Below are 72,089 nucleotides of genomic sequence, written 5' to 3'. Positions count from 1 at the left end.
TTATGAAAGGGAAACATCTTGGACAACAAATTTACAGTGAGGTTCCAGCACACAAATTAAGATACAATACCTTGTATCCAATAGAATTATTCCTGCTCACCATAAATCAATGGAAGATGAAACTCATGCAAAGGCCCAGCAAAGCTAAACAGAAATATACTGCTGCCTTCCTGGGGTTACAAAGGAATTCCTTAACTCAGAAACTTTCCTTTAGATTTAGAGGAAAAGGAACAGCTGAACTATTTTTCTTCTAAAGTGCCCTCAAAGAGTGAAAGAGTGGATGTGAGAGAACTGCTGGCCTCTTCCCTTTTCAAAAAGTCAGGTTAAAGAAAAGAACCACGACATAAGAAGCAAGGACACCACAAAAACCAACATACAAAATATGCTGGGAGCTGCAAAGGTTTGGGGTGGGGTTTTTTTTTAGATTTTAGAAATAGTGTTTCTTTTTCTGAAGCTTTCCCTCTAACCCTTAGGTTTTTATTCCACGAAGAGCATAATTAAGAAGTGCTGGATTTCAGAATTCCACGTGAAAATTTGGATCACATTCACATCAATGGCATTCTTAGGGACTCTAAATTATAATGATGTGCATGCTGAAGGAAAACCAAGGGTTTCTGGAAAACTTCTAAGAATGCAAAGGCCTGTTGCTGCTCCCTGTTGACTTAAGGGGAAAATTCTACTAACTTTCACTGTGTCTTTGAAATCAAACCTAAAATGAAGAATAATTTGTTCATATATTACTGACAATATCCAATCAAACACAGAAAAAAAAATAAAAAATTATGCTTTTATATTAAACCCTACCTAAGCAAAGCATTGGTGAAAAAGGGCTAACAAATCTTAGCTTAATAAAGCAGGTATTTATTAATAGGTTCTGATTTTGCAACCTCCCCTTGCACATAACCCAGCCTGAATAAAGCTTAAGTACTTCATGAAATCGGAGTGGATTTGAACATATGCTTAACTAGCATGTTGACACAGGCCTTGGGGATATCTAAACAGGATTTATTATGGAACAATACATTCATTTAGCATCTGCTGAAGGAAGATTTCTGTCTGTCGTGGAACACACCTCATTATGATACAGGAGAGGCTTTGGATGGTGTGCTGATTGCTGTCCCTCCATTCACATCCCTGCTGGATTTCCATATGATTAAGTTTTCACATTAAACTGTTCCCTAACCTGGTTTAAAGTAATGCAGTGTGAGTGGACAGCAAGCCAGTGACCTGAGATCTCAGTGAGGTGGGGCAAGGAAAGCAGAGCAGCTGTGCAGGATTTAACTGCATCACAACAGACTCATTTTTAGCTACTTTTTATGTTCTATAATTATCCCTCGCACTATCATTCTAATTACCCAGATAGATGTCCTCAGTTGACAAGCACTTATAATCATAGAGCTTAATTAAAACATAACTGAAATACCTGTGGTGATAAAAATACCTCTGGGAAAAAAAAAAGCGCCTTGAGTGTAAAGAAAGTTCACTTTACCTTTGCTGCTAGACCCTGTGTCTGCTTTTTGCACCCTCACAGCAGTTTGTCTTGGTGATTTGCAAGCTAAGCATATATTTGTACTCAGTCACCACAAGGAATTTGTAATGATACTGTTATTCTCTTCTGAGAAAACAGAACACGGTTCCAAATTTCACTCACATTTTATTTAGTCAGGTACATTTGTGCATAATCAGTCAACAACTGGGGAAACCAAGCAATTCAGTGGTGGTATTTCAGAGATGCTTTGCACATGTTGCATAATGACCATCCAGGGAAGACAACTGTGGCCAAGTTAACCTTGGGCTCTCCAAAGTGTCCAGGCTGATAGACATCTTTATACCATGGCTGGATTTTAGGTTACGTACTAAGAGCCATTAACACCTTTCAGGATAAAATAATAAAGACTGAAACTCAAAAGCAACCTTTGTATTTTCCCTAGCTAGATGTCCACATTGCTCAGCATTCATCCCTTCAGAAATATGCAGTGGTTCCTTTGAACTCTACATCGCTCCTCCTTTTCCTTGTGACTTTATTTTTCTTTTCTCTGTGTCCAGGCAGCTCTTATTCCTGACACATTCTCAGTAATGTCTCATTCTGAAAATCTGATTGGGAATTCAGATAATACAGAAGAAGGTAGCTACTGGAAGACATGATTTTCATCAGTTGATGGGGTTTTCTACAGATCCTGAGGATGTATCCTAAAGTTAGAGAATACAATGAAAACCTACTATAAATCTGAGAAAAGAGAAAGGTAGAGTTTCCAGAAATCAGTACAGTATACTTTTTATGCAATTTACCTTGTTAAATCAATTTCCAAACTGCATTTTAGCTCTTCACTTTTGTATGCATCTGTTAAACTGAGACGATCACACGTGGTGCCTTTTCTACTTATCATTCAAATTCGGGATTGACTTGGAAACCCCTTGAAAATCAAGAGTCATTTAATACACTAGCAGGTTAAATCATGAATATGTATCCTTATAATTTGTTTCATTGCACATGTAGGCATGCACAGCTTTTAAGCACTATTTTAAGACGTTAGGAATTTAAATAAAATATTAATTAGAACGAGATTACTGAATTAAGCAGCAGAGAGACCCGGACAACAGTGTGCATTAAGATTTGCTCCTAAGCCACAAGAGAAAAGGAGACTGATGGTGCCATCTGTTGGTCAACTTAAAATGGACATCATTTAGAGGTTAGTGATCTAAAGTGTTACCTCCTACACTGAAAATAACACCAGCAGGGTCAACCACATGAATGGTTGCAATAGTGACCTACACTGCCCTCAGTTCACAGCCTCAACGCCCCAACACAGAGTCTGGCATGGAAGTTCTGCTCAAACACACACAGTTGACCTTAAGAGACTCTTAACAGTGGGGTTTTTTTGATTGATACACCATGTATAGTACATACTGTATATATATATATATATACACACACATATAGGACATACTGGAAGGCAGTTTTTCAGAGTGGCTTCATTACTGCTTTTAGGTGGAGCAGAAGGGCACCCAGCCACACTCCAGTCTTCCCTGCACGTGTTCAGACAGCGGAAAGGTGCACAAGAACTAGATTGCTGCTGGCCAGGTGCTCCAGGCACAGGCTTAACACACTCCAGTGGCTAAGGGGGAAAACAATGTCTGAATTAACGAGCAACCCGTACAACCACAAAGTCCTCCAGCTTGTTCCCAGCTTGCACGGTGCAACAGACCTGTTCCCGAACTGCTGAGAGCTCATATAACATTCCAAAGTGCTTCTTGTGCTGTGCAAAAAAGTCAGAGGGCACCTGGGTCGTTACAGCTGGACTCTGACAGGCCGTGGTAGCCCACGTGGAAATGTTCATGTTTTGGCTGTTTGCTTCACATGACAGTTTCCTGCCTCACTCTTCACACATCCCATTACCTCCTGTGCCCCATCTCTATTCACTTCCACACACATTGAGGATCATATTGGCTCTTGCAGGAAATAAAGTTTTCTTTTCCTTTGAACAGTTTTGCTGACCTGTTTCTCCCCAGTCACATTTTTGGCCTTTGCTCCCTACCAAGCAGGTGTTTTCTTTGTAGTGAAGTAGTGGGGATTTGGGGCAATGGAATGGGCTGTTACAAGGCTGGCAAAGCACATTCATGTTCCAAATAAATGGTTTTGATCCTTGCATGGGAGAAAGATGTGAAGAGCTTGGCCAGGAAAGGAACACTCAAATCCAATCACCCATAGAGGCTGTTGGCACATTGTCAGAGACCTCATGTCTCACAGACAGGCAACCACAACCTGACTGCATTTCAGAATGGCACACAAGAAAGCCCATTTAACTGGCCATGAAAGCATCATGTCTATGCACAGACTCATAAACCCAGTGGCCCAGGAGGTATGTGACGTCTCCAACAACTCTCCAAGCACTGAAATGGTGCAAGTGACCCTGTCCCTGTTTTCAATAAAGATGCAGGAGGCCCTTTTCAGCCCGTGATACACCTGCCTATCACAAAGTGATGAGCTACTGACCACTGGGAATGGTGGCTCACAGCACTCCGGTCTTTTAAATACAGGAAAAGATCCATGAAATGGCATCTTATGATGCTCCAGCTCTGGTGCCAGCTCACAGGGCACAGCACTGACTGTGTTCTTTTTCCTGAAGTTCTGCACACGCTGCTGTTTTCCACATCCCCAGGACTGAGTACAGTGCATAGACCCACAGTGTCCTGCCAGCTGAGGACATCAACCCAACCTCTTAGCAAGGACTTCCAGACTGTCAGTATCCATCAGAATCACGACATCTAGGATGGAGTGGTGGGGAACCTTCCCAGATTAATTGCCAAAGCCTCAGAGGTATTTCTCCAGGCAGTACATCTGTTTGCCCGGTGACAAGACTCAGCATGAGAGGGTTGTTGAGCAGCAGGCACCACAGTGCTCTTTGTAAAGAGGCAGGGATAGAAGGACAGCAAGAACACAGGGAAGAACAGAAATAAAATTTGGGTTGCACAGGCATACAACCCATATGTACATATATATATATACAGATATATATATATATATATATATATAATTACAGGTAAATATCATTGCTCTGTGAATTCTCACATGGGATTTAAGAGATTAAATAGCTAATGAATATGCTGGCAGCAAGTAGGATTAGTAGTAGGCTTAGAGAGGATGCTGGGCAACAGCATGAGATGAGGACCAAGCGAGGGTCTTTAAAAGATTTAATGTCAAGGGCATCACTTTTGAGATGCATTGACATATTTAGATTTACCAGAGGTCTCTGCTCTCAATTTCCTTTCACAGCTAATTGGTCATGAGCTGAGGGTGGGGAGGAGGGTGGTTTTAGGGGAGTAGTTTATAGGGGAGCTAAACAGATGTTAATAGATTAATAGATTATAAATTTCATGTCCATTCACAAAAAAATCCCCCTGATTTCTCCTTAAAAGCAATAATGTTTCAGTGATTATTAGCATGCTTGTCTATAGATGTGATGAAGCCCTTGCAGGGAGAGGAGCAGGAAACCACTCTGCAAAGTTCCTCCTTGTTACACATATTTTGAGTTGAGAATTCAAAACACTGTGATACTTTAGAGTTATTTACTTCATACACTTACAATCTCTTCCACAATAAACTGTCAGTGTACTTACTCTATTGTGACAAAGTGCAGAAGAGTATAAAAGCATGTTACACTGCATAACAGTTTTTGGTAAAATCATTAAAAGATATAAATTACCATAAAAATATTTTCATAGTTTCACCAAATTCGATTTGTTCTCAATAAGAATGTGACCTTTCACATTTGCCATAGCAAATGGCACTAAATATTTTTTTCTTTTTCCAACTTATTTAAGTAAGGAGTAGCATAATTGGAGGGAAGGAAGAGAGGGAGAGGGTCAGGGAGGGGAAGGAAAGGAGCTTTAGTCAATTGACTTTTCCAAACTGTTTGCAGAGATCATTGGAAAACATATTGAAAATTCTACCAATCACCTCAATAGATACAAAAATCACAGGGGATACTCCTGTGGAACACCAGGCAAGAACTTCACTGTATTTGTTTCCATTCAAAACGAATTTCAGGCTCCACTAAAATTTCATTGCACTCCATTAAACTCCATGTCTGCTCCCAATCATTCTTCTGTATCTGTTAATTATTACAATGGATTATTTTCTTCTATTGCACAGGAAAAAATAAAAACATAACCACAAGTTGCCCTGAATGAAACCACTTGAAGGACTCTGCAGAATGAAAACTTCCCTGATGCAGACAAAAACAACCACAGCAAGAAAAAATCAGTAATAAAAGAGATGGCTGCGATATTTCACCATTTCTTTACAATTTTCCCCTCGGATCTCTGGTGTAAGACTGTTTCAAAATCTTTCTTCACTTTGTTCACTGTGTCAAGATCTTCACTTTCCCACTGTCTACAGGACACTTTCCACCAACCACAGAACCACTCTCTTTTTCTTGCATCTCTGCATATACTGGAACCAGGGATGTGAGATTCAAACCACGTTACAGATTCTGTCACAGTATTTGGAATTGATTAGAAATGATGGAAATTTTTTTCCTTTTAAGCTTCACACGTAGAAAAAAAAATTGAATTAAGAAAAACTAGTATGTTATGCACCCGCATCAAGCACTCGATCTTTTACCTGTTCACTGCTTTTGTCACAGAGTTTGCCTTCATTTGCCATTTGAAATATCTCTGGAATATCTTTGGAATATCATTTGCCATTTGCCATTTGGAATATCTCTGCAAACCAGCTGATATATTTGGATTAGTCTTCTCTGGCTAAGTACCAAAAAGAAGGAAAAGGAATCAGGAAAGGAAAAGGAATAGACCTTCCACCACTACTGACGTGTTTTCCAAAACAAATATTATAGAAAACGGGGAAGAAAATGGATGATTTGCTGGTTGCATCCAGCTCAAACAGTAGGAATCAAATCCAGCAAAGTGGCAACATAGAAATTTGCATAGAATAATTGCTAATTTTCAGAAGGGCAAGTGGCTCCCTCTGTGTGTAACAGAGTCCTGACTTAAAAGATAGTTTCCCCTAAGCCCTGCTGACAGTTAGCCCAAGCCACATTCTTCAGTAAAAGCAAACCATGGCATATCCTGCTCTTTATTCAGCTCCTGTAATCCTGGCTCAAGCCTTCGGTGCACATCAGCAAGAGGAGTGCATTGATATGCCAGACTGACACTGGCTGTGCAGGAAAACGTTGTACTGAGCTGTCACTCTTCACACACAGAAGTGAAGCACGAGATTTACCACTGCCACTCTCAGTGAACTCGTAGAGCCACCACAACGGTGGGTGGTTTGATATTTTGACTTACTCTTATCTAGGAAATTCACATTAAACCCATTTTGCATATCTAAGTCTTCATTGCAACGCTGCTGGGGAAAATCGCAGACCAAAGCAGGGCTCCAGTGTTTGACAGCTGAAAATACCTGGTTAGAGGTGTTGTCCAGGATCACAAAAGTTATCAAATATCACAAACAAAATCATGGCAAATAACAGGCTATGTGGGGGGGTTTTTTCTGACAGCAGCACACCAAAACGCTGCAGACTAACACATTTTTGAGCTCAGACAGACGCTGTTTGGCTACCAAAGAACAAAATGGCAGAAGCACACATGTGTAAGAGGAGACCCACAGAATCCAATCCTCCCCCTCCAGTGGTAGTTTGAATGCCATTGGCTCAGTTTAAATTTTAATTAGCTTTTACTCTAACAAGTACCTTAGATTGTGCTACAGCTTGCATACATGAGTGCTGCTGCCAAGACTGCTAATAAAATATTATGTCTTTTCGCAATTTAGATAATCACAAATCTGCCCTTTTCTTTCAGCCAAAAAACATTCTTGAAATTCAGAATGAAAGGTTGTTTTAAGTTGATGAAATAGTCAAGATAATTGCAGCTCATTTCTCTCAGAGGTGATAAAAAAAGATACAATGACCATCCCTCACCCACAAAATCCTATTTACTATTGCTTGGGACATTTGCACAAATTCTGGAATGCAGCTTTATGATGCTATCTTTTTACCATGCTGTTACATCCTCTTTCAAACAGTGCTTTGAAACATTTTCATGTTGGACCCTGTTGTCTTCTACATAGAATATTTATGGAAGATTTTTACTGTTAGTCATGAATTAATTAATAACGGTAAACTGTAATATCAAGAGCCGAAAAAACAGCCCTCACAAAATACTACCTTCTCAAAGAAGCTAATGACATTGCTTTGTACAAGACACCAACATATCAGAGATGATATTTCTATTCTAAAAGAGATTGCTTAGAATATCTATGGAGGTTTTTTTTATACATTCAGCTTCTTCATTGTGATGATACACTCTATAAAGGACATATAAATAAAATAAGGAATTAATTTGGGTGTGTTACCCGGTCATAAAACTGGACCTCATGCCTTTCTTTATGGTAAGGAGAAACTTTGTTTCTGCTGCATTTATCTGCATTGGGGCAGTTTTGGTTTTGCCAATTTTCTGAAGTTGCCATTCTTCAAATTCCATACGGATCCTCTATATAAGGACAACAGTTTCCAGGCACTATTGGCTACTTCTATACCTTTCCTTCAAAGTACACATTTTAGTTGCCCACTAAATGCTGACATGATATACTTTTCTTTCAGATATTTAGGACATTTACATCTAGTTGCAAACTGTCATATAACAATTGCTTAATGCAATTTATATCAATATTAGGGAAATTTTGTGTGCTAAGGAGGAGGGGGTTTTTGGAAATATAATCAGTTGCAAATGTAAGGTGACAACACTGATTATCTGGTCAAATTTAAAACTGTATATAAGTTTAAAGACCAAATTTTTTTCAAAGATTATTAAATTAATATAATAAAATAGTTTATTTGGGGTTGTTTGGTTTGGGGGTTTGGGTTTTTTTTGTTGTTTTTGCTGTTTGGTTGTTTAGTTTTAATGATTACTAAAACTTTTCTGGAGCTGAGTTAATGTCTAAGGTGGAGTAAAACTCTAAAGATGTTCTTACAGCTTCCTGACAAAAAGACAAAATCAAAGGAACCGGAAAGCTGGAGTGTTGTGACCTCCTATATGTTTTTGAGCTGGAGCCATCAGTAAAATCATCCTATGACACCTCTGAGCCATAGAAAATATGACAGTGGTACTTTAACCAAAACAGTACTGAAAGAAGTGCTCTTCCATCTCCTGAAAGATATTGAATCAAAAAAATATATATTTGTCTAAACATGGATGTTTCAATCATGAAATAGAGTTTCTAAAAGCACAAGAGATTTGGTTATTTATTTATCAGCATTTTATATTTATTTTTATGCAAATTGAAGTTCTATTAAAACCTGAAATGCTGGTACATTGTCCTGGCCCAGACCACATTGTTCAGACTATGTTCCCTGAGACAGAGATGTGAACTGATCTTAAAAGACAAAAAAGACAGTGGAATTTAGTTTGAATGCAAGTATGTTAATCCTGCCTGGTTGGTTCTTTCAGTACCAGACTCTCAGGAACTCTTTTTAAGCAAAGAAGTTCAAACACTTCTGCTAGGTTTGCACGCTGGAATTAAGATCACTACCTTTTCACACTGCTGCACTCTATTACTGATAGAAGTGTATTCACTAACATTTAAATAGAGATCTCTCTGTCAATTCATAATCTGATTTAGTTGCATTTCATATGCTCCCACAGAGTAGAGAACAGCTTGGGTTTATCTTACTTTAGTGCCAGTATTGCTTCAGATACCCAGTTTTTGTACTGATACGAACAGGAACATTTTAGCATTTGTCAGTGCTTTGCTGAGGCGATTATTAATTTTTATAAGCACACTTGGGGCTGATAGATGTCTGTCTACACAGATCTGCTTTTCTTTAGTGGGATGGAAAACACTAATTACTTGGCATTTGGCACTGCCCCACGTGGCACCCGTGTCTGTAAACTGCAGAGACATGAATTGGGCAGAGGGATTCCTGCACAGATAAGGAATTGGGGGCATGGTTGCACTCAAGAGTTGCAGCCAACAGGTTGATGGAACCCCATGAAGTTCAACAAGGCCAAATACGTGGTCCTGCATCAGGGCTGGGGCAATCCCAAGCACAGCAGAGTCTTGGTGGGGAGCAGCCCCGAGGAGGAAGGTCTGGGAGTCCTAGTTGACAAGAAGCTCAGCATGAGCCAGCACTGAGCTCATGGGCTTGCAGCCCAGAAAGCCAAGAGCACCCCGAGCTGCATCAAGAGAAGGGCCCAGCAGGTTGAGAGAGGTGATTCTCCCATTCCACTCTGTTCTCGTGAGATCCAGCTCTGGGACCTCAACCTGAGGGGGATGTGGACCTGCTGGAGTGAGTCCAGAGGAGGACCAAGAAGATGATTGGAGGGCTAAAGTATCTCTCTTATTAGGAAAGGCCAAGGGAGAGTTGGGGTTGTTCTGCTTGGAGAAGAGAAGGCTCCAGGGAGACCAACTGGAAGCCTTCCAGTACCTAAAGGGTGCCTACAAGAGAGCTGGAGAGGGACTTTTCCCAAGGGCATGTAGTTATAGGACAAGGGGGAATGGCTTTAAGCTGAAATAGGGCAGGCTTAGATCAGATATTAGAAAAGAATCCTTTACTGTGAGAGTGGTGAGACACCAGAACAGGTTGCCCAGGGAAGCTGTGGATGCTTCATGCCTCAAAATGTTCAAGGCCAGGTTGGATGGAGCTTTGAGCAACCTGTTGTAGTGGAAGATGTTCCTGTCCATGAAAGGGGGATTGGAACCAGAGGATCTTTAAGGGCACAAACCATTCTGTGATTCTAAATCCAAAAACCAAGTTCAAAAATTTGTGAGATTTACTTATTTCAAATTACCTGTAAAACTTAAATTTAGAGTGTTTTTTAAAAAATAAAATATTCACAAAACAAACCCTCACAATTTTCCAGATGTGTTCATTTATAGAGTATTCACTGAGTAACCAGAGGACAAGATTCCAGCTTCCACCAATCTAAATTAGAACAACTGCAATTAAACTGAATGACGGCATTGTAACAATGGTATAAACAACAAAAGGGAGTTAATTTTATTGCCTACAGCTTTCAGAAAACTGGAGAGATTACAAGAGAAACAGAATGTGTGAAAAGCCTTGCATTAATACTTCATCTTCCCACCAGCTCAGGGTGCAATCTCGGCAGTGCTCTGAGGAACGAGCTGTGCATCATCTATCACTCCAGCACTTCAGAAAATCCATGCACTTAAAACATGCAGTATCTCAGGTGCTCGTGAGTAAAAGAGATGACTGTTTTGTCCACATCTCTGTGGGCATTAAAACGGGCATTTGTCTCGGAAAGCTGGATTTGTCTCTAGGCAAATAACTCCAAGCTGGATGAAGGGAGCACAAGGGTTAAGGAGACGTTTACCAGCCGTGTTATATTGGAGCAATCACTGCAATGCCAGTGCTCTGGGCAATGACAATCTGTTAGGTCTTTTCTAAACCCAGCACAAGCATTTGTAATGCAAATGTTAGCACGCCGAATATATCACACCGCTCCTACACCCGTTGATACCAGGGAGGGGAAGAACCATGTGGCCCCATCTTCCCTCTGCAGCAGCTTGCTCCCTTTAGCTCTTGTTTACTTCCCCGTGTTTTCTCTAATCTAGTTTTAAATGTCGTTAAGCACAGCGATTGTTGCTCGGGACTGGTTATAGTCTTTGTTAACCCAATTTCCCCCCTTTCGTGTGATTTTTAATGCAGCTTTGTTGAGCTGCGTTCATGGCATTGTGAGTCAAACTCCGTACGAACAATGCTCCTCTTTAGAAATTGGGAACGGGAACAAGAGCCAAGTGTTGGGAGAAATTTATGGTTCTGTTTCCTTGAAATCTGTACACTTGGTAACATACCTAGAAAAACTGGGAAACAGTCTCCGACTGAGAAAGGTTCAAGGTTCAAGAAGGATAAGAAGGATGGCACAAAGGAAAATGTTTGATGTTGCCATTCAGCATAAAATATGTAGATAAATAATACACATACAGCCTTTCGTGTGCATCACTAAATTATTAGCACTGGCTCATAATCATTTTTTTTAAGGTGCCATAAGAATTTTACCATGGAAGTGTTGAATACCTGCAAGAGTGTATATTTAAGTATTTAAGCACAATGCAGAGCATGTTTTCCTGACTGACTTTTCATGGTTCTGCTAGAAACAGGCCTCAAGTTTGTTGAGGGATCTGTAGAACAAATTGGAAAGTGTTACATTTTCCTGACAAAAATCATTCCAGTGACAGCTCACAGTGCAAGTGAGCAGAACATTTTTTTCCTGTTTCCCGTTGTCCTTGATTAAAATAAACAAACAAACACGTCAGGAATCAAAGAAGGGAATCTCATTACTTAACTTGGAAGAAATCTGCAGAAAGAAATATATAGCAAAGTACATTAGCCACATTCAATATTTTAAGCAAGTGATGGCCAAAAACACAAACAGAAAACCGAATTTTCAACTCATTTTTCCTTCCCTTCGAAGGCATATTTGAAAACTAGGAACTCACCAAAGGTTCAAGGACACAGCCCTGTTCTGTCAAGGCAGACATGTCTGTGAGAGCAGCAAGTATGAGAACAAATTTCAGGGTTTTTTTTTTTTGCACAAGAGCTGAGATGGAGTTCACAGCTTCTCACTTCTGGTTCTTCAGAGACAGGAGGTAGTGATAAGCCATGGGACTTAAAAATGACGCTGGAACACCTGCCATGACACACATTGGAGCCGAACAAAACACGAGAAGAAGGTGCTAAATGGTCTGCACAGGGGGTGAAGTGCCCTATAGTGAGGATGCGACAACAGACTCACAAGAAAGGGTAGGAAATACAGTATAGACGACAAAGGTGGGGTTCTGATCTTGCCCAATCCCAATGTGCAGTAGCAGAGGAAGTTCCCATGTCAATTTGTGCATTTCTTTATTTGTAAAGCAGTAGAAACTCACAATCCCATTGAATAAGTACAGATTGATTGAATCAAGCATTGCATAAATAAAAAGGAAAACAGCAGTGAAAAGCAGAGAGTTTTACCTGACACACTAACTTCAGTTTTATTTCTATCCCTGTGTATTGACTAGTTTAATAAATCACTGCTTCTAAGGATGAAGACAGAAAGTGTGAAGACCTATGAATACATTTTCAACAGTATCTAGCACCAGAGCTATTCACAAAATCTAAAGTACTTAACAGTGAAGTCTAAAGTTAGCCTGACATAATCTTCAAATATGGATATAATTAAAGCCTGTTTTCAAAACAGGAATAAGCAACTATTTACTATTACATCATAGGGCTGAACAGCTATTTGTGCTGACACAGTTAATTAGCAACTTGAAGACACAAGTCTTATTTTGACTGAACATCACCTGTCCCTTCAATAGACTCATGCACCTAAATCAAGGTAATTATTTTCAGAATCCAACACTCCATGTAAAGAGCTCCCATGACTAAATGAAGCACTGTGTCTCAAATTCTCTTATTTACAATCAGGGACTCAAAGAAACATTCTCAGTTCTGTTCAAAGTGATCCCCAAGCGTGCAAGTATCCAAGAATCAGTGTCCTTCCCCTACCTGGTTATAAACTCTGAAAAGAAAATTAAAATAGTCAACTGCCATTTTAGAACATGTGGCAGGACATTAAACTTTGTACTCTATAAAGTAAAATACTTGAACTTGTCAAAAACTACTTAGAGGGGAAGAAATTTTAGAACTGACAGCACGTAGCAACTTTCCTTGTGGTAATTCTAAATGTATAAAACTATTCCACTTTGAATGGAAACAAACAAATTATTAATACTTTAAAACAAAAAGGTTCATATTTTTTCCCCGAAGTGTTTATGTGACATTATCATAATCTCTTAGGTAAAAAAAGAAAAATATACAATTCCATTTAGCACATCAATGAAATTAGAAGGGAAGTCCTACTGAAGGACTAACTCTCCTTAATGCCCTTATTCTCCCTTCATTATGCCATTGATGTCCCATGACAACAACATTAATTTGACATGGATGAGTTATGACCCACTGTTTCTTGCACAACCCTCAAGAAGCCTAAGGCAGGGTTTTTCTGCTTTGGGTATTGGGGCCAGAAGGACAATGCATAAAACCAGTGTAGTAGAAGGAGCAATTAAGCTACAGGTTGTTTTGCTGTAAGCAGTTAACCAGCTGTGTCCAATAAATTATTTGATTATACAACATGCTATAATTTTGACATCGGTTGTAACCATGCATAAAACTAACATTCAGTGCCTTTGTACGTTTGCTTGTGTGATTATAACATGAATTTCTCCTGGTACTTATTAATGCACCCTGGCAATCCAGCACTGTTGGGTTTTCCAGGCAAATGGTCAGCATGCTCACAGCACCTGGAAAACGTGGACTAATAAAATACTGAGAAGGAAGTGGCAAATGATTGCTTTTTCCCATTTGCTGCTGAGAAACAGAGCTGTGCAAAGCCACTCTCACACAGAGCAGAAATGAGCAAGAGAGGGAAACTGAGATGTGCATACATCACATGCGTGTGTATCTACAATGTACACCCATAGAATACAACTCAGGAGAGAAATTCTTGGACTAGAAGCTTGATTATTTTATTTTAAGAAGTAGAACACCATGTTAATGTGCACAGCCTGTTTCTGGCACTGGCCACTTCACTCAGCAGCTCTCTGTTGTCTCTATAAGCACTGAGTCATGCTTGGGGGCTGTAACTATGGACTTCACATTTCCCAGTCCCACACTGACTCTGCAGTAACCCTGCATTCTCACAACAGAAAGGGGAATTTTCTCTGGAAAGGAAGCCAGATTACAAGGTCTTGCTCGAACTTGAATTAAAAAATCGCCGTTACACAGATTTCACGACCACTGCAAGTGTGAATGGTGCCTGCCTTGGTGATGTCCATTTCCCAAAAAATGCTGGCACGTGAGTTCTCATCACACAGGAGACCCATCTCCTCCTGTGACCACAGGGAACCATGGACTGCTGTAGTTGTTCTCTAGCCTAATGTCTCAGTCCTCCAGCGAGGACTCAAAAATTGCCAGGATGACTCAGAGGTCCATCACACATCACATGTAACAAAGTAATGAATTAAGCCCATCTCAAAGAAAGCCAGACAGCAATTCATAAACTATTAAATGGAAGATTACGAATAACAAATAGACGAATTCTGCTCTCCATGGATAATACATGTACAGAAATGCTAATTTTTCAGGCTAAATTATTCACAAGGAGTGAGTCAATCAGCCCTATTCCCTCATAGACCACTATTTCCGGGAGCTATTCAGAAGTGAGACAAAATTGGTGTACTTGTATCATCTATTTCTGTACGTGAAAATCCTCTTTCTATTCCCTCTATTAAGGCTTTCCATGAACGTGAATGGCAACAGCAAACACAAGAACCATCTGTAATTGATATTGCAATGACAGCTAAACTGCAAGTCGGTGGATTTGAATGACAGTACAAATTTTATTAGTTCTGGTCAGGTGCTTAGTGACAAAATGCCTCATTTATTGAGTGATGCAGTCATCAGAACTCTGAACAGAACAGCCCACCTCAGAATTCTGTCACCATCCTATAAGATACTTGTTATACAGGAGCTGTTTCTGAAACCAAAATATCTGTAATTCCCAGGAGCAGCTGCAACTGGAAACCACTACTGCAAGAAAAGGCACATCACACAAATTGCTCTTCCCTGGCTTCCCAAATCCCTGCATGTCCCCCAGCCACAGGATCCCCTCTTGCTTGGAGGGACTCAGCTCTCTTGGCAGCAGAGAGAAAATTATGGTTGAGTTTCTTTCCTCTCTTCTCCACGGAGCAAGATTTCAGCAAATTACAATTTGCTGCATGACATACAAACCAGTGAAAACAGAGGCAGTCACCAAGACTTCCTTCTCAGGAGAACAGCTCTGTCTCTGATTCCCAAACTGGAGCAAGTTCTAATAAAAGGATTTTGCTGCTGAAAGAAGGATCAAACCCTTGCCCACAGGTTCAGAACAACTTTGGTGAACTTGGGCATCAGTGTAGGGCCAAGGTTCATGACTGTCACACACACTTTTTTGGCAATTGTAGCCATATGAGAATCACAGAGTAAGTGAATTTAGGGATACTGTTTTACAGGGAAACAGTTGCTACGTTGCTCACTTCAAAAACTTTATATAAGTCAGGAAAAAAAGAGCCACCATAGAGAGATGTATTTTCAGGTACAATTTAAAGGTTAATCCCGACAAGTCTCCTGAGTCAGGATCTAATTAGATCCAAAGGCTCAGCTCAGGACGTTGTATGAGTAAAGGAGAGGCTGCTCACATCACTCCCATCAGTGACAGCTGAATCTCCCAGAAGGCTCCAGGCACCTCCATGTGGATCCTGGCTACCTCATTTACCAAGGAAACATCCCAATTAACTTATACGGGGATTATCCATACAAATTCTTACGGAAATTAATGTGCCCAAATGTCTTTCCTGGCTTTGTAGAGTTGAATCCTCATTTACATGTGGCTGAGTGCCTTTCCCCATCCCCCTTGGAAATGACATGTTTTATCCTTGCTGGATAAAGTGACAATGGCATTAAAGGGTTAAGAAAGGGACTGTTAAGCATGATGCAAAAAAACCAGAGTTTGAGCTAATCTAAAACAAATTAAATGCCTTTTTTAACAGTGAAAAAAAAATTGGTGTAATTTTTTTTCCACTACCGATACACACAGAGACAACAAAGAGAACATAGATTCAACTAAAATCAAATGAAATTCAAAATTGCTTCCAGTGTTGGTGCTGAAAACAAAGCATGCACGAGGGTCTACTACACTGCTCTCTTGCAAGGCATAAACCAGCTCTGCAATAAACTGCTTGATGCTGCCTTGCTGGTCATAAACCTACACAACAAACCCCCCCCCCAAAAAAAAAAAAAAGAATGTTCCATTTTTTATAACACTTTAGGGTCCAATGCAATATAAAATATATCTGACTTTCTGGCAGTGTATGCCTTGGGAGCAGCTTCTAGTGACTTTGAGTTTTACATGCACTTTTGTGACAGAGGAACTGAACATATTTTCTGTTGGATTGGACCATAGGTAGCTATAGCTGTTCTCAAAGGACAGAGTAAATGACAAGCATTCTGAACCCCAGTGACAATACAAATCATTAACAAAAAGACCAAGATAAGAGATCCTTCATCTGACATTTCCAGCATTAAGAGGTAGTTTTCTATTCCCTTCATGCTTAAAAGAAACATTAACTTTCCTAAACATTTTTAAAATTACTTTGACTTCACAACTCCACTCAATAAATGTTTGCTTCTCCTCACAGCTATCAAAAGACTGGATATTAAATGTTTTAAAAGTACTGCAGAATCATTATAGCTAAAAAAAAAAAAATCTTACCTACTTAAGGGATGAAGAATAAAAAGGAAATATTAAAGTAAGTAATTCCACTTTAGCAAACTTTTTTAAAATGTCTCCACCATGTACCCCCAAAAGTAATCACAAAAATGCTAAAAAAAAAATAATTGCATACACCTTTCCATCTTCATAAGGCCCTGCCCCTGGTTTTCTTTTTCTCTATTTTGTTTCTAAGGAGTCTCAATCACTAGTGCAAAACTTTCACTGTCCCACATACTAAAATAACTTGCAGCTCTGCTTCCCTGCTCCAGACTTCTTTTTCCAAGAATCTTAATTGAAATGTCAGGCTCTTTGTCTGCCATCAGCTTGTACATGATAATACACTTCACAGGGCAGTGTTTCCAATTTTTCACTTGCTTCCAGCCCTCTCACTTCCCCAATCAATACAATCACCACCACCTTCACCTCCTCTGCTGAGGGTGGTCAGCTGAGTGTCAGCTCCAGAGCCACATCATTTTTAGCTGCATAAAAACCTTACCACTATAAAAACCTGACCACTCCCTCCTGCAGAGCAGCTTTGCTAGGCCAGCCTTTCCTAAGGAGGCACAAAGCTGAACCTTCAGCCCAGTTACTCACTGCGGTGGTGCAAGATGAGTTCAACACCTTTTTTCATGCCCCTGATGAATTCAACCCCAAAAGACCATCCTTTTAGATCATTTATTTGAACACATTGCCATTTTCTTTGCCTCCTCTGGTTATTCACCACAAACAGTGCCAGTGTATTCAAGGCTTTCCTTGGCCTATCCCAGTCTCCATGGATCACACTGACTCCTTCCTTCGCTCCTTGTTAACTCTGGATTTCCCCAAACTGTTATTAATTTTGCTTCTGACAAGCAGCTTTTGTCTCCTTACTTACTTACTGCTTTTTTTTTTTTTAAATGCTTAGCAGCTTTTTACCTGGACACTTAAGTGCAGACAGTGTGTGAGGCTACATAAGGAAACTTCTGGTTTCTTTGCACTGTCCAGTTTGTTGACATCCACAAACTGTTTCTTCCTATATTGGGACAATATATTCTCTGGGGGGTGGACTGCTATTTTTGTGCCCCACATCTACAGCATTTCTAACTCAAAGCAGCCATGTTCCTAGATAACAATGTAAAGCAAATAATGAAGAGCAACAACCTTAAACTGATTTTCCCAGGTTTGCAATGCATTATTTTAGAACAACTAATTGTAGTGTCTTTTAGCTGGAAGAAAAATGCACACACATTCTTAAATATGAACCTAACACAGGTCTTGATGTGTTAAATCTTGATGTTCAGTGAACTCCAGCTACATCACATATAGCAACTTCACCAGTAATGCAGCATTTTTTCTGGGCAACCTACACTATATTTTATCCAAGAGACACATAGGGAGTACAGACAAGAATAGCATTACAAGAAAAGGTCTCCTCTTCAGGATCAACAGATTTGGGTTAAAGGCAAATTATTTGAAAACAAGTTGCTGAGGCAATATTCAATCAAAATGACTACTATCAGCCATAAACATATGGGACCTCTAACTACCCAGGGTAATAAGTCTTGTATATTATTGCTGGGAATTCCTTCAAAGCCCAAATCATTTTTAGTTTGTAAAGCTCTCTAATTTATTTTCCATGGTTGGGAGGAATCTGCTGCTAAACTAAAAATACAGTTTTACCCCCCATTATCTCTGCACATAAAGAGTCACAGAGCTTTGGGCTAGAATTAACATGAGATAGGCTATTATGACTGTAAGAACATTTAGCAGTCCCTGTTGACTTTGTGGTTTGTAATAATAAATATCCTCCCCATAATATCTTGCTCTATTTTTTTCTAAACTTGATGCCTTGAGGAGGTCTCGAAGCTTGTGATGAAATGCTATCAGCATTTACCTATTTTGTCACCAGCCTGAATTTCCTTTTCTCCCTGGGCAAAGTCATTTAAAGATATGATATTTGCAAGCAAAAGCTCTTAAAAGTATAACCCTTGATTTCATGAATGCCTCACGGATATAGGATGTCCTACTGTACTTGGTCACTGAAGCAAAACTAAATCTGCTCGTATAAACTAGTGGCACTATTTTATATTGAACTGTTTGCTCTTTCACCGAGGAAAAACCTTGTAATCAGATGTGAAGGTTATAAAAGATGCAGTCTGCAACTCAAAGGTGTCTTATTAGCACCAATCAGGGTAATAATTAAAGCCAGATTCCTGTAAGAAGAGGGTATGCATTTAGAGGGCTTCACAAAGTGCTGAACTTCATGCACATAATAAACAGTGCAAAACACTTTTACTTTATTAAGAAGATGCTGAATGTGATGAAACTAAGGTGTAATCTTGCATATGAAAGTATCTTACTTTGTCATGCTGTTTCCATGCAACAGAAACAACTTACCTGTCTACTCTCATATATACTAAGGGGGGAGGTGTTTGTTTATCTGTTTTTATTTTTTTCCCACGCAGAATTGTTCACAAATGTTCATTTAGGAGCAAAAAAATGAGATGAAGGCAACATCCTTTATACGTTCAAGGTTCCAGTTCACTAAAATCTCTTCAGCAAACTTCAGTAACATTTCACATTCAAGAAATGTGAAATTTAAGACACTACAGTTTTCCTTTAACTCATTCTTGCTGGTTTTTATTTATTCATAAGTGAATTCAGTAGATTGTCAAGTAAAACATGCACGTCACAAATATCCTTTCACATAAAAAGACAATATCAATCTTCACAGATACCACCAAGTACTCACAAGAACAAATTAAATCAAACCATGCCTCCACACCTAAATATGTCTTTCCCTCTACTCTGTGCACCCTGTGTGCTGTAAGGCATAGATGGCTAGTGGTCTGTCGACAACTGATCCTTTTTAGACAGAGAAAGCAAAAAACAATTTATTCATAAGACCAACAGTACACTCCCTGCTTCACATACATACCCAGTTCAACTTAAATTGTGAACAGATGGGAAGCAAGACATTCCCTCGTATTTCAGATTCACCACATTCTTCAGTATTTTTTTAAATTAATAAAAATATACTTTTTATAAATTTAATTTTTTATAATTATGAACTATTTCCAGATGGATAATCCAATGATTGTTCTTCAGTTTACTGACTTGATTCCCTTTGCCACCTCACTTATTGTGGCATTATTCTTACTTGACAGCAATTCACTACTGCCATCCTTTGTAGGCGGTTAGTTTTGTCTTCTGAAATCTGTTCCATTAATTTTACTTCCAGTGTTTATAAAGGTTATTTCATACCTGTGTATTTGCTAGACACGACTCCCCCTTTCCTCCTCCAAATGTGGTATTTTTTATTTTCTCATGAGCTTTGCAGATGTTGCTGGAAAGTTGTCTAATCTGCAAGGTTAATACGAGATATGCTGTATGAAACAGATTCTTTCTCTTGTACACATAAATAATTTATTTTAAACAAAACAATTAAATTATTAATTATTAAATTATTAATTATTAAATTATTTTAAACAAAACATGAAAATGAATTTCAGGATCACAGTGTTGGAGGGAACCTCCAGCATCTTACAGCCACAGCACTTCCACTGCTCCTCTTCATCTTCCTTATCCTCTTCTCTAGGGCCATCTTCATTTATCCCTATCGTTTCTAACTCCTTATTCTTCTTCACAAATTTACTCTTGTGCCTTTTTTGGTGGCCACCGACCCTCCCCTGCCCCTTTCTGCTTCACCTTCTTCCCAGCATCTCTTATTTGGTGCCTCTGGCGTGCGTTGCCATCGCACCCCTACCCTAGAGAGTGCACTCCAATTTCCAAGTGCCACAACTAATGAATGCAATTAGAAATAACACGATGACACACACGCAGACTTCAGCAGAGCCATACATTTAAAACAGCCATAACACTGCCAATTCAGGTGTTGAGCTGAACTGCAGCCTGAGCTCCTCTAGGGTCTGCTGTTTTCTCCTTGCTTTTTCCTTTCTGTCCCCCTCCTAGCTCAGCCTCTCTTCGTATGACAAGGAACAAAGTCCTGCAGTCTTTGGAGCACAACCTCACAAACTCTTATGTGAGCAAAAGGCTTGATTTTGGTAAAGCTCCTCCAGGATAAAGCAAAGCTTTGCAGAACTTGGAAGGTGGCCAGTTGCTGAGGCCCCAAAGACACTTCTCATCACCTTATTTTACATGTAAAGTGCTGTGCATTTCACGTAGCAATGCGTTTATACAGTCTTTGATCATTTAGCTTTCTCAGGCCTCTGTAATGTTCAACTTAACAGCTTCATTCTTTACTGCACGTGGCCTCATTTGATTCCCTTATATCTGCAGAGGAGAAATTAGACAGGCCCAGAGTAGATCAAACAGTACTGAATTTGGGTCATTATCCACAAAGCATCCCAAGACAGTCTGCCAGTTTGTTAGGGTCTCTTCAGAGCAGCCATTTCATCTGAACACCCAAACATGTTTGGATTTAAGCAGACCGAACCTACTCGACTGGTTTAAACTAACTACATGCTCAAATACTGCAGTGAACCAATGCTAGAGTTCCTTATCTACATCTTTAAAAACAAACACTCCCTCCCTTCCTCCTTCCTTTTTTCTAAGTACAGCTCTGGAACACTGAACACCAGCCTTGCTGCTGTTAACCTGCTTTTGTTATCATTAATTCTTTATACCTTTTTTTTTTTTGAAGGTGCTCAATTTCAAATTGATACAGGATATTGTGTCATCCTTCCAAACCAGTTTTTGTGTCCCCCTTTTTCTCAATATCCAACAAACAGAAAACACACAGTCCCTGCTTTTGTGACTATATCTGCATGTAGTCACTAAGAAAGGTTATTTTTTTTCTGTCTGATTGATTTTTAAAGTTTGTCTATAGCGTAAAGTACTAAGATATTCTTTTTACGTTTTGATTTGTGAATAGATCCTGAAACTGGACAGAAACAAACACTTTAAACATTACTCATTCAAAAGATGAATTCGAGGACTTCTCTTATCCTGTCACTATTACCAAAGTATATAATAACATCACAGCATTGAGGTTTGGAGCACAAAAAAAGTCTTGGCAAGCAATAGCTCAGACATACTTTATTTATTGCAACCATGAAGCTTATTACAGACATCTTTGTTTACCTCATCACAATTAAACATTCATCAGGAAATATTGTGGAAAAACGCATTTCTGGTCTCATAGCTAATTAGCACAATTTAAGATACCCCATGGTTAAGCTGCCCAACCACTCTCTCAAGGAAAGTGGGGAACTGAATCTAAATTACAAGTGCTCTCCTCCCCTTCATCTGTGCATTTTCAAACCCAGGATTTCAGTTTTGCTTACCAACCCATGTCTGACTGATCTGACCTAACAAAGAGTACAGACATACAGGAATAAACTTGTAAAGTGTATTTTGCTTAGCTTGCCTCATAGTGAATCATTGAAGTTCTGTGGTGTCTGTGTCATCACACGTGATCTGGATTTCAGTCTAGAACAATCACTGAAAAATAACTAAAGGGACACATGAAAAATAATGAAAGCTTGCTATTTAGAACAAAATCAGTATTTTCAGGAAATCAAGGAATACTGACACCAAATACAAAATGTGTACCTTCCTATGTCCACATACATCTTTCCACTGCTATTATAATATTCTAATAGATTGGTTTTCCATGCAAGGTTATAAAAGTGTGGTTTATTAGGCTACTGCTACCATAAACTTAAAATTGTTCCTTGGGTTGAATTTATATCTAGCTATCAAAATGCATTACTATGTTCCAGTCACTCCTTTTTTTCCTTGCAAATTTACATACCCCCCCTCCAGCATTTTAAAATAATCAAAGGTATATCTAGCCAGTACTCAAACCAATAGTTCTCTATTTTCTACTGCAGCTCCTTTTTAAAAATTATTTTCTAAGGCCATGATGCGTATGGAGGCAGTTGCCCATGATGAAACCTCAGCTACCTTATAAACTACCTTATTAAAAATTAATTGTAATTAGACATCGAAACCCAAGAAAATTATTAATCCTTCTTCCACGCTCTTACATCCTGCGAAGCACGGTGGCGGTGACCCTCAGGACAAAGGCTTATCTTAGAAAACTAACGTGTAATCAGTCCCCCAGACGCGGCAACAGCTCGGGGTGAGGGCCCAGGGTTGGGGTGGTCCTTAATAAAAAACTCCTGAGCCCCAGGGTGCGGGTCACAGGCAGGCACCGACCCCGGGCGTGTCCGACCGCGGCCAGCGCCCAAACCCCTGCGGCTGCATCGCTGCATTTCCATGGGATCGGCACACGGGCTGGACTCCAGCCTAGAACGAGCCGCGAGAAGGAACTAAAGGGACCCAGGAAAAAACAAACAAACAAACAAACAAAAACAAAACAGCGAAAACTTGTTACTCGCAACGAAACCGGCGCTTTCTTTTAGAAAAACCAGGCGGCGAACTCGGAAGAGCGCCACACCGCTGAACTGAATTAAATGTTTATTTATTTATTTATTTTTAAATAATTACACGCGAATAAACACCCCCCCCCAAAAAAAAAAACAAACAAAAAACCACACAACAAAAACCAACCAAATAAACCCCACGAAACCATTTTAGCGGTGCAGGGAGCGGGGATGCCGGGACACCGCCACCCCCGGGGTGGGGTTGGGGGCTGGTGGTTCCTCTCCCGCGGCTCGGGGGTGGCGGGGAGGAAGAGAAGCCGCTGCCCCATCCCTGCCGGGCGGAGAAGCGAAGGCATCCCCGGCTGGGAACGTGTCCCCATCCCCGGCTGGGAGCGTGTCCCCGTCCCCGCAGAGCTCCAGGGGAGGCGGAGGCAGCGCCGAGCCCCGGCCCGGCCCCATCCCGCCCCTCAGCGCCGCGGAGGCGGAGCCGGGCGGGCGTTCGTGGCCCGGCCGCTTCCTGGTCACCGCAGGAGGAGGAGGAGGAGGAGGCGGCAGCAGGAGCCGGCGGAGGCGGCTGCGGGGGTCCGGCTGCCGCCATGGCCTCGCTCTTCAAGAAGAAGACCGTGGACGGTGAGTGGGTGCCCCGGGGGAGGCCCCGCGGCCGCCCCTCAGCCCCGTCCCCATCCCCGGTCCCCATCCCTCGCACGGCCCCGGGCGCGGGGCTGGTCCCGGCCGGGGCTCGGGGGGGAGCTGCGGGAGCCCCGCGGGGGTCGCGGCTTCGGGCCCCGCGTCCCGAGAAACTCGCAGGGAGAGGAGGAGGGAAGAGGAAGGCGAACCAGGAGCAGGAGGCCACGGCCCGCCCGCCGTGACTCACCGGCGGCGCTCGGGGAGAGTCCCCGGGCCGGGCCGGCCCTGGCACGGCGGGGAGTTCCTGAGGCGTCGGGAGGGGAGGGAGCCCGGCGATCCCGGCGGTCCCGGGCTGTGGGTGAGGGAGGAGGAGCGAGGGAGCAGAGCAGGCCCGCCGGGAGCTGCCGGGGCCCAGGAGGGAGCGGGTGTGGGATCCAGGCTCAGGCGCCGGGAGCCGCCACCGCTCGGCCCTTGGGGGCTGGAAACAAGTTGGCGTTGATGTCTTCGTGGCCAGGCTGCCACCGGAACGCTAAAAACTCGAGCAGAAATGACGATCTCCCAGTGTAACGCCGGAAAAGGGCACTCACCCGCCAGCAAGTCCTGCTGGCGACCCCTCAGCGCCCCAGGTCGCTGTGCCCCAGGCGTGGCCTGGGTTGGGGAGCCCCAGGTCCGGCTGTTCTGGCGTGTTGGGTGTCCTGTGTCACGTCGGGAGGGATCGGCCTTTGAAAAGGGGCTCGCCAAAAATGACGCTGCGCATCCACCAGTCGTTCGTCACCGGGGGGAGAACACGTAGGGTTCCCACTTGTCTCTTCCCATCTTTGGTGCGACACATGAGGAGGGAGGGAGGGAGGGAGGGAAGGGGGTGTTGGCTCTAAGCTTCCGTGACCAAGGCAGATCGTAGGAGAGTGAGACAGCACCAAGCTGCTGTGACCAAGGCCGATTGTAGGATCCAGGTCAAGCCCTTCCTGGGTGTCTCTTGTCCGACCTGTTTTAAGGAATGGCGGTGCTGCCTCCTTCCCCTGGTGTGCGGGACGGCGGCGTGACACACAGGAATGGCTGTTGGCAGAAGACTGTCTTGGGAACACCCCATCACCTTCTGTCTGCTCAAGCAAAGCTGGGAATTTGCTTCAGTTTTCAGAGAGAAACAACAGCCAGGTTCCCATCTTGGCCTTCACTTCTATAAGCAAATGAAAAAAGCCCTGTAGCTGCAGACAGTGGTTGCTTTCAGTTTATTGCTATCCATGGTTTGAGCCATTCTGTGAGACCAGAAACCATGGACATAAGCATCATGCTCGCCCTCATTGTGTCCTGACTTAAGTACAGCTCTTGTTTCTTACCACTGTGAAGTTCCTGTCTCTCAAGCTTTCTACACTAAGGGATTTTTATTTTTTTAATAGTTAACATAGTTAGAAAAGCCAGTCTGGTATGTAGCTATTAAGCCTTTTCTTTAATTTTTGCAAGTGCAGCTATGTTAGCAATATACATTTATCTACCTTCAAAATTACTTGCCTGTAGCGTTGTTCTCAGAATGATTTCCACTGCTGCTTTGTCAGTGTGAAGAACAGTGTTATATTCCATGTCCTCTTCCAGTTCTTCTTTATTGTCTGTTGAAAAGTCTGCATCTCCTAAAGATGCTTTTTGTGTAGTACTCAGAGTAGCAGTAGCACTGTAAAAATAGGTGTCTTTTTCAGAGCATTTCTGTGGTTTTCTTTTTTTTTGATTCAAACCTGTTACCGTTGAAATAATTTCAGCAGTGGATGTTTTACAGTATTTCTGGATGTGGGAATGAAGAATGTGAACACTTCTTTCTGTTCATAGAAAAATTGCCCCAAGCCTTAAAAAAATCAAAAGGGTGGCCTGTGGTTCTAGAATTTATCCTTCATGCCTTCATCTCTGTTATTAACTCTGCCTGTATGTATTTGCTTTTCATGTGCTTCAGGACTTTGCCCTACCGTGATGTTACTTCTGTGGGTTAGAAGAAGGAGCTCTAAACAAAGTTTATGTGAAGTCTGTTCCTTTCAGACTCTCACCCAAAGTTATCTAGTGTTGTGCAGACACATACATTAAGAGGAGAGGAATCTCTCTTAAATCCACCAGCTCCTTTCCTCTATAAAGGTCAGAGGATGCTGAGTCAGATGCAGACCTACCTCTCTGCCTTTGCCCGGGTGAATCACACCTAAGCAGACGTTGTAAATTCTAACAGAAGTTAATTGCAACTAGCATGATTGATACCTGGATTGTCGAAAATACTTGCTTTAATAAGAGGATGTTATCACTAATAATTTTTTTAATAGTACAGTGGACAAAACCCCTATGAAAGATGATAGGTTTCATCTGACAGACAGTGTTCAAGCTTCTGCTGGCTGCATCAGTTGTCAGGAGACTTAAATTTGTTATGAAGGCCTCCACTTTCCTATCTTGATGTTGTTAAGCATCTTTTAATTGAAAATGCTCAAACACTGTGGCTTTATAGTCTGACTTGAAGTTGGGCTGTGCAGTGTGGTACATTTGTGGAGGAGAGTAAGCTCTGTCAGATCAGGATAAGGACAGAGAAGAGCGGGATCCAGGACTTGCATCTTGGAGTATCTTCACTCTTTTAGTGGACCTGGGAATTCCTCAGCTGCTCAGGGATCTCATACATCAGATTTCTTCAGCTGCTCTACCTGTTGCAGTTAGGCCTGAGTGGTTGAAAAGCAGTGGGATGACACTGGATGTACTGTGGCTGAGTTGATGTTGAACTCACAGAAAAGGATCTGTACTGAACTCTTCCTGTGGGGTTAAGATTCTTGTTGTGGTTATGGTGCAAAGAAACATCCCAAGTAAAATAACTTTATTTATTTATTTATTTATCGCACAGGGTATGGCCTATGCTGCTGAAACACAATCGTGGTATCCATGAAATTGTACTGTGGCAATATTTCATGTATCTGAAATGCTGACAGTTCACTCTGAACAAAGAGAGGCTGTCAAACACGCTGCTGGGTGTCTGCAGGGTGCTTAGCAGGTGTTTATGTGGTATTGAAAACTTTTCCCTGTCAATATTTTCTTTCCAGATATAATAAAGGAGCAAAATCGAGAGTTAAGAGGTACACAGAGGGCTATAACCAGGGACAGAGCAGCACTTGAAAAGCAGGAAAAACAACTGGTAAGTAGAGCAGGGAACTTCGTTTTGCTCTTTAAAACAAGCACAAACACACACAAGGTGTAATGGAAAACTTGCAAGGTGTTAAAGATACAACTCAGTGTATCTTTGCAATACCGGAATACTAAAAAAACTTGTCTTCCCCTTTTCATTTTTTAGTTAGTAATTTTTTTTTTTTCCAACGTGATTTTAATATTCAGAAGTGATTCTCGGTCCTTGACACAGGAAAATCCTGAAACAATGTGTTCAGATAAAATAACCCCATCGGTTTTCCCTGCAGTTCTTGACATTTTCTATCCTTCAGAAGGCTTCTCCTAAAAGGCTTGTAAACTGGTGGTCTTGTGGTGGAAAGTGGCAGTGCCATCACGTGTTCCCATGACTTACCAGTGGGAGAGAGCGCTTGAAAACCCATAGGATATTGGGAATACCCCATATAGGGTGGTTATTTTCATTCACGAAGAACTTCCCTAAAATTAGCTGATAACGGTAAGACTATTTGCCTAAATTAAGATCTGTTTAAAACTGCCTGTGTGTGAGCTTTCAAGTGAATGAAAGCTGCACCTGTGTGGCAGTATAGCTGGATAAATGGATGTGACAGATGGTGTGGGGTTTGATGCACGGAGACACGCTCGGAGTGTGGGAAAAGCTGCGCGAATCCGGCCGGTTTCGGGAGCTACTGAGGTGATGTTTCATGGCAGCAGGTCGTGTGAATACCCAGAGGTGGGAACAAGAAACTAAAAGAGAGAGGAGAAATTGTTTCTGGAAGCCTTTGACCACGTGAGATGTAACAGGTTGGTCATTGCTAAGGCATTTTTCAGCGTGAAATATTCCGACTCTGGAAATCGCCTAAATGTTCGTGAGTACTCAGGATGAAGGTTTGGTTAGTGCAGTAAATTGATTCAGGAATGGTGGATTTCTCGGGAGGAGAAGAAGAAAGGAGCAGTAAAATATGTCTTTGAAAAAAGTTAAAATCTGCTGTTAGAATGAGAGGATCAATGTACAGTAAATATTAATTTTCAGTGTCAGATCAGGTGAAGGACCCAGGGCTTGACAGTCAATCTTAGGACATTTCATTTTGGGCTTCCTTCACAAAGACTTTTTTTCCCTTATCTTTGAGATGCTACTCTGAGAAAACCCAATTAATTCTAAGTATAAAAATACCTCAAAGTATGCAGACAGTTCTGTTTCAGTTCAGTGACCTGATACGACTATATGAATTTTTATTATAGTTTTATTCCACAAGAACGTAACTGACTTCAATAAACCTGCCCCAAACCTCTGAAAACCAAATAATGGATCCAAAATTTACCCAAATACTTTTTAATTAAGAATAAAAATCATCCATGTATGATTTCTGCAGCTGGATTATCTGCAGTGACTTAGCAACGGTTGGTGTAGGTTTGTATTTCACCTTGAAAAAGCAAGTTATAGATGCTATGTAGGTCTTCAGTTTGGTGAGAAAATCCCTGTTTTCAAATCTTTGCTGTTAAAATTAGGGGCTCAGTTTACACTCACCTTTAAATGTTTTGCATGTCCCGGTGACTAGTACTTATCTTTTTATTTCCATATCTTTTTATAAGTTCACTTTTCTGGATTACCAGTGCACATAAAGTGAAGCAACTGCATTCCAGTAGTGGGCATATTCTCCTGAAGGATCACAAGAGAAAGCTGGTCTTTTAGAGGCTGCTTGTGCTTAATGGTAAAAATCAAAATGCTCGAATGGCTGTATACAAAAAACCTGAGCTAATTTGGCAAGACCTCCTTAAAAAGGCTGTAAAGGAAGAAGTGGTTGCAAAGTTTACATTATCAAGTCACAAATCAGAAGGCATACTTTGAAGAATCCCAGCTGACATTTGTGCCAGACTTTTTCCTGGTACCTCTGGGCTAAATAGCTTATTATTTCTCTTTGAACTGACATATTGGGGTTTGGGGTTTTTTTCTCTTGTAAGCCAGAAGTGTCTTTCTTATGGCATAAGCACATGTTGTTGTATACAAATTATACCATTTTTATTATGTTTTAATTTAAGTCCATCTAAATGATGAGGGTAGACAGCCTCTAATTATTGTTCATCCAGCTTTATCTACGTCTTCCCCAAAAAGGTTTTGAGGTTGTCTCAAGGCTGAAAAAGTGTTTCTTACATGAGCAATGTGGTTTGATTGCCTGTGAATGCAAGAAATCAAGGATGATTAGAGTCATGGCACTGGTAGTTGACTGGCCATGAGAATTTCTTCACTTTTTGGGACTTTTTTTGAAGATTTAGAAGCGTTGCTCTCTATCCAGATGTGGAATTGGATGTGCACGTAGAAGTGGAGGTCTTTGGGGGAACTGTGGGCTGCCACACTATAGTTCAGTTCTGTTGTGTTTTCTTTTCTTGTGGTCAAATCATACCAGCATTACATTCATTCTGATAAACAGCCTTGATAGAAAAGCAAGGAACTATCTGTATGACTTTAAATGTCATAAAAAAAATTCAGGAGACAGCTCACTTTCGGAATTTCATTGTCGGCGTTAAGGCTTAATTATAGCCTTTTAATGAAAATTCTGTGGAAGTAACCTTACCCCTTTTTTAAACAGGAACTGGAAATAAAGAAAATGGCTAAGACTGGTAACAAAGAAGCCTGTAAAGTGCTGGCAAAACAGCTGGTGCAGCTGAGGAAGCAGAAGAATCGGACGTACGCCGTCAGCTCTAAAGTCACTTCTATGTCGACCCAAACGAAGGTCATGAACTCTCAGATGAAGATGGCAGGAGCTATGTCAACCACAGCCAAAGTAAGGCACTGCAGGACATTCTTTCACGTTAAAATGCAGCACAGGGTTGCAAAAGTTAAGTTGTGTAGCTTTGTATAAGACAGTCGAAAGGGTAGAAGTTACTGCCTGCTGCCCCAAATGGTCTTGAGGATAGAGGAGAGAAATGTAATTTTATTTATAGTATCGAATTTCTGTTTAGTCAGTCCAGCCACTTACCACCTATCTAAGCGTATTTTCTTAGGTTAGACGTCTGTCAAATGTTTACAGGGTAAAAATAAACTAATGCCAGTGAAAAAACTCTTTTAGTACATAAAAAAAACCCCTCCAAACCATGCTTCTACAGCCTCTTGCCTGTATATATTGTCACTAGCAGTTTTTATTGAGGAAAAAGTAGGGCATGCTTCATCTAGAAATCAAGGCAGTGTGTCACAGCAGCTTTATGGCTTGGGCAAGAAGTAGGTTATTGCTTTGAATCTTAAGTTCCTGAAGAAATCTAATCTGGAGTTCTGTTATTCTCTCTGTGCCCTCTAAGGGAACAGTATTGCATTAAGTTTTCTCACAAATCTCATCTCATAGAAGAGCGTGAAAAATCTCAGTTATCTGAGTTAGTTTTTGAACTTTTCCCTATTTCCCTGAATTGGTCAAGAGGGATTTTGCTTTTGGCAAGGAGGATTGTTCAGCCTGAGGTGTGGGAAACAGAATTAGCTCACAGCACTGTAGAACCAAGGTGTGCTTTTATCCCAGTCCGAGCTAAATCCGGTGAGGTGCCAGTTAAACACAGCAGTGCCAATCCCAGCCCTTCAGTGGTACAAAGTCGTAGCAAAAACTTACACAGGGGACTTGTCTAACTGATCAGGATCAACAGTATTCCTGCAACAGTGTTCATGTGAACAAGTTGGTCTTGCTTTTTAATTATTACGTGAATTAAGTTTCTCCAAACCTAAGTGTCGCTGGATTAGTTATCAAGATTAAGTCAGAAAAAAAAAAAAACCACCAAAAAACCCACAAAAATATTAAATAAATTACCCATCACCCAGAAAAATTATGTTTTTTGATACACAACAGGTACTTTTACGGACTAGTTTGTGTAATGGTATTGGAGAGGAAGGCCTTAAGTTCTTTTGGTCACTTTTAAAGTCAGTATTTTGCCTTATCAACTGGGAAGCTTAAAGAATTGTTTATCTCATAAAACCATCAGTGAAAAAAAAAAATGAGATCAATTGTCTCGACGAGCAAGGCAAATATATGAATGCAAAGATTTCAAAGTATTCTCAGTATTCTTTTTAGCATGGATGGCACTAACTTTGGACATGGTACTAAGTTCATTTTAGTTGCCTGTTTCTTTTAATCATGCATCTGACCCTTATTTTCTGAAGTTACATAAACTCTGTATCAGTGCAGCTATTTTTGATGTCCTCTGGTGGTGGGTCAAAGAAATGTTCCTTTCTGAATTAGAACCTGCAGTTACTTCTTTAAAGTGTGTAGCCTTCAGGTTAGTAAATATTCTCCCATTCTTTTCATTCAGAACAGCTGATTTTTCCAGGAGAGGGTCATGGTGCAAGAAAGATGCAGGCATTTAAAAGTATATCTATTAGGGTGGTAGATGGCAATATTTCTTACTAGGTGCACACTGCACTGTTGATCTACCATTTATCTGTAGTTCTCATGGGATGTCAAGAGACAAGGAAGGAGAAATTAGGACTGAAGTGTTTTTGTTAGAAAACCCTTATTCCTTCTAAATGAATATATTGGTATTTCATTGTATGATGAAGAGTTTTTTCCATACTAATAGACAATGCAAGCAGTTAATAAGAAAATGGATCCACAAAAGACACTACAAACTATGCAGAATTTCCAGAAGGAGAACATGAAGATGGAAATGACTGAAGAAATGAGTAAGTTCTGCACTGTGGGGAGCAGGTAGCTGCTCTTGGAAGGGTGTAACCAGTCTGGAAATATTGATGATGGAAGTTTTATTTCTGCAGTTAGGGAGACTGACAGCAAAAGCGAGGAGCAAACAAAATAATGGATTTCTGAGCAGTGAGACTGAGCCTTAGCATTTTTAAAACCTCTAGGTATTAAATGTAGGACCCATTCCTTCCCATCTTCCTGCAAAACATTCATCATACTTTTAGAAAGAATATACTGGAAGGGAAGAGGGTTTGAAACCAGGTCAAAACATTTTTTGAATAACTGGTGAGGGGGGGACTTGTAAAACTGTCTTTTCTGATAGTTCTGCACATGCTTCTTCTTCTGTGACTGGACACTTCATTTAGATATTATTGATAATCTCAGCCTCACCTACATGGTGGTATGGTTTGGTTTTGTCTCCTTTTTTTTTTTTTATTTTAAGCCACAAGGCGACTTCTTGGGGAGGCATCAAGTTTCTTGTTCCTGAGTGCACGTGTCCACTGTCAGCTAAATAATGCCAAACTTCCTGGTGTTGCTGGCACAGTCTCCTCCCTGTCCTAATCCCTGCCACTGTGTTGGTCATAATAAATGGTGTGGACTCAAACCAGTAGAAAACCTTTGCAGTTTGGAGGAAGAAGAGGAAAAGGATTTTCATGAAACTATAGGAGACGTTTTTCAGAAATGTTAAAATCCAGTGTGGTGGGGGGGATATACAGGTGCCAAACTATTTTAGTGAAATCAAGAGTTTTTATAAATGCCTTAACCTGTTGTTTCCCTGGCTGTGCTCACAGGCTTTGCAAGGCAGAGGTGAGGGAGCCTCTCCAACGTCCAGGTGCTTCTTGTTGGTACCTTACACAGTTCTATTACTGCTGGGAATGGTGCTACCAGTGGTATTACTACTCTGCAGTGGTAGTACTGTGTTCTGGGAGGGTAGAAAGATGGTACTAGGTTATATTAGTTATGTTCTTGCTTAATGTGGACATTTTTTTTTTCTTTCTCCTAAGTCAATGATACTCTGGATGATATTTTTGACGCTTCTGATGAAGAGGAAGAAAGCCAAGATATTGTTAATCAAGTGCTTGATGAGATTGGAATTGAAATCTCTGGCAAGGTATGGCTATTTTTACTCAGGTCATGTGGTTTTTAAATAGTTTATCCTAGCTGCCTTTTGTTTTACAGTTTTATTCTAAAAGTCAGCTTGTCATAACACGTGTTGTTCTTCTGGCTAAAGAAAACTTCTGTCTTCTTCTAGATGGCCAAAGCTCCCTCAGCTGCCAGAGGTTTGCCATCTGCATCAACATCAAAAGCTGCCACCATATCAGATGAAGAGATTGAACGACAGCTCAAAGCTCTGGGAGTGGATTAGCTTGGTGGCAGTTTGGAGTCTGCCTTCTAATTATTCAGCTGTAGACAGATTGTACAAAGTGCAAATACTCTCCCAGTGCAACTGATTTCTAGGAGAACTCTGAAGCTTCAGAAGTGACAACTTGGTACTGGAGGAAGGAGAAGGGAAGAATGTATTAAATCAATTTACAGAGAGAAGTACCTTTGGTATGTTCATTGCATGGACCGTCTTTGACTCTGGGCCAACCAGGGGTGTAGTTCTAATGATAAGTTCATTTACACCTGATCCAAATCTGTCCTCTGAATTCAAAGTTTTCTTCTATCTCAGTTCCTGATATCTCTCTAGAACTGGCTATTCTGTGGCTAGTGATGCCACCTCCTAGGACAGCACCTATGTAAGATTTATCATTTTTATAAAACTATCACTATAGAAACATTCTTAGTCTGTCATTTTAACACTTCACCTTTGCTCTTCGTTGGAAACTATTTTTTCCTTAAGAAATAGCCTTGAAAGCCTAGCAAATTTAAACAGAAGGAAAAAGCATTTTCTATAATGCTTTCAAATTCCTGTAGCAACTTTTGAGTTGATTAAATAATAGCTGGTTATTCTTCTTACTGGAAGGGAAGGATACACTCCTTGTGCAGTTAATTTTTCTGGAAGAGGATTTACATTTGTTAGTGAACTTTGTTGCATGAAAGGCACTGATTGAACTCCACTGTACTGTAACATAGCTGGTTTCAACAGAATTGCTGTGCCTTTATGTATATAAATCTTGTACCTTTGTGATTTTCTTTCAGAATGAGTTTTTGAGAGGTGAGTAAGCTTGTAATTAGGATGGTTTCACAAAATACTGTGGTGGGACCTCTCTGTGCACCTGATGGGACTCAGTGCTGAAGCTGAGAAATGCACTTGTTCAAAAATGCAACTTGTGCACTTGCAAAAAGGACATTTACCTGAAGCAACATTTGTATATATTTTACAGTATTTCTTAATGGAAGATAACTGTGCATAACTGTATTGTTTGCTAAGAAGCAATTGATCACATTGATAAGCTAAATTAAATTTTAGTTTTGAGAACACTTTTGGATCATAAATGATAATTACTTGTCTAAAACACTATAATAAAAGTGTTCTGGTTCTTGTGAAGGTTTTTCTATGGTCTCTGAACTGCATCAACATGATTCTAGCTTTAAGTGGAATATGCACTGGGCTAATGAAATAAGAACTGTTGATACTTGAAACAGGTGACAAAGCCTGAAAATGCAGTTCCCAGTTATGACTTCCCAGATATTCCTCAGCCCTGACTCTGCTGGAGGTTATTTACCCCTCAGCTGTGCTGATTTAGAGGGGCTGTTCATGGAACAGAAGCAACAATCATCTTGGCTGTAAAAAGAGAAAAGCAAAACACCTCCTGATAGCAAAACCAGGATAATTGTGGGGGGACAAACTTCATATAGAGACTTTGCTGCTAGAGAAACTGTAGGAGGAAACCTCAATGAACCTACTATTGTCACACCATCTGCTGTTTAGGATTGAAGTCAGCAGAGACAGAAAATTCATAGGAGAGCCTTCCTTGGGTTTTGGGCATGGAAAATGCAGGTGTTCTTTCAAGGAAATAATGGACAAACTATGAATTTGTCAGGTAGTGGGTAGGAATGTGTAAGTTAATATATTTCATACATTCAATACAAGGTGAATTTTTTTTACAAGTTATTTTGTAAAAATCTAATAAAAGGCTTTTTATTCCACAATGACTTTGTCCTCTGTAGGGTTAGTCTTACACATCTGTCCCTTAGCAGGCTTTCTGTGTACTCCTGTGAGCTCTGATAAATACTCCTTTGACTTGAGCCATAAAGCACCACAAAATTTATAATAGTTCCTTTTGGACCTTTGTCTTAAAGTCAACATTAAGTAAAGACTTTTTCAAGTTCGCATTCCCTTGTCTGTAACTGGGTGCCCAAGTCGTGCTCTTCAGCACAGGAGGAAAAATCATAATGTGAACATAGCATAAAATGTTACTGACTGATTGTAGCTCAGTTGAACACCAAGGCTTATGTCCTTTCTGAGTGAGGTGTGCACTTTATCCTTTTAATAACTGTCAAAATTGGGCATAATTCTATTATGAGTTCTTTCTTTACAGGTCTTTGATGAACAGGAATAAAGGCATTGCTGTTTTGAGTGAATAGGGCTGCTGATCTAGGGCTACTATCAATATCAGTCTGGTGTTTTGTTAAAAGTTACATTTGAAATCCTTCAGCTTTAATCTCTATAAAAATCTTTCAGTGAGAGACTGAGAAGTGTGGTAGGTTTGCAGGCTTGCCTGCTTTTTATTCAGTTGTAGTTAGTATGTTGTATCTGCTCGAACAAAATTACATCCCCTCCTTAGAAACAAGTTCTGTTGGAATCACCCTTAGCAGACAAAAAAACCCAACCCACCACTCAATCCTTAAACTCCTTTATCCTTGCTAACACCTCAATAGGAGCTGAAAGTCCTCCATCCAAGAACAGCGACACGGTTGTGCACACACACCTAAGAACGGCTCCAGGGGGGCAGACCAAGGTCCCTCTCACCTGGAATCCCACTCCACAAGTGCCCAGGAGCCGTGCCCAGGAAAACAGCAAGAACATGATGAGCATAAATGACACTTCCTCCCCAAATACTAGAATCATAGAATCATAGAATCAACTGGGTTGGAAGGGACCTCTGAGATCATCGAGTCCAACCCTTGATCCAATACCACTGTGGTTCCCAGCCCATGGCACTGATGCCACATCCAGTCTCACCTTAAAAACCTCCAGGGATGGAGAATCCACCACTTCCCTGGGCAGCCCATTCCAATGGCTGATCACCCTCTCTGGAAAGAAATTCTTCCTAATGTCCAATCTAAACCTCCCCTGGCACAGCTTCAGACCGAACCCTCTTGTCTTGCTGAGAGTTGCTTGGGAAAAGAGACCAACATCCCCCCGGCTCCCCCCTCCTGTCAGGGAGTTGCAGAGAGTGAGGAGGTCTCCCCTGAGCCTCCTCCTCTCCAGGCTGAACAGCCCCAGCTCCCTCAGCCTCTCCTCACAGCACTTGTGCTCCAGTCCCTTCCCCAGCCTCGTTGCTCTCCTCTGGACCTGCTCCAGCACCTCAATGTCCTTCCTGAGCTGAGGGTCCAGAGCTGGACACAGCACTCCAGGGGTGGCCTCACCAGTGCTGAGTACAGGGCAAGAATCACTTCCCTGGACCTGTTGGCCACACTGTTCCTGAGCCAGGCCAGGATCCATTGGCCTTCTTGGCCACCTGGGCACACTCTGGCTCCTGTTCAGCTTCCTGTCCATCCACACTCCCAGCTCCCTTCCTGCCTGGCTGCTCTCCAGCCCCTCTGTCCCCAGCCTGGAGCTGCTGGGGGTTGTTGTGGCCAAAGTGCAGGACCCAACACTTGGCCTGGTTGAACCTCATCCCGTTGGAATCAGCCCAACTCTCCAACCTGTCCAGGTCCCTCTGCAGAGCCCTCCTGCCTTCCAGTCTCCTACCTATTTTCAGCATAGAGCACTTCCAGAGCCTTACAAAAGTTCTACACACAACAGCTTTGAGTGTCTTTCCACCCGAGGACTTATCCATGTCAATCAACTTCTGGCACCCACATGTTTTAGTGGAGAAGTTCCACAGTGGGTTTTTTTTGACCCAACCACGTTAAGAACCACCACTTTTTTTTCTTTTCTTAAGCTTCTTTCCAGCTTCATGTATTTACTCCTAGTCCTTACATTAGGCAAGGTGGTGAACAGCCTGCCTCCATCCAGCCTTTCAGTACTGCTCATAATGCAGGAGACATCTGTAACATCCAGTGCACACATTAAATCCAGCAGAGAGTCAGCAGCTTCAACTCATCTTACCTTTGATCAGCATCTTGGCCTGTATAGGGACCTTTGCTATGTCTGTTGTGTCCTTCCAATGAGGGGACATGGCAACAGGTGAACACAGATTTATACGCTGTGGTAACACCTTTTCCTGCCCTCTGTCGTGGTTCTCACACCCTGCCTGAAGTTGCCATGGGAAGAGCAATAAAAAAACCAACCAACCAAACAACCCCACACAAATATCTCAAAGAAAAATAGTACAGCCCATCTTAGATGAATGGCCAACTAAACTCTTGCAGGTTTGTAAAGCTACCTCTCAGGAATCTCATCTAGGGTGGGTTTTTTCACCCAATCAAGAGTGATTGATGGCAATTAAGTTGTTCCTACATAAAAAAAAAAAAAAAAATACATTGCCACTTTCTGTAAGTAATGGCTGCAGCTGCAGCCATTGAAATTTATTTCATCCAGCCTTTCTTCTTTAGACAATTCTGCTCTAACTTCTTTGTATTTCCCTGGCAACAGCTAGATGTGTTTAACTGGTGGCTGCTTCCCCCACTTGGCCTTTTGTCATTCTTTTGCAAGAAAATGGCCTTATGTGTCACCTTTCATTTTCTTTTTCTCTGTTTCTGCAGTCAGCCTTCACTTGTGAGACTTTCTGTAGGACAAGAGACCACTGTGCTGTGGTAAGGCTGCTTTTGAGCTGACTGTTACAGCAGGCTAAAATGCATAAGCACCTCAGCACAATACACAGCTAAAAAGGGTAAAGTGTCACCAAAACAGAACTACAAACCATTACCTAGAGTGCCAGCTGTGTAAGAATATTTTATTGGATGGGGGAGCTTGGGAAATACAGGCTTATAGCATTTCTAAGGAGCCTTTTATAGTTAAGAAAATAACTTAGAACATAAATAAAGTTTAGATACATCAGGTAGGGTTTTCAACACACATAACATTAGATCATATGACACGAAAGGTACACGAATTCATGCCACCACCTTTGCTGAGGGCTAATCTTCTCAACTGTATTCACCCTTCAGCCTCTTGGGAAGTCCATGTTCTCTTGACACATGTGGTGGATCAAGTCTCCAGCTTGGCCTTTGTCTGCTGTAGTGGGTGAGCTATGCCAGAGCAGCCTGAAAACAGTACACAGTGCAATTTCTCCCCTCTGAGTTATTCAGTTGAAGTTCTCTTCTAAATTAAGTGGTGCATTCATCCATAAAAAGATATTTTTTTTAAAAAAATCCAGGAGCCTGATTTCCATAGCTGAATATGCCTGTGGTCACTGTAATAAGTATCAGAGGTAATTTAATGTACACTAGAGAGGGAGCACTTGACTTGTACACGGCTGCTTCTAAGAGGTCTCGAACATTAAACTCCTTTTGCTTTCTGTGGGCCTATTATCTAGACATTTTCTAAATCATCAGGTCTGTTTTATGGAAAAATAAAATGTATGTGGCCAGTTCCACTTGCATGTGCTCACTTAATTTCAGTCCTGGGAAAACAGTCGAAAGTACATATATGGTAACAGGCTAATTCCAATAACAATGAGCAGGGCTGATGAGATGGCTGGATAATCTATCCCTGGTGAGTACTAGAGTCATTAATTGAGTTTTTTCAGTGCCTGTCTGATAGGTGGAGCTCTGGCACTGGTATTTTTTCCCCTAGATTATCTCTGTAGGCTGGAGGATGACAAATACAGGATTATTTTCAATTAGTGGGCTTTTCCCAATTAGTGGGAATGTGCAGTGCAATAAATGCTTTGTTTGGATACTTATTTCAGTGTTCTTTTTAGCTTAAAACACTATCTCTGGTGTAAGTATGTCCACACATGGTTTTAATCAGAAAAAAAAAATACAATGCAGAGAAAGCCCAAAGTAATAAGCCCCTTGATAATTATTTTTTTCCCCTCGGGTCACAAAGTCTTAAGGTAAAAGGTAAACTGTATTCCCATTTTTATAGCTAAGCTTATCCAAACCAAACTTCAAGGCACATAACAAATTAGCAAGAATTAACTTGGTTAACAAATATTAAAAAAAGACACTTCTGCTTGCTACCCTTTTAAGGCAGTCAAATGTTATGCTGAGACAGAGCACACAGCAGGAACAGTGTTGACACCTCTGCACTAGTAAACTTGCCCTACCATAAGTAATGACAGCAATTATGGCTTTAAATATACATTGTAGGATTTAAAATTAGGCCCTCCACAGCACACGACAGCTGAAGCTGCCTAGCTTGTGAGAGAAACAAGCAGTTTACCGATTTTTCTCTTTTTTTCTTTTTTTTTTTTTTTTTTAAACAAGATAGCATTTACAATATTTACAAAAAGCAAAACAGAAATCCACATCTGTACACGGAAAAGCTTCACCGGCACTCGTGGTGCTCCTTGATGATAGAACTGAAGGTGTTCTGGTGTAAACTCGTCTTCACTCTTTTTTCCCTTTGTCTCCTGTTGCAAAACCAAACTCTTACGACTTCTTTCTCGAGGTTGAGCCCCTCGGCCATCCTCATAATTTCTTGAGAAGAAGGTTTGCTTTGTTCTCCAAAGTGCCTCTCTAGGGCTTCTTTGGCAGCGATACTGGAGAGAGGGAGAAAATTTCACCTTTAGAAACTTTTCTGTGCTTTCAGGTTTCACTGCTGGTTCAAGGGACAGCACTGAAGGCAGGGACTTGGTTTGTTTCCTCTTTTTTACATAAAGGAAACCCACAGTTTCTGTAGTTCTTTGCTGACCTGAACAGCGTGACATCACGCAGAATTTCAGCACACAGTAATTAAAAGGTAAAACTAGCATGAAGATCAGTGCAATTTCAGTGTTAACTATGAATTATTTGTGCTTCTTGATACTGTTTAGGAGATACAACTATTAACTAGCCATAAACGGGGGCACAGGAATTGGAACAGTCTGCTCCAGTCACAGCAGGGCCGTAGGGGTTCAGCAAATGCTCATCAGTGGCATTACCTCTTTGCATCAAATCATTTGGATTTATAAATGGGATGATTTAAGTTGTGTGCTATATTAAATTCTCATCGTGTTACAGAGAGAGCACTAGAGTGTTTCTAGAAATCACAGAGGTTATGGCAAGCTGTTTTAGCAATCACCACATCTTTCCAAAACTCTGCCTTAACCTCAGAGTCAGCAGCCACGAAAGTTGAGTGGTTCACTAAACAAAATAATTTAATACTGTTATTTTTTTCTTATTTTCAGGTAGAACTTGCTTCCAATTTTTGTTACGTATTCTCAGAAAACACGGAGCATCTGTGACACGCTTTCGTGCCACCGGGACTCGTCCAGAACAGCTTCAGCAGCAGCTGTAATTTCTTTGGACACAAGAGGGCACTTCGTGCATTGTTCTGAAAGCGAGGTGAAGGTATTTCTGCTACAAAAATACACGCGGTGTCTGCTGGAGGTCTACTTATTTCATTGCTTCATCTCTGTTATGCTGTTGGTCTCTCATTTACACGTCAATTTTGCAATATTTACCTAATTAATAGCATGGTCTTCTGCACACACAGAATTATAGAAATATCATTATTTTTTACTAACAGCTTCTAAGGCTTTGGGCAAAGTGTATAATAAAATAATTTCCACAAATTCAAATTAAGTAGTTTTTGCTCTGGGTATGACTATTCTAATTTAGTTATTGGGGCTTTTGTTTTAGCATTAGTTAGCCTTCAAACATCCACTAAGAATGGCTAAGAGCAAGGCTCCAGCATTTGTATAAAGCCCATCTCCCTGATTACTTTCATGTCCTTAAACTGAGGTCTTATATGCCTTTAAAGGAGTAATTAATATTTTCTTACTATATGGGATTCAGTCCTGAACTTCTCAGTTATCTCTGTCCTTGACAACCTGCCATATTTGATACTCTCACTGCAGCAAGCTTACATGTAAAAGCAGGAATAATTTAAAAACAATTTAAAAATTAACAATTTTATAATTTTAAAATAATTTTAAAAATTCTCAGTATGAGGACTGATTTTATCAATAGCTTTTGAAAAACACCAGACCTCAAGTTTCTGGCAAATTTAAATGTGGTTTTTTGATTGTTTCAAAATTTATATGTTTATTTATACCAAAATAATGCAATTTATTTTTAATTATTTATAATTCTTTAATAATAATAATTTATAATTATAATAAATATTTATTATATAATGTGACACATATAATATATAACATATAATTATATATTATATAATATTATATATTGTATATTGTTATGTATTATATAATATATAAGATATATATTATGTCATATATAAGATATAGTATATATAATTATAATAAAGATAATTTATAATTATTTAATAATATTTATTTTATAATTATTTAATAATGCAATTATAGATATAATGAGATTTTGACAGATCTGGAATAAAATATCTCTTCCTACTTAAGTGTGTTGTTAGAAAAAAAAACACACTTGATTGGGAAAAATAATATCTTTGGAATAACTTGTGGTTTGGAGGGTTATGCTGTTATTTTCCATGGTCATGTTTCCAAATACTGAAACTTTTAGAAGCACTAGATGCAGATATTCATTAATGGAAAATAGCACTTCAATTTTGAACAGAAGAAAAAGCATCTTAGCCAAAGTGGTTTCTAACCTGTAAAGCCCTAAATATTTATTACCTTATGGTGGTTCTGCGCTTCCTCTTCCTCTCATTCACTCCAACTTTTTCATTATACAAAGCTGTATTAAAAAAAAAAAAAAGAAAAAGAAAAAAAGAAAACAAAACCTGTTTGTTTTTCTGTTCTACAGGGAATGGAAAACAAGCAGAATCATCTCCTGAAAAATAGTCAATCTTTGAAGAGAGAAGAAAGCATAACAGAGAGGAGCATCACACATAGGATCTTTTCGTTGTGTGGGATGGTCAGTCATGGTTTTACCTCCTGCTATAAATGGTTGTAAGCAAAAGTGGTGTGGCAGCAGTAAAGATGCAGAGGAGCTGTGCTTCTGTCCCTTCCCCTGACATACCTTGCTCCTCCTGCCCTTCAAGGAAGAGGAGAGATGGAGTCCGTTTCCTTACTGTCTCATCCTCCTTCTTCAGAAACACAGCTTTGGCCCCCAACCCCATTTATTCATCTGCCTTGTCCACCCCACCTTCTGATGGACAAGTCTCTGCTTTCTTCTCAGAGGCCACTGTCTGCAAACATGATCTGCCACCGTCTGCAAACATGATCTGCCACCCCCCACAGCCCCTCACAAGCCATTCTTGCCATGTGGCGGCCACAATAGTGGAGCCTTTTATTTCCAGCACAGTTACAGGGGAAGGAAGCTTTCTACGCTTGGCTCAAAGGAAACTGAAGTGTGTGGCAGAATAACAACGTTTCCTACTGTTGAATCCAATGCCAGATCCAGAAAGCAGCATTAAGATCATCTTCCCTTTGTTCCTGTGCCCAGTGAGTGCTGCCCGGTGGTCGTGTTTTCGCTGCCACCTCCAGGCTTGCTGCTTCCCAGCATTGCAATTCATCCAGCTCAAAAGGCTGTTCTCAAAGGCAACCACTTCCTTTAAGTCAGCCAGCCTGTCCTAAAGTACTCTTTGCCCAAAGAGCCCTATGGCTCTTCCTGCAACTGGAAATTAACTGGGAAAAAGGAAGAGCATTTTAGGTTACGACAAAAAACTCTAGGCCATGCTATTCTTCTTCAGGGTTTAAAGCTCACTGCCACAGCTGAACTCAAATCTTTTCCCCCATGGCCATGTCTCATATGCCAGAGATTGGAAGGAAGACTCCTTTGCTAGTGAAAAATCCCTGCTGCTAAAGGGGCTGTCCTGCAGGTCCTAATAATATGCTACAGGACTGGAGCTGGCTTGCTGGGATGGGACTGAAAGAGGTTTCTCCCAGCAGTCCAAGTGATGTTTCTGCTATTCTGTACCCTCCACACATTTCAGTTTGCCCCTCCTTGCTCACCCCAAAAAAGATAACTAAAATTTAACACAAGCACACCTTAGCATCTAAATCTGATTAAAAAAGAAGCTTTAGTCTATGGACTACACATAGTAGTCCTTGGGCATATAGATGGCATTCTGGTTCAAATGCAAATCAATATTTAGATGATTTCAGTTCTCTACCTCCTACTTGTTCTGCTTCCTCCAGCCACTTGGACAGTATGGATTTCAGTTTGCAGGCGTTCTTGAAACTCAGCTGCAAGTTTTCGAAGCGGCAGATGGTGGTTTGGCTGAACTCAGAGCCGTGCACAGCAGCCAGCGCTTCTCCAACGTTGGTTTGTGTGTAACCTGTCAAAAAAACAAAGAGGAAAAAAAGTAACTTTGAGGCTTTCTTGAGTGCTTAGACCTTCACTTCTGACTTCTGTGGACAGTGTGTGCCTGCAGTGCCTTCAGGATGAGCTCTCTGCAGAGGTCTCTGTGGCTGACTGAGCTCTCCTCAGAAACTTGTTCAGTCTCCTGTTGGTTTCAGTGGAGCTTTACACTCCAAGATTAGGCATTTGAGAAGGATCCTGACATCCATTTTTATTACAGATGATGCAATGGTAATAAACTAATCCCTAGTGGCTCTCCTGTTATTTGTTGCAACAACTAAGTCAAAGTGGTCAGAGAAATGCTGCAGTTTCCATGCAGACACTGACTTTGTCTCAGCAGCAAACCTGTTCAGTGCTCTGAGCATATATCTGCCATATCTGCCATATATGCCATGTATCTGCCATATATCTGCCATGTTCAGGAGGCTGGATCATTATCTTCCTTTTCTGCCTCTGCACCAGAAGAGGAAGGATCTCTTTGGACACTGAATGTCTCACGGGGCAACTTTTTACCTCTGTTTTGGTTGCACTAACTCCAACTCTCTCAGTCTCAGGCACACAACCCACATTAACTTTGTCTTCCCTCGTAAAGCTCAACCTCAGATTAGTTTTCCTGTGCACATTGCATTTCTCCCATCAGAGCACTAAGCCCAGGCTCCGTGTCATTTGCTTGCAATAAAGGAAGTTTTGTTCCCTCAAAAATTCAGGATGAAGATGCAGTGACTAACAATGTGGGGCCCAGCAAACCCTTTCCATTGCTGTGCCTGACAACGAATACATGACACACAGGAAAATCAACCAGGTTCCAAATATTTTTAAGCCCTCATTTCTTTTATTTCAGTTTAGACTGAAAAGGAAACACACCTGCTTTCTAGCTGTTGAGATAGTGCATAGATACCTCTAAACACCTTCTAATTTTTTTTAGATTTATGAAACTAGAAGGATTTCCTATGATTCTAATGTAATAAGTGATAATGACAAAATTGCAACTCTTCAGAGTACTCAGTATTCCTAAATGGGCTGCATCTGCACTGCTGGGTGTTATTTCTTTCTTTCAGTACAATTCAAGCAAGGGTGAGGCTTTTACATTGCAATGTGCCCCTATTTCCTACAGGTGAGAAAGGCAAGGCTCAGTCTGCCTTTGTCCTCAGCTAAGATTGGCCAGCGAAAGACAAGCAGCTCACTGGAGACTCTCAAATATGATCCATCCTGCATGAATCAGACAGCAACAAATACATCAGTTGCTGCTGTACCTGTGTCTTGGCACAAGAAAATAAATCAGGAAGAGAAGCTTCCTACTTGTGTGGAAGATTTCCCATGGCTGTCACTGGAATGACACTACAACCTCAGATGAAACTGTTTGTGGGGAAGAGGATGGGTATAAGAGGTTAGAGCATGTGCTGCCCTAAGTTGCAGATAATTTGGAGCCGTGCAGAATATTTCATCTGCTACTGAATGTAATTTATTGAACAGCAATAATTTTCTCTGCACTTAAGACAAATAATTTAAGGGCAGGCAAGTTTGAAGTCCCTTCCTGTGTACTAAGCTGCAAAAAGCTGAAGTTCATTAATTCCAATCAAGTCTTCTAGGAATGGAGAAAGTTTGGCAGCACAAGGCGAGATTAAAGTTATGATCAGGCAGCTGAAGAGGCCAGACTATAAAACACTCAGAAACAACTGGGTTTTCACTGGAATTTTTCAGCCTTTTTTTCGTGGGCAAAAAAAGCACGTACCCAGCTTAATCCTCCGCAGCTTAAATTCGTTGGCAAATTTCTCCAGCTCCCTGATCTCAGGGGAGTCCATGTCGACGGGGTCTTCCACGGACTTGCTCTTCCTGCGGAATTCCTGCTTGAAGTCCGTGGCAGTGGCATCGTCCGTGAGGAGGGACTGGTGCATGGGAGCGAAGCCGTGGCCCAGGGCACAGGAGCTGGCACTCAGGGCGTGCTCCGGGAATTTATAAAGGCAAGGGGTCAGGCTACCTGAGCAGCACCAAAGAGAAAACTCAGTACAGTTATTCTCCACCACTACATAGTAAAAAAACCTCCCTTTGCCGTCTCATAATCCTGTAATATTCATTACATAACATATGAAAGTATTGAAGAGTGAGGATCTCTAAGGAGGCACCGTGTCTTTTTTATCCGAACTCATGAGAAACCAATCAACAGCCACGATCATCCTATTACTGAGTAAACAGAAGCACTTAAATAAGATGGCAAATAGTCTAAACCTAAACAAATAAAGTCCAACTGGATTTAAGGGCCACATCTAGACTGACAGATCTATGTCATTTTGAATCACCTAAAATTTACCAGTCTCTACTTTCTGGCACAAAAAATATTCCCGTGTCAATGCCGTGTGATGCTTGGATGGGATGCTACCTTGGCTTGGCTTCAGCATAAAATTTCTTTGGGGAAAGCACAAAGGTAAAGACCTAAAGGCAAAAAAACCCCTAACAACCAAAACCCAGAACACATTCAAAATGAGCCTTCTGGCTTAAAAAGAAATTACTCAAGGACAAACCAGAACCATCTTACATTACCTTTTGTTCACAAATATCAGACTTAACAAGGAGATTCAGTTAAGAGTGAAGGCTGGTTCTTCTCTAGGTATTGTAGCTAAAGAGTCTATGACCTAAAGGAGGGGTGGGGGGAATCACTGGGGAAATATTAACACTCCTCAGTGTATCTGGAGCAGCCAGTAAATTCCAGGTTCTCAGGATACCCTTCCCAAATTTCTAAATTACACAAAACTTTTTAGAAGAACTCAGAACTTCATCAACCACCACTGCTTCCTCCATTTGTTGGGGTTAGGGTTGTCTTCACCACCCTGAATGCTCTCACCAGTGCTGGAGGTTCTAACCCCATAGGAATTTATACACTTCACGCAGGACAACCACAAAAAAAAAAAAAAAAGGAAAATATTTTCTCAAAAAAAAAAACCCAAAAAACAAACCAAACAAAAATCTAAAAAGAGGAGGACTTGCTTTGCAAGGTGCTGACACTGTTTACCACATTGGGATGGGGCATGCTGCACGTCTGTAGGATGCGAGTCTGGGAGAGACTTGCCGACAGCATCTCTGGAGTTGAAGGTTTGATGCCTAAAAAACCCGAAAAAAGTAAGGGTAAAAAGAAGAAAGGAGAAAGAATAAAGATGTGTTCATTTTGGAACGAAAGAAAATGAACTTGTGAGCAACATGTTTTGTTAAATATCTATTAACTTCGCCCAGGGATCTGGACAACGCAAGGAATGTTTGCAACAGGCACATAAAGGCAAAATGCAGTAGGAGTATTTGGACATTTGCACACCATGAAGGAAATCTGCACTCTGTCCCTATGCAGATATATTCATCTAAGCTGACTAACTTGAATATTTCCTTCATTCTTAAGTGAAATAAAATTCTGAGTTTGATTTTGGTTTATTTCCAAATCACAGTTATCTCCTGGGAGTTGTGTTAATTGGGTTCACGTCATTATCTCATTGACTGCTACTCGCATGGAATAGTCATTCTCATGGAATAACAGTTCCTCTTTCTTACTGAGCCTGGCACATGCAAAAATGAGCAGGATGCTAGCATACATTCATGAGTGTAAAAAATCCAAGACCATCTGTCTGATCTGCCTGCAGAATTCAGATATCTTTGCCTTATGCCCCATTTTATTTTATATCTTTGGTCAGGGCTTTGTCAGCCCGGGTACTGGTAACATACAGGTCTATTGGATATGTCACTCCTGGTCCCTCAAAAAGTGATTATCACCAGGGAAAATGGACATAGGTTAGCAAAACGAGCAGCACTCTCCCAGTCATGTAGAGGGAAACAAGACACAGAGTGATTTCATGAGAGATGCAGAGGTTTTGGGGAAACTCTGGGCACTGACCCCTGATTTCCTAACCCTTTTTCTAGCGCCTTTATCCAAATCCCATCTCCTTTAAACAGTCGTCTTGGATTGGTCCCTCTAAAGGAAAACTGACTAAAATCAGCATGCAAATATCTCACCCAGCTGAGGGTTGCTCCCTTACCTGCCATCACCCCGTAGGTGGATGGTTGGTTTCCATAATGACAGGAGGGCACAGAGTAATGAAGTCCTGCCAAGGCCCGTCCCGGCGTCGTCGTGGCAAAGGGAACACACAGGAGCAACACGAGTTCAGACCAAAGACAAAACAGAGGGGACTGGTAAGAAAACATGTGAGGATTCAAGACAGAGCCTTTAGGTTCAGAGGCAGGGAGTGCCCTTGTGCAGTTTTGGTGTGTAATCAGTAAGCATTTAACTCTGGACCATAACCATCAGGTAACACTCCTGGAAGTCCAGACGGTTTGCCAGGTCACAACAGGTAAACTGCCAGTAAAAATAGTGAGACACCCTCCGAGCCAAGCCCAGAAGTTGCCATGCTGTGGTCTTGTTGCATTGCTTTTAACATATTGTATGGTCATAACCCACCTTGCATACACTGCTTAGCAAGGGGAGCACTGGGCAATTTTGGAGGAGACCACTTCCTCTCCTCACACTCCTTTCACACACTGTCTCCTTCAGTCTTACATAAAAACCAGCTCTATGTTCTCAGAAAATCACTTGCCTTCACTGTCATGCAAACCCCACAGTGAAGGAAGGCAGCAAGGAAGGCAACATTTTATGCATGCCTAAGACCTGGGTTTCCAAAGGCAGCAGTTTGGGAGCTTTGCTTTGAGGCATCCAGAAGTCAGAATTTCTTAAGTGCCAATCCACAAAAAAACCACATTTCAGAGTGCTTTGGCAAGGAGGTAGAGAAACAGGATGGTAGATTCCAGGCTCCTGTGAAAAGTTAGGCCTAAATAAACACTTTCTATCAGCAGCAAACACACAATTAATTTACCTCTTGCATTTTCACAGGGCTATTTCAGAACTGTGCTCAGCAATAGCCAGGGCCTGAAGAATGAGACCATTTTTTTGCTGAATGGGAAATAAGAGCTATGGCTCTTTCTCATGTATAAGTAGGAATAAAAATGCACATACTGTCCCCTCTAACAACTGCTATAAAATATAATATTAAAAATTAATGTTCACGAACATTCAGATACATAAAACTGCATTTTAGAGAACACATTCCAGTTGTTCAAAACAGTATAATTAATTAGGGATTAGAATCCCTTTTTTTTACAACATTAATCATAACAGTAAAATGTCCTGCTTAGATACACTTATACAGATATAAAATCTACTAAGACAAACATGCTTATACTAATATAGATGCACTGAAAATAAAAATTGTGTTAATAATTCTAATGCATGTAGAACGATGCAACTTTTCTGTTGAGTCAAGATCTAAGTGTTTATTGGATTTTTTTCCTATTATTACATAATCCACTGACTATTATTTTTACGCATGAAAATATAATTTTCAACTTGCTAGTAAAGACTTAAAATCAAATGGTGAGGATGATCCCATTCGGATTAAATAATAACAATTCAAATGTTGAGGATAACGCAGAACATCAGCTGAATTACATGGTATACTATTTGAAAGGAAATATATTCACCTTTTTGTGATGCACAATTGCTACATCTACTTTTTTAAAAATTGACATTTAAAATAAGTCGTTATTCAAAATTCTTCCACTGTGTTATTGAGCACAATTTCTCCCTGTATGCTGTCACAAGAATGGCATTATTTATTACAATATCTGAATCTGTGTATGAAATCTGTAAACCTTTAGTCATTATAATTGTTACTGCTTTCACAGGGTCATTTTTTCACGAGGTTTGACCCTGTTTTTACAAGGTCATCTGCTAGATGTGATCATACAGTCAAAATTTCCCAGGACTGCAGGGTCATTTTGTCCTTGGGAGGCAATTACAAAATATCAAAGCTTAAACCTTAAGCAGGTGAGCATTTGCTTTTGGCTGGCTGTCATCATGTACCTCTTATTACAAGTCAGATGAATCTAGAAAGTACTTCTGTGATACAGATACATAAATTTGACCTCATACAAAATTTAAATTCCCCTATTCCCTACTACTCCTGCTAACCAACAGGATATTTTGAGCCTCCTGCTTAATGTGTAAGATCCTGTTATCTATTACCAGTGATCAGTTTTCACTACTTACATACTTTTGCTTTTCATTAAAATGTTTTATTCCCAATGCATTTCAGGAGAAAGCTAGTTTCTTGTTAAGACTCCGAATAAAATTCTAACCTTAATGCCATTTCAAATAAATCAAACTATGTCTTCTTCTGTTCTTGAAACCTTTCCACCAACAAATCCCACTTCTGCACTATTAAGGATGTGACAAAACTCTCTTTCTCCTTGTCTCTCTCTCAGATAGTCCAGTGATTGCATAGGCCGAGTATTTCAGTGCATATAATTGGATTATATACACAAGCATACGAAATTAAAAAATATTGTCAAGGCTTCTACTGCCAGTTTTGAACATCCCACTTAAATCTTAGTCTTCATTCAGTATGCAATATGCCTTGAAAAGCAAGGTTTTTCTTTCTTTAAAGCTTCCCCCAAGTGATATTTAGACCTGAGCTGTTTTAAATATATTTCCTATTTAAAGTAATTTATGTTGCTTTAAATTGTGGTTGTATAATAAGCTTTCAATTAATTTACATGACATTTCTCATTGAAGACCATGTAGTCGTAGCAACAGTGACAATGTTTGAAGCTGTTTAAAATTAGTGCATTGGCAGCATATTTGAGCCTAATCTCATAACAAATTTAGAGAAAGCTGCTCATTTAGCTAAAACACAAACATTTGTGATTTTCCTCGTTCACTCCTATGCAGAGTTTTGTGAAACTGCTTCTGCTTTAACATAATCCTGATCTCACCTAACATTGACACCGAGCACTTCAGATACTGCAGGACTTGATGAGCACAGATCATCCAGAAAGCTTCACAAAAAAAAAGCCCCGAGAGTTACTGAGAGCAAGATTATTTTTTGAAAAAGTACCTGTAGATACGACATTGGTGGCGTGGTTAGAGACATGCAGGCACTCTGCGGCGCTGTGGTGCATTATCAGAGGCAGGGAGGGAGAAGAGTCAGAATTCAGGGGTACAAAGGTGTCAGATGAAGTGAATGCTTGGCAACTCATGCCCTCCAACAGGCAGGAGAGCCGCTCGTCCCCTGTTTTCCGACAGGGCAGATCCTGCGCAATCCACGGCAGCTCAGACCCTATTCCCGGCTTTTTACCTGCATATGCACGTACAGGAGGGCTCCAGGGCACGGGGGAGGTCGTGTGCAGGTATTTATACCACCAGGAAATCCCTTTATCCATTTTAATGTCCTTTTTTTCCCCGGCAGTATTGCCATCCTGCCACAGAGCCTCCTTCCTTCCCACACAAACACAATACGCCTCCAATTAACGGGGGGCTGAGAGAGGGGGGGGGGGGGGGTGATGGGGGAAGACGAGGGAAACCAGAGACACGATTTGACAGATATTTTCAATTAGGTCTTTTGTAAAGGACAATGACCAGGAAAAAAAAAATAAACATAAAAGTATCGTAAAAGTCGGTAGCAACAGAGAAGCTTAATGCTAAGTAAGTTTCCACAGTCAACACCTGCCCCCAAAATCCCATCCAGGCAATTGTCTGGAAGGCAACCCGTCTGAGAGCTCAATCAGAAGTCTGCAATAGTCAAGAACCTATAGCAAAATAATCTGAATTAACCTAATTCCCAGGGCAGTTGCACAGTGATTGTTTGTCTCAACCTACAATAGCACAAATCAGAGATGTGTAAAATGGAGCAGCTGTGTCCAGGAGGGTATTTTTGGACAGATAGCTTTACAGTAGCATGATGTGCTAAATGTTTGTCTAAGATGAACTCTTGAAAGAGCCCACAGGATCACAAAAAAATTCGTTTATGGTTCCTCTTACTAATTTATACTATCACAGCACCTACAATCTTCTCCAGAAGATCCTAAGTAAAACCAGGATCTTGTCTCGAAGAAGTTGAACGATTTTTTTCGACAGGAGGTTGGAATTACTTTGGGTTACCCTAAAAATTATGAAAATTTCTGCAGGACACCATAGTCATGTATTCTATGTATATGCAATAAAGGTGGGATGTTCACTGGTTTGGTTTTTTTTGGGTTTTTTTGTTTTTTGTTTTTTTTTGTTTGTTTGTTTGTTTGGTTTTGTTTGTTTGTTTTTTGGTTGGTTTTTTTGTGTTTTGTTTTTGGTTTTGTTTTTGGTTTTGTTTTTGTTTTTGGTTTTTTTTTGGTTTAGCTTGTTTTGGTTTGTTTTGGGTTTTGTGACCAAAGGTGGTTGGTCTCATTTTATGCAAAGATGATGATACTTTTTATGTTTTTGGCATTCCTAACTGGTTCAAATGTCTGAACCAGAATTCTGACAACACAAACTTCAGATACATTAGGTGGGAGCAGTCATACATGTCATTGCACCATTTTTCATGTATTATTGCAGAAAAGAGCTGTTGCATTGAGCCATTCTGTAGAAGCCCAGTTATTTTATGTAAATGTGTTTTGGGGAAGGCTGTGTCTGAGATTGTTGAGAAATTTCATAAGAATTACTGCATAATGCAAATTGCACATGAGCTTTAACAGTGGTGAGGCTCTACACTCATAACCACTATCTATACATGCTCTTTCAAATAGCAAAATATAAAAAAACTTCAAAATAATTATTGCAATATTATGGAAGACACTGTCATCAAATGAACTGCCATCTGTATTACTTTGGGCTTGGCCCAATGTAATACTAATGTCTGTGGATTCATATTAAAAATTTATCTTAGTAATTTTCACCTCTGGGGTCCTTTTCTCCCCCAGTAAGGGGCATGATACATTTACCAGGGGCTTCAGCCCACATCCCTACTGGGGTTTTGAAGCTATGGGAGAAAAAGAAACACTAAGAATAACTTTACAGCCCTGTCCCTGACAATTCTTTTTTCTCATATCCCAGTGGGTATCAAATATATCACTGCAAACTCATGTCTAGATGCAAACAAGTTGTAGCCTGTCCCCAAATACAGGATGGAGCTCACTTCCATTTTTCATTTCCTCCTGAGGTGACACTACACTAGCCACCACCTCAAATGAGTTTTTCATGCCATGGTTATTTACTGTTGTGTTTTATAGTGCTGAATGACTCAGATTCCTATTTTTTTGTGTTTGTGCTGTACCACCTTTTTCCCATTAAGGTAAAAACTTCACTATTTTTCATTTTGACTATGACCAAGGTTCTTTAGTCGCGTCCAGCTTAAAATAAAGTTGTTTGGCACAATTTTTGAGGATCCTGAACAGCTAGACTGAGACAAATCCCAGGTATCTGACAAATTTCACGTACATCAGGCAGAATAATAAAGCTCATTTCTAACAAGAGTAGTACTTCTCTTAAAGCTTTGTTACAACCCTCTGTTCTGCCAAGAAGGACACCTTGGTGGGGAAGTCTTGTCACACCAGCCACACTCAGCTCTTTGGCTGGGCTTCAGACTGCCTTACCCTGAGTGACCTGATGGCTCCATATTCTGTAATCTCATGGTCAGTTTTAAGGCTCTGCCTCGCAGCAGAACAGTTCAGCTGAAGGTTTCTGGCGGGAATTTCGGACCTGTGGCCGCTGGCTGAAAGAGGTCATTCCTTGTTTGCACTCACAGGTGCCCTCAAAGGTTCAGTGGGGGTTTCCTGCCCTGATACACAGATCCCATTCTCCATTTGGATGGTGATATGATGCCAGTAAATGTTACAACAGAGCCCATCTGCTTCCTGCTGAACCCTCAGTTAAACTGGCCTTTTGAGCAGCTGTTACTTGCATAAGGAGGAATGGGGAAAATGAAGATTTTACTGACTGAGCCCTTTTTTACAGTCCACTGTGGGAGAACTCTGAGCTTACCTTAATGTTTTCCCTTAAGTTGTTACCTTAATGTTGTTCCCTTAAGTTGTTACCTTAATGTTTTCCCTTAAGTTAACTCCAATCTTTACTCCATGTTAGTAGATTCTCTTCCCTTTAAATCTCTTCTGATTGAATCCCCAAATACCGAAGAAAGCCTTAAAAAACCCTTTGAGTTTTTGTTTAGACAGCATTAAGCTGTCTGTTTTCATGGCAGGAAGTTCCCTTGACGTGGTTTTCTCAGCTTAGAAACAGCATTTCATTGTAGGCTCTCAGGACTGGCTGTGAGAGCCAGGGGAAACCCCATCATTTTGCTCCATGGGAGCACAGCATCTCTGTTCCCAAGAGATGATCCCATGCTGATCAACAACATGGATTTTAAACCTCACCTTTGCCAAGCACTACATAATTGCAAAGGAAATCTGGCACAAGGCAGGTCTTGGCACCATCATTCATTCATTCATTCAATCCTTTTCCCAGATCTGCAAATCCTTTTCTGGATAAATTGAAAAAATACAAGGCTTGTTTAAATAAAGACCTTGCAGAGATGGAAGTCTCTACGAGAATAATCACTGTGATACTCCTACAGCTGAAATATGTCCCACTGAAACTATCACTCACATACATTTTGTATGCTAGAGAGGAGTATGTGTGTATATATAGACATATATACATATGTGTGTATATATCTCCACACATATACACCTGTATACATATATATACACAGATACTCATCTGTGTATATATCTCTCTCCCAATAATGCACCTTGGAGAACTTGTGGTTCTTTGGGAAGTGAGCTTCACTTCTGTCTTCACTGCAGGTGGAGGGGGGGACCTTTAGCTTTTTCTATTTCCAGTACTACTGCAATTTCCATCTTGTCACCTCATACACTTTTGCATGTAAATATTTGTCTGTCACGTCTCACTTTTATTCAGAATACCAAAATTCCCAGTTTTTAAATCCATAATTTCGTGGTTGGTCTTCACTATGCTGGGTGGGTATAGGCTGTAAAATAAACAGAAAGGAAAAGAAAACTACTTTTCGATTTGTTTCTATTTTTCCACTGGCAGTCTTGCAGATACACAATAAAGCAACGGGTTTCATATGATCCAGCTGCATTCCAGATTCTCAGAGTCCCAACTCTACCAGGACTTTCAATTTTATCATTCCTCTGTGTAGGGTGGTTTTTTTTAATTCATGTTGCTGCTGGGACACTCTTCACTGCTCAGAAATCATGCAAATCTGAGGACTCTGACCTAAGGGTTCTGCATCCAAGCTCTTCCTGCACGAGGCTGTGTAAAAAGAGCATCTGCAAAACATAGCTAGGGGCCATTTCACCTGCAAAGAGACTCTGAAAGATCCTTATTGGAACAGCAAGTGCACAGTTGCTCCTCTCCCCACCATCACACTCGGGCCTCAGCTCTGAAGCAGAAATACTTTGTTGTTGCTGCAAAGACTACTTTGGAAAGCTGGTCTGGGAAGGCCACAGGAATGGCCAGGGTAGCACCTTAAATACAGATGTATGGACTGCTCCTCAGTATCACAAGTGCCCTTTATTTTTTAGGGATTTGTCTTCATAGAGTGAGCAGCCCCAGCAATAGGTGGTATCAAAAGGAGCTGGAAGTGTCGAGCAGCACAAAAAGGCAAGTCTGAGAGAGATTTCAGTATGTCTCAGAGGGCAAGTATTACACCTGCCAGTGTTATCACACAAAACCAGAGACCTGGATGGAAATAAGCACTAGTGATATAATCGGAGATATAATTGTAATTTTTGGAACATTATAGTGTTTTCAGTAGTTTGCAATTCCTCCAAAGATCTGCACATTTACACAATTCTTCCCCTTGTTTTTCCTATCCAGAAAGATCTTTAACTGAAATGATTATTCTCATATTATTGAAATACCTAAAATACAGAGGGATATCACAGATTTCTGGTTTACTTCCCACACTGTAAATGAAAATGACATATCTAAGTACACTATACTGTGCAAAGGAAAACAAAAAATCTCCTTTCTTAGGTAAGACATAAATTGATTATCTAACTGTCAGTGTATGCCACGGATAGTTTCATTCACAACTGACAGGGAAGGAGGGTGGATTAAACATTTCCAAGGAAGACACTTTCCCAGGGACCAGCAAAATGCAATTTGCTTTTAAAAACCTATAGAAAGCTTATCTGGTCTTGCTGCCAAAGTCTGGCTCACCGGAGTCTGAGTGAAAAACATGTGTAATTGCATTAGAGCAAACAATAGACTTTAAGCCTGATTTAGACCAAGTGGGACTACTTGATAAAGACCAAAAAGAACGTTAAGATTACTTGTTTCTCCGAACCACCTGCCCTGAACGTTAGATCATCTCTGCAGAAAAGAGCCCCCTGGACACCCAGCACAGACATGATCTGTTATCTGCAGGGAAAGGTGGTGTTCCCACGGCTCTCAAAGAACAACCTGAGCCTCGTCTCATAAAACACATCTCAACTTATATAGTTGTTACTTAAATTTGTAGGTCTGCTTATCTGTAAGTTCCGCTGCTTTGCTTTTCATGCTGCCAGTGGGATGGGTGCTTCTCGAAATAATACACACTGCAAATGTATTAATAGAGAGAGAGAGACCCCTACACTTCGTGGCAGTGGTCCAAGCTCATTCCAGTGTAATTCCAATAAAAAGCAGCATAGGATCAGGCTGCAAACAGTTATGACAGGGGCCAGCCAGCAGAGCTATACCAGGCATGAGTTTAGTCAAGCAGGTGGAAAAAAACCCAAGTTGCACCCAACATCTTTAAAGCATTTACAAAATATTACTACTAATAATTATTTCACAAACATTAAAGGCCAGGTTTAAAACTCACATGTGTTTTGTTTGCCTCATTTTCAGCTAATTCAGGACCACGTAACAACACTTTTAGCAGCAAGAGTCTTTTTTTCCCCACATTTTTTCCTCCGGAAAATCAGAACTTTTCGGTACAAAGAAAGATTTTCATATAGCTGGTTATGAACTCAGATCCACACAATGCTATTTTTAACAACCTGACTTTTCAGGGAGTGCTTTTATTCCTCGTCAAATGACTTCTTTCCATTTTTCTTATGTCATTTCAGAAAGAGTGTCTGTAGCCCCAGGAGGATGTTATCATGCAAACATGGGCTATTGCTACAGTGGCCAGACTATTAATTCTTTCCTAGTTTTCCCTTTCATGTTACAAGATAAACATTTCTTTCACAAAGCCTTGGTAAATATTCATGTACACAGAATAAAGTGTAAATTATACTGTGAATCTTGCAAATTCAACATTGCCTGACAACTTCAAAGTACTTGAATTCGTTATTTGCCTGCACCTAAACTGAGTTGTCAATTATGAAATGAACTTCTGCAGTCAGAATTCCTATTTCTTGACATTTTCAAATTCAAAAGAGAGTCCAACTGTAAAATAACATCAGATTATTCACCCATATCATATAATATTTGTTTGCTAAAACTTAGTTAAAGCAAACAAAAAAGTCAGAGTAGTTTTGTGAGGATCAAACACTGAAAAATGGCATCACCCACTAAGACACTGATTTCATAGCACTTTCTTATAAAGAGAAAAGCTCTCAACAAGGCAAAACAATAATGGCTATATGTTTTGGGGGGGGGGGGTTGCCTACTGGATAGTAACATGGAATATTTGAGAAACTGGCATTTAAAAGTTACTATAGCATAGAAATGAGTTACATTCACCTGCACTTTAAAGGTCCCTTCACATTAACCAAAATGGAACAAAAATATACATCCCCTGCTTCTCAGTTTATACTTCCATTGGCAAAACAGTTTTTTTCCCCCAAATGCAGTTAAAAAAAAAGTCATGTTTATTTAAAAACTAAGGAATTAAAAAAAAAAGGAAATAAAGGGAATTGACCATCTCCAGGTCTGAAATGCTACTGAAATGCTCCTTTACATGTAACTTGAAACAATGCAAAGATGGAAGGAAGAAAAAAGTGAGTGTAAGAACACCAGAGCAAAAAAGTACAGCAAATTAATCAGACCTAAGAGAGACAGCTTCCCAGGGTAGATCTGTTAACCCAGATCACTGAGATCATAAAGTTGTCCTAAAAAACGCCTTGGCACCTCCCAGATCCACCATTTGAATATCTATTAAGTTAATACTGAAATTCATCCACATTACCCATAGCCACAGAAAATATCATCTACCCATGCAGATCTCTATGAATTAGTCCATTTATTATTAAAGTTGACCAGATCTGTCAGAAAAGCCAGAACCTAACCAGGAGTACAAATTTTTCCCTATCCAAAGTGCAAAAATCTCCTGAACAGAACTTTGTCTTAGAAACTGGGCTTACACAACCAAGTAATTACCTTTCTTGGAAGTGTCTTTCACTTCACAGGTCTCCAAAATCAAAATTTCTTTTTAATTTCCAGAGAGCTCATTGAATACCAGCCCCACTATCTTTTGAAAGGATTTCAGAAATTTCCCTCTAAAGGTCAAAAGTCCTGAAAGGATCAGAGGCTCAAAACATTCTTCCATGGGCATTTATCACAGCAAGATGCCTTTGGCATTACAGCCTGTGCCATCTTTGAACAACATACACATTCTGTATTTTCCTGGGGAAATGGATTTCGTGATCCAGTTTAGGTCCAGCTTTTGGTGGCTCACAGCAAAGTTTCTACCGTAAGTAAGAAAATCCTCATTAACATCTTCATGTCATGTATGTGACCTCGTCTCCAAGCCTTTACAATTAACTTAATTAGAATGGGATACCAAAGAAATTTTGGAGGGCTAGGCACTTATTACAAGCTGTCAGCAGCTTCACAAGGTTCACAGGTAGAGGTGAATGTGTGCTTCACGTGCCCAAGCCTCTCCTGAGAAGTGTGAGAGCCACATAACAAACAACAACCAAAGTAAAATTCTGTGAGACTGATTAATACTTTTGCCCACTGCTCAACTTTATTGCAGACTTGGGACAACTGTATGGTAAAATTCACAGGAAATGTACTGAATGATGAGGAATCTTTTTTTTCCCCTCCTTTCTTCTCCCTCTGCCATAACAATCACCCTCCAATGTGCTCATCTTCTCCCCTCCTCTGCTCCATGCCTCCTGTCCCCACTCCTCCCTTAGTATGTGTCACAGGAAAGAGAATCTGGATTATGTGTTCCCGATTACATTTGGATATCTGGTCAACAGAACTGGTGAACGCTCTTCAGCTCTGAAATTGTTCCAAGACTAAAAGTAAAATCTTCAGTTTCAACAGCTTTTGGTATAAAATAAATTAAATCAATGTGTTTAAACGGAAATTTTCAGCTCTGGAGAAAAGTCATGCAGAATTTCAACAGCTGTATCAAGCTTCTCTCTTAAGTCTCTGTGCATCTTTCACAAGCTTTCATAAATTAAAAAAATTAATTTTTTAAACTATCTGAGGTTATTTTAGGAAAAATATTCAAAGTTTTTCAATTTGCCAGTTTACAAATTCTGTATGAGATAGACAGTACAGACAGAATAAACTGTGGGAGGAAAGCTTTCCAGACAAACTGCAACTTTAGACATCCAATCTTTTGAAATAAATCCAGATTTGTGCTAATTTATAGGATTACAGTATGAGTTAATAAGATTTACAGTAGTAAAGGCATGAGATAAAAAAAGAAATCTGTGGATTTTTCTAAATGTAATTGAATCTTTCTGAGGTCTGGATTTTCATCTTTTTAAACAACCTTAATCCTTCAGATCACAACTTACGCAGACACGTTTTGCTCTTCCTTGCCAACTTCACTGTAACGTTCATACCTCAACCTGAAAATTTACCTGTATTCCTCTAGGTTCAGTCTAATGAAAATGACAGCAGCAACCGAGTAGGAAAAAAGAAACCCACAAAACAAAGCCAAAACCAGGCTCCAAAATACCTGGAACACATTAAGGTCAGACTTTGACATCCTCACCGAGCAGCGCACTAAGCAGTAAACATTCTCAGAATACTTCAAAAACACTACTCAGTGCAGGCACAGTTGACAAGATGTGGGCCAAATGGGACTTTCTAATTTGCTGAAACGATTAGTGATGAGAACTCCATTATTTTTGTATTCATGGATCCGAGTGATAAAGTAACGCCGCTTTTTTTTCGTTATCGGTGTAAAATAAAGGTCACCAACTGGGTACAAAGATCAAAACCTCAAAGGCACTATTACATGAGCTCCCAGAAAATCCTAGTCATCTATATTCATACCTGAACTTTGCCTGCACGCAGTGCATTGATGAATATTACTGTATCAGGCAGACAAACATCATCAGCTCAACACGGTCAGCAGTTTTGGGTTTCATTGCCAAACAAAACATCTTGCCAGCAAAGTGATTTCATTAACATATTCAAACCCCTGACTGGCTCGGTCTGAAGGTCATTTAAAATTCTTTGAAATACAAGATAAAATTTTGATTCTTAAATCTTGCATAACATTTAAAATGCATTAGTCTTCAGGAAAGTATCCCATAACTCTCGCTGAAAATTTAATCCACACAACTCAATTAATCATTACCAAGTGGTGTTAAAATTGCAAAGTGCACCTTCTCAGCAAAAGAATAATCATGGTGGTATAGCACCACTTTGCCTTTCAATGTCTCCTTTCATCTAAAAACCTCATTGTTGTCCCCAAAGGTATTGCTTCTATTTTATGGGTGAGGAAATGGTGTGTTAAGTAGCTTGCCCAAAAAAATACAAAATCAGTGGCCAGTGTAGGGATAGCAGCCAGAACTATCAATGACGTTTTGATCAATGCTTCCCTTATAAAACTATACAACTTTTAAATATACCCCTGTGCCACGGGGGGAAAGTCTGAAATATCTCACTAGGTTGACATAAGAACTCAAAAATTCCACTTGCACCTTCCAGGGTGCATCCCAGGGCAAAGGACCGTACTTGTCCAGTCCTAAACTCAGAAGCCACTGTCTAAGATCTGAGCTGCTTCAGTCTCAACGTAAGTTGACAGCTGAGGGATCATTCTTCTCATTTCAAATATAAATGAGAAGGGAGATGGGGCTTTCTGACTTTTTTAAAGGTGAGAAGTAAAATGATCTCATTCACATATGCACCCGCCTTAAAACATTACTCAGGTAAAGGTCAGAAAGTGGGAACCTTCCCAGAACAAAACACAACTCCAAAAATATTGATGGAGCAGTTGTCATTAACAATTTGCACCAGCCTACGAGAATTACTTACTCTTTGAAAACGTTTGGATATTTTCACTTCTCCCCAGGGCAAATATTTTAATGCTTCTCTTCGGAACTGCGTCTACAGCCCTTTTCACAACCTCACTTTAAAGTGCCCAACCACACAGAAACCATATTGAGAGGCAGGCACAACAGGGCTTTGAAACTTCCTTTTAAATCACAGCAACTGCATTTTAGTCTGACAGCATATACATGCAACATATGGCTAAAGGCTGCTTACCATACCAGCAAGCGTGCTGGCCTGAAGGAGTAAATATTTAAATTAAACACCATGCCGTTCTCCAGGTGTTACAACAAAAAAGAGCAACCCAAACGTGTACATAAGAGAGAGGGGGAAGCAGAACAAGGGGAGCCCTTCTGCTCCTTTAGAGAGAATCACTCCAGGCTAATGAAATCCTGAGTTTAACTCAGTAGCAGTTTAGACCTTCGAAATCCTCCTTTCTCCCCATGCAAGGAACCTAAAAATCCCTCCAGGCAATGTCTTTGCATGGCCACCTTGGGACTGCATGGCATTTCAGGAGTTGGGATTTTAAGGAAGCCTCCATTAGGACATTCTCACAAAAGATGCATTAAGTCAGGGGATTCCCACAGTATGGAGCACAATACACAAAACCTAGGGACTTTAAACATGGTTTTTCTCCGTAAGGGGAAGGAGTTTGCCACAGTGAAATTCCACCATTTGCCCTTGCAGCTTCCCCTGGATAGCAGGGATGCAGAAGGGAAGTAACTGAAAATCGTTCTGTACAGCTTTTACAGCATTTACCACAATCCTGCAGTGGAGGAGGGGAAATAAGGAAGTTATTGCAAAGAAGACATAAGCCAGCCCTTGCAGGAACTTAAGACTTAACAAGAATAACTTTCTTTATAAGTCACTGTCAAACTCTCAGGCTTCTTTTACAAAAATAATAACTATCCGTGTGTGATGCTGAATTATAAGTCAGTAATACAGAGGATTCTGTGCAGACTACACACTCCAAAAGGGTTACACACAAGGAAATCCTAACCTTTCCTCATCATCCTGCCTGGACAAAGGCTGTGCAGACACAGGAATAAAAGTAACTCCTTATCCACATAACACAGCCTGGGAAGAGCACTGAGAGAATTCCCTTCCCCATTCTCCCTCTCTCCTTCAGATCAGTACAAATGAGTGTTTTCAGAAGCAAAGGGAAAGCAAGCACAGCACCTCTGAGTTTGGTACAGCCTCAAGGTCTAACTGATAATTGTGCCATGTCCCCACCACTGCACAATGAAACATATTTACAGACCTGGACTAAAGCAAATAACAAATAAAAAAATAAAAATTAAAAAAAGTAAAAGGGAAAGAAAAAGGCCACTTTTACTAACTTTTCTATAACATGATTCATCATAAGACACAAACAAAACTTCTAAGCCAAGCACCTGTATGAAACATGTCACCCTGCAAAATGTAATCCAGGTGAGTGCATCTTCCCTACATCCTTTGGCTCATCAAAAGATATGGAATTTTTTCCTTTTTCTGCTACCTTATTACTTCTCTTTGTTGTTTCCACTTGTTTTCGGGTCCTGTTCCCCCCCTCACACCCCACTCTGATTTGGAACTTCCCTTTTCTAAGCTCCCTGCAACTACTCAGTTGACTCATGGTGCAAATTCACTTGCATTGGAGGGTACCACCTTTTTGTTCAGTAAAACTAAAAATTACAAGCTGAACAAAAATATACAATTTATAAAAAAAAAAAGAATTGTCCTATCTGAAAGAAAGCCAGCATTAGCACTCTTTTTTCAGAGATTAGGTACACTCTACTCTTTTTATACTTAATTAGCAGTGAATTTGGGTGATGTAATACTGTTTCCTCAAGGAAAACAAGAAAATAACAAAAAACCCAGCACAACCCCTGTCACAAAACTGTAATAAAGGAGAAAACCACCAGCATTTTCTCTGCCAGTTAGCATTTACTAGAAGTAGATCATAGTAATACCCCCATGCTGCAATTACTTATATTTGACAGCACTTTTATAAACCATAAGTTGATTTTTTCCAGAGCTTTCCTTCGGATTGCCTCAGACTGACTACATGTCTACTTTTCCCACAGGACTGAGGCTTCCTTAGATCTGAGTAGACACCAGCTTTTGGATTTTAGCCTTGCTGGAGCAGCTCAAAATACCTGGTGAAATACCTGACTGCTCATGTCTGTCTCCCTCTTTGCACCCTCCACCCCAATACAGAGCAAAAGGAACATGAAATCACATCACTCATCTCTATTCCAGCACACAGAGCATGATGATTTTTTAAAATGCCTGAGGGGAAAAAAAAAAAGAAAAAAACCCCCATATTTGATTTTTTTAACATTCCCATGCTGATGTGACTCACAGCTATTGTTATTTATTTCGCTGTAAGGTTTTCATACAAGATCATCAGCCAAGCAATCCGAGTGATAAATTAAGCCCTTACAACAGAATTCTGCCTCTACTCTCAGTGACTCTTCTCTATCAGCCTGAAACAAATCACCTTTGAGTTCACAAAAGCTTTAAAACAGAGAAAGATAACTAAGAAATATGGTATTGTAGAAAAAAAAAACAACATATGTTGCTGGCAATGCCTGTGATAACCCCTCATCTCCACACAGCCAACACAGTACCTGAGAGGAAGATTTCCACAAAGCCATCTCTTAATCTTTTTCTTAATCCAACATTCAGACTCATCTTCATGTTTGCCAAACATAGCCACTTGTTCTTTTTTTCCTCAAGCTGTGGGAAGCATGTCCATGTCATCTAAGGAATATTCTTCCAAATGAATAGCGTGATGTATTCCCAATAGCAAGCCATTTTCCAAGGGGCAACAAACTTTATATAGAGAATAAATAAATTTATAAAATGAATACTTCATATCTCAAGAGAGAACTAATTGATATTACTAAGTGCCTCCACCTGTCAGAGGATTTTATTAATAGCTTAGCTTTAAATAATCATTCTTAGGTAAAGATTGCTTATTTAATTTTCACTCTTTGCTCAATGGTTAAGAATAATACAAACCAGTAAATTACCACATCGGGTCATATCTGTTTCAAAAATCACCTTTGTAGTCAAAGATACTACAATGATATTAGAAAGGAGTTATATGCTGACCCAAAATTATTTGTCATGGAAGGGGAAGGCAAGACACCATTTTAGCGTGTTTGGATTCAAACACATAAATAATCCAGAAAGAGTTTCCATGTTCTTACATTAAATTCCAAATTAAAAATAAGGCTACTAATCTAATAGCAGTTCTGGCAGCATGCTTTGCTCTCACTGCAGGCCTGCCAGCTCTCAGAAGGTAAATTCTGCAAGACCAGAATTTTTCTGTGATCAAGAATCATGCTGTAAAAATAGGAAATCCGTGGGCAAAAATGGCAAAAGTCTGCAGCATGTATTTGTTTCTATACAAATACCTTACAGCTCTGCCCCTTTCAAAATTAGGATAGTTTTTATTTCCATGAAAGGACACTCTGAACTAATAATTTCTTAGTGTTCCTGAATATTAACAATTCACAGTAAAGCTGAAGAAACAAAAGTATTAGCAAAAAAGGCACAGTGGGAGTTATAAAATAAAAATCCCTTGACACGTTATGGTCATTAAGCACAGAACAGGAAAAATGTACATGTGCATGTTAGGGCAATATGATAACTGGTTCAAATTATAAATATCCATTTGTACTTCACTGTCATGCAAGTTTTTTTACTCCTCTTCCACTGATGCAAATTAAATCTGGATTAATAGTTGAAATAATTTCATCCTGAGTGCTCAAAGCCTGACAGCTATAGATATCAAAGCACAATTAAGGCAGGGCAGCCTTAATAACAGGCAGCCCGAGCTATAACTCAACATATTTTTTTGTCAGGGAAGGGAGTAGACATTTGTTTTAATGCCTTGAAAAAAACAAAGCTGAAAGCCAAGGAATCACCTGCCCCACCTCCAGTGCCCAGACACCTCAACAGGAAAAGTGAGTAGAGAAAACCCTTTCATGAACTGGAGGGAGAGGGAAAAAAAAGAAACAACAAACCAAACAAAAACAAAGCAAAACTAAACAAAAAACCCCCACCAAAACCCAAAAAAGAGGCAGAGGAAACCAACCCTATGTGCTCCCTGTCCCTGTCCCCATGCAGAAAGGATGAAAAGTAGTTCTCCTTGCAGAAGGGACTTCCCCACGAACCCCTATGCACAGATCCAGTTGAAAATTAATTTTGTGCCTGTCAGGGGCAAATGTCAGGCGTGTGCAATGGTGTGGAGCAGGACCAGAGAGCACAGACTTTGTGGCCTTCAGTAAAACCACCCTACTACAGCAGGTCCTCATCAAGCATCTGACCTGCAGGTCCTCGCTCGAGCCATTCGAGGTGTCTCCCCTTCCCCGCGGTTGCCACGGGATGTCTCAGACCTCGCCCATCCCCAGCTCCTGCTTCACAAGTCATCAAATCGCTGCTCAAGGGGTGAATGGCACACACTCTACAGGATTTGAAACTAGTAATTGCCAGGAGACAGCTGGTAATTATTGAACTGTGCAGAAGTACATGTTATTCAGAAGACAACGAGATCAGGCCGGCAACACTAAGCCAGGAGTTTCAAGTGAGCGTTTAGATAGCAAATGTGATGCTAGAGGCCCCCTCTCCCGTGCACATCCCCTTCACTGGGGGCTAGCAAAGGGCTACCTAAGTCCAGCAACACCTCCTTGGGACTTTCAGGTGCCTTTTTCTCAAAGCTGACCTGCTTCAACCAGCAGGTCTGCGTCGACTCGCCCGTAGCGCACACCACACCTTACACCTCCCAGAGCAAAGAACACCTCCTCACCCTCTGTCATGTTTGCTGTGCACCTCTGAACCTGAACAGAGATCCAAGCTGTTGATGCCTCGTGGTGCATAAGATCTTCAAGATAACAGAGGCTGTGCAGGCAAAGGGAGCCAGCGGAGCAGAGACGGTGGCTACAATATTAATATGACACTTTGCAACACAATTTGCAGGTTTGAATTGGAGGTAGAAACAACACGGGCTGTTAGGTGGTCACACTTAATTCCAGGAGGAAATCCAGAGCACCTCCCTCTTCCTGTCATCTTAGTCACGCTCTGGAGAATAATACATTGAAAAACTGAAAAATGAACAGGACGGGCACCTTCTTTGGACAAAATAAAGGCTGTGTGTTATATGATTCCTTTGCATGCTGACTTCAACTCTGGGCACAAAAAAATGCTCTTTTCATCCTGAGCAGCTTTTGAAAGGCATGTCAGGGTGAGCTCTCCAAAGCTGCTATAGGCAAATTGGAAGTCTGGGGCTTTAATGGAATTGCTGAATTCAGGTCTTTTAGGTCCCTTAGGAAAAAAAAGATTAAAGTTGTTAAAAAACCCACAATAAATGAGAACTAAGCCTTGGCATTTTATATAATTTACATGTTACTTTCAAATATGTGGTAATTTGCTTAATCTGAAAACAAACAAACAACAAAAAAAAAACAACTAGTGGCAAACCCACACAACTTATATTCGAGAAAAATAACAACTACATAAATAAAAAATAAATTATAAATAAATAAATAAAAAAGAAATAAATAAAAAAGAAATAAATTAAAAAGAAATCAATTAAAAAGAAATCAATTAAAAAGAAATAAATTAAAAAGAAATAAATTAAAAAGAAATAAATTAAAATAAATAAATTAAAATAAATAAATTAAAAATAAATAAGTTAAAAAGAAATAAATAAAAAATAAATAAATTAAAATAAATTAATTAAAAAGAAATAAATTAAAAAGAAATCAATTAAAAATAAATAAATTAAAAGAAATAAATTAAAAAGAAATCAATTAAAAAGAAATAAATTAAAATAAATAAATTAAAAATAAATAAATTAAAAAAGAAATAAATTAAAAATAAATAAATTAAAATAAATTAATTAAAAAGAAATAAATTAAAAAGAAATCAATTAAAAATAAATAAATTAAAATAAATAAATTAAAAATAAATAAATTAAAATAAAGAAATTAAAAATAAATAAATTAAAAAAGAAATAAATTAAAAATAAATAAATTAAAAATAAATAAATTAATTAATCAGAAGGAATGCCCACGTAGTTTTGCAGCTCATTTGCGCTTCGGTCTGCTCCCAGGAAGGCGGAACAGCAAGTTCTGCCGTGTTGTTGCCAGCAGGGAGCAGCCCCCAGCAGCCAGCCGAGCACCGTCCCGGTTCCCCAGCGGGAAGAGGCGGCTGCGCTCGCATCTCGGGTGTGCGCTCACATCTGTTTGCACATCAGAAGTTCTGTCTCGGCGCTGCATATCGTATCACATCATTCCCGGTTCGACTGAAAACACGCAGGCACAAAAATTCACTAAAAGACCTCGGGCAGCCTGGGAAGGAGAGAAAAGGAGCTGCTAATTCCTGCGGAGGAACACCTGTTTTGGGTACCTGCACTTAAAGATAAAAATAAGATAGAGAAAACTGTTTTAGGCTAACAGCACTTATGGGATATATACCGGTATATATTTAACAATAGTAGTGTGTTATTAAAAGGCTTGAAAGAAGTGTGTAAACTTAAAAAATGTGCGTAACAGTATAAAAAGCAGATCCCTGTGTGCCTTCTTTTCTGTACCTTAGAAATCAATGAGCTAAGTGTGATAAAAGTGTGTTAATGTAAACATTGGATGCCTTTTTCTGCCACTTATCCGGGGACCACGAGGGTGAAGAACAAAGCCTCCAACTTATAATGCAGTCAAATTGTCTTTCTTAACAACTAAAAGACATCCAAAAAAGTGCAAAACTGCATTAGAGAGATTTTCAGGAGTTGGCAGGGTGGGGCTCTGAGCAACATGGTCTAGTGGAAGGTGTCCCTGCCCATGGCAGGGGGATGGAACTAGATGATCATTAAGGCCATTTTATGATTCTATGACAAGTGAGGGTTATGCTAACGACCACTGACCACAAAGGCAACGTTATTACCTTCAAATCCATTTAATTCCTAATTTTTTTTCCAGGACTTAAAATAATTGATTCATTGAAACAAATAAACCATCCAACAACAACAACAACAACCACAAACAAACAAAAAGCCACCTCAAGCCCTACAATACAAGAAATTAACAGACTGTAAGAAAGATAAAAAAGCAGAGGAGCAGAGGAGTCAGTGGAAAGACTCTGCTACCAGAGCTTGCTTGGTTTCAATCTTCTGTGCAGTGTTGGGTGGATACCTCAGGGTAGAGGAAAGTATATAAAACACCTTAGTTCTTAAAATCAGAGTCAAGAATGGGGCAGGGGAAAGGGAATGCTGGTGGTTTAAGTGAGATTCATTTTCCATTTATTTCCAAAGCCCATTTATCTCACTTAACTTCAGAAATCCACGGTGAAGGTGCCAGTAGCTGAGCCTGTCACCTCAGACTCTCCTGGTAATCAATAGTGAGAAATAAGTACTTCAGGGCCCAATTATCTGATCCTCTTTAGACTACTTCCCAAATAAGATGAATTGGAACAAAAAGTGCCCATTTCTCTCCATTGACCATAAAACAGATGCAGGACAACATGGTCAGACATAATAGGCCTGTGTACACATTTTCTCAGTGAAAACTGTTCGCTCCCCGGGAGCTCTGAAGAGCCATTAGCACTTCTCTGCACAATTAACATCATCAGTTCAAAAGCAACCTGGCCACGTGCCTGTAAAACGTTTCCATCTCCCCCCAAAAACAAACATCTGCAGATAAGGTTTTGAGAGGTCCCGTTGTCAGAAAGAGAGGCACATGAAAGCACCATCTGTATTTTTAAAACAAGACAGTGTGAACCTTGAGTTATTTTTTGGGACGTGAACACAGTGTTTCAGGAAGCTACTCAAGGTGTGGTGTTGGACAACTGCCGCAGGATACAACACACCTGTTTTCTGTAACTTCATAAGAGGCACATCTTGCAGATGGAGATTTCTCTCCTTCTTCCAGATGACCCGACTTGTCTTGAGAGCTTTTCCATGAAATCATAATGCATTAAGAGGTTATTTATAGATGTGCACGGTGCATATCTCAATAGGCACTGATTCTTTCTTTACCCAATTCCCTCATGGTTACCGTGTGTACAAACAGCCATTCAACACTGCAGCTTTTGCAGGGCAACTTGTAATACAGTGTGATTTTATCTGTGCAATGGAAGCACCATCTTGTGAGAAATATCTCTCCCTTGAATTTTGAAAGATGGCAAAAACTCATGAAACAAAAGAAAGAATTTATTCAGAGTGCTGGGTCTTGTCTCACACCGAGTTTTCCGGGGAGAAAGACCCTTTGGATTTAAATTCCACACATTTCATAGTTTCACAAAATCCCACCCTTTTCAGATAAGTTTAATATATTCATTTTTGCCTAAAAAGGTTTCTTTCCTCTGAAAAAGGGGCTTTCCCTTCCTTCCGGTTACACTGTGATTCCAAGGAGTCCCCTGTCAAAAATGATGGATCTTCCTTTGTTCTTAGCCCAAAGAGAGAGAAGAAACCCCTGTGTTCAAAATTTCCACATGGCCCTGAAAGATTTTAATTTTTAAGAACTTCTATATTTCCTTTATCCAGCTGAAAGAGACCCTGATACCCAGCCCCATTTGGAACTTGGATATCTTACAACTTCACGATGCACCTGTATATATAAAAATCATATTTTATCTCTCATAATCTCAGCCAAGGGAAAACAAGGGTGAGGTGCCAAGGGAACCAACATACAGACCTCAGTGTGATAAACAGGAGAAGAACTAGGACAGTCCATGTGCAGAGGTCAGATGCTCCAAGGAATAAAACTTTTCTCCAACACTCTTAAGCCATTTCCATCACCCTTCCCCCCCGCCCAATACTTTTACTGCTCTCATACACTGATTTAAAATATGAATGATTCCTGGCAAACACAAAAAAAATTCATGCTTTCATTGCAATAAAATATCCAGTTTAATTATCTTACCACTTGTGGAGAGAATAAGTTAACTGGTGAGAACTACTATCTGTATAAGCCAAGAACAATAAATTAAGCTGACTACCTCAGTAAAGCTGAGAGAATTAGCCTCTAAGTATTTCATTTAATCCTTTGATAGAAGTGTCTCATGTACATATCTATAGTAAAAGTAGTGAAAGAACAACAGGACAAACTTAATTCTCTCATGGGCTAAACTCTAAGCCTTAGACCGTGTTCTTGAATACAAAGGGTTCAACACTCTGAAGTCTTAAACATCATCAGTGGTCTCAAAGCTTTATTTGTTTGGTGTCTTGCAGAACTAAATCATAATTGCTCTTAGATGAGCATATTGCTCACTGAGGAAAATTTTCTCCATTCATGATGTATAGCTTAGTACATTCCTTTCTATCTCATGGAGCATAAGCTGCTAAACCTGTGGGAACAGTTCAACCCATCTCAACCACACCACAATTACAACTCTTTGTCCATCCAGGTTTCAATACAGCATTTTTTCTAATCACAGAAGCACTTAGAAACATCATGTAGAGATGACCTAAGTGCTCTGTAAACCCTTGGTCCAAGTCAGTCCCACCTCTAATGCAGTCAGGGACATTCACAATTATTGTCCATAGTGCTAGGATCATCACTTCGTGACAGAAGAACCAAGAACAGTTAGTGCATGTGGGTTATGTCTTCCTCCAAAGAGGTGAGTGTCTCTAAGTCCATCCACAGCACAGCTAACTTAGCCAAAATTTTAATAGCTCTAGTAAAAGGTTCATTTAGTGAGTGGAAGCTACTACATGGGAGAAATGATCAGTCAAATCTCTCCCTCTATTTCTCTCCAGTTTTGAACACCAGGCCAAAATTTTATCCTAGTGCTCTGCATGATTTAACAGGAAGAGGGCTCCAGCCCAGCACACTAAATTGTTTTTCAGTCTGCAGTTCATGAACTGCTGGTGGCTCATAAAACAACAGAAGGTGATCTGTGAAATGCCTGCTAAATTAGCCCCTGCTCCAAATGCACATCCTCATACACAGAAGGAAAGAATAAAGTGAAAACAGGAACAAATAAAGACAAGAGAATATTCCAAGTTCTGCTTAATGTTTTCTTATTTAAAAGCAAACATTTTGGCAAAGTTGCAAACACAGTTGTTTTCCAGAATGTAAGCTATTCAGTAGATTAAAAAAAAAACCAACCACAAATCCAAGCATCAAATGCAAGACAGTGCCTTAAAGGATGTCTTGTAGACCCTTGGACTTCAGGTCTATCAAGTCTCTGAAAAACTGTCTTCTCTCCAGGCAAACAGTAAAGGAAACATTCTAGGAGTTCTAGAGTTTTTCTTCTCCTAAATTTTGTGTTTTCCTGAAATCACATTTCCCTGTATGTGATATGTAGAAACGTGGCCTTCGCTCCTGAAAAATTGCCACTGAAACCCATAAATGTTGTTCTCGATGAATTCAGAATCTGGACTTTGGAAAATCCATTCTTGTACAAAGCAGAAAATATGATTGAAACAGAGAGATTGTTTTTCTCCCTCAGCTCAATCCCTAGAAGATCAAGTTGTTCCAACTAATTTCCTGACAGGCAGGTATCCAGATCACAAACCAAACCCCATCCCAATTAATGCTGGCATTCTCACCAGTAGTCTCAGCAGAGATGCAGAAGAGAAGGTAAGTTCTCAGGCCATCCCAAATACAGCCAGATATTCTCCCAGAATGTGGAAGTAGCACGTCCAAGGGAAAAATCAAACTCCTCTAAAGGTCTCAGGTTCCAAAGCACCACTCACTGCCTTCAGTGGGATGGGGGGCACCTGAATTAGGGACCACTGGTTTTTAGAACTTTTCTTGTGCTCTGTGGCTGGGATTTTAGCTGTGTGTCTGACCTGCAGTTGTTCCATCTCTGAAAAGAGTTGTATATGCTTGACAAGCTCTAAGATTCCCTGGATGAAAAGCCATTGGAAAATGAAATATTTTTTCATGAAAGAATAAAAGTTTAATGTCTTCACTGATTTCTGGTAGGACACTTACCTATTCCTATCTTATTTTCATCATTTATATTTAGTTACTGCTAATAAGCAAAAAATGTATGGCAAACACAGGGAAAAACACCCGAGGTAACTCGTGGATGGGACCCCTCAGTGCTACTGAAGTGTGCAGGAACAGGGAAAACTGACATTGGATGAATTCTGAAAGTGTTTTTTAGGAAAATGCTCAAGTACCCGTCCTCCCTCAACACACAAAACTCAAAACACAAGTCAACAGGAGCACCTGTTCTTTACACTCCAGACACCAAAATCTCTCTTTGCTGTTACTTACAAAGCAGCAGAAGAGAAAATACTGAAAATTAAGGTCAAGCTACATCCTGAACTACTTATTTAGGTCATATAAGACACAAAATCCAGGTTATAGATTCAAAAACAGCAGAAAGATTTGAAATGGCAGTTCTGAAAAATGCTGTGCCCGTGGAAGAGGTGTTTTCACCAGAGAACAGCACGAGGCCGGACTGAAACGCTGCAGATCCTCCCAGGTTTGAATGGAGAAGAGGAAGCTACGTGGTCAGCAGCAGGTCCCCTGTAAGAAGAGGCCTTCAAAGTGCATCTCCAGGGCTCAGCTGCTGTCCTCCTCCCCCAGACCTCTGCTCATCACCGCGGGGAGAAGGCGGCACGTGGCCGAGATGAATACAGCCCACGTTCAGCATATTGTGCTGCAGGGCTGCTGTAGTTTCACACCACTGGAATTCAGCAGAGATGTTTCCTTGCAGCCTTCCTCCACGGCAAAGCAGCTGACTTTGTGACACAGCAGCCTGTCTCTGAAAAATCCATCTCCTCGTGCTCAGAGGATCAGCGTTTCTTTTATATTCTTTACCTTGACTTCTTTGTTCATTATTTTCACAAAAGCACTGTTCTAGTACCTCACTCGCTCTTAAGTTCCTTTCAAGGGAGCTGTTAGATTCAGCAGAGCAAATTTCCCATTCTACAAGCCTACAGGTCTACAAATTTGTCCACATTTTCTGTTTTCTACAGAAGAAATGCTCTGTCCTGTAACTCAGGACCTGGGAAGCAATGGGGAAAGCAAAGCAGTAAACAGATTTATTACCTTCTCTGTTATGCAACTTCCATTTCCT

General features: G+C 40.3%; 2 protein-coding genes across 3 annotated transcripts; one reads left to right on the top strand and one right to left on the bottom strand.

Annotated features, from left to right (window-relative positions):
• Positions 1–23,639: 23,639 nt before the first annotated feature.
• On the top strand, positions 23,640–34,687 carry CHMP2B (charged multivesicular body protein 2B). The gene is made up of 6 exons (XM_027663623.1): positions 23,640–23,792; positions 26,843–26,934; positions 29,507–29,701; positions 31,473–31,575; positions 32,596–32,702; positions 32,844–34,687. Exons 1-6 carry the CDS (start codon positions 23,759–23,761, stop codon positions 32,955–32,957), a joined length of 645 nt encoding a protein of 214 aa, XP_027519424.1. The 5' UTR covers positions 23,640–23,758; the 3' UTR covers positions 32,958–34,687.
• Positions 34,688–37,363: 2,676 nt separating this feature from the next.
• On the bottom strand, positions 37,364–64,092 carry POU1F1 (POU class 1 homeobox 1). 2 transcript variants are annotated; one of them, XM_027663647.1, is made up of 8 exons: positions 63,990–64,092; positions 62,681–62,885; positions 47,053–47,118; positions 46,019–46,132; positions 44,769–45,014; positions 42,849–43,013; positions 41,407–41,467; positions 37,364–39,351 (listed from the first exon to the last, which is right to left on the bottom strand). In XM_027663647.1, the coding sequence occupies exons 2-8, from the start codon at positions 62,811–62,813 to the stop codon at positions 39,138–39,140; spliced, it is 999 nt and encodes a 332-aa protein (XP_027519448.1). In that variant the 5' UTR covers positions 62,814–62,885; positions 63,990–64,092; the 3' UTR covers positions 37,364–39,137. The 2 variants fall into 2 exon arrangements, with proteins under 2 accessions (XP_027519448.1, XP_027519447.1); XM_027663646.1 differs by lacking the exons at positions 62,681–62,885; positions 63,990–64,092 and adding an exon at positions 49,963–50,104.
• Positions 64,093–72,089: the final 7,997 nt, after the last annotated feature.

The sequence above is a fragment of the Corapipo altera genome, unplaced genomic scaffold (genome assembly GCF_003945725.1).
Source record: "Corapipo altera isolate COAL_440 unplaced genomic scaffold, ASM394572v1 165, whole genome shotgun sequence".
NCBI lineage: Eukaryota > Metazoa > Chordata > Aves > Passeriformes > Pipridae > Corapipo > Corapipo altera.
Note: the sequence above shows the minus strand (reverse complement) of the source record. Positions and strands in the feature narration are given on the sequence as shown.

What these genes read in the sequence shown, in the direction of transcription:
- CHMP2B (XM_027663623.1), top strand. Translation starts at nt 23,759, where the DNA reads ATGGCCTCGCTCTTCAAGAAGAAGACCGTGGACG. An exon ending in AAAAGCAGGAAAAACAACTG is followed by an intron (nt 26,935 to 29,506) that starts GTAAGTAGAGCA and finishes TTTTTTAAACAG; the next exon opens with GAACTGGAAATAAAGAAAAT. An exon ending in GAATTGAAATCTCTGGCAAG is followed by an intron (nt 32,703 to 32,843) that starts GTATGGCTATTT and finishes GTCTTCTTCTAG; the next exon opens with ATGGCCAAAGCTCCCTCAGC.
- POU1F1 (XM_027663646.1), bottom strand. Translation starts at nt 50,104, where the DNA reads ATGAGTTGCCAAGCATTCACTTCATCTGACACCTTTGTACCCCTGAAT. An exon ending in CACCAATGTCGTATCTACAG is followed by an intron (nt 47,119 to 49,962) that starts GTACTTTTTCAA and finishes GGGCCTTGGCAG; the next exon opens with GACTTCATTACTCTGTGCCC. An exon ending in AAGCGCAGAACCACCATAAG is followed by an intron (nt 39,352 to 41,406) that starts GTAATAAATATT and finishes CCCTCTCTCCAG; the next exon opens with TATCGCTGCCAAAGAAGCCC.